Genomic DNA, 72,089 nt, shown 5'->3' on the forward strand with positions numbered 1-72,089 from the left:
CAGGCAATGATGGAAATTAATGAAAGTCCAGGCAAGGTCACGGGAAAGAAGTGGGTGATCCAGAAAGTACGGAGAAGACTGTAAGTGGGTGGTTTCCAGGCCGCAGGATACCCCAGGAGGCGATGTCACTTTGTGGGGTGCAGACGGACTTCGGGGTACCAGCAGGGGTCCACGGACAGATAGCACTGGTATCAACGGCAAACAAGCAGGAAGGCACTGAGAGGTCAGGATTCCCAGAGTCAGTAGCAGGGCGGACTGAGGTGAAGGCTGCAGTGGACAGGAGTAGCCAGGAGTCTCCAACTGCACAAGGCTAGGAAACCTTTGCACTGACACCAGTTCACCAGGACAGATCCCCTAAATACATAGTGGGCGGCTGTCATTGGTTTAGACGGTGCAGGAAGGCAGGAAACCTGAACCTGGCGTCCAATCTGCATTTTGCCCACATGCTTTGATTTCAAAGCAAGCATCGGCCTTCTGATAATAATGCCCATAGTTCTGCACCACAGTAATTGCCCACCACAGCTCAGTCCTCGGTCACGGTTCTCCCTAGTGCCACAGCACAACATAAATAAAATGTCATACTGCATGGAATTATAGAATTTTAGATGTCGTTTTTATCTCCACCTATAGCTCTATGCATTGTGCACTTGGTTAGAAGTGAACAAGAACTACCGGTAGAATACAGGTGTAATGTCATAAATGACCAGCAGATGGCGCCTCTTCTCCAGTAGACTGCCCGGCAAATGCCATACATAGGGTTAAATCAGGCAGGCCCTTGCGAGGTGCGGCTTTGTGTGAGTACAATCTCTCTGTCTTTCCAAGCTCTGAGTTTATACGCTGTCCGGGGTTCTGTCCACGTATCCTGTGGGAACTACAGCTGCTGTCAGAGCCAACACTGCGGGCCCAGAGGTGAGATTGCAATCCGAATCAGTACACAACCACAGAGCCTTTGTGTAGCCCCACGACAAGGCAGTGTCTGTAGAAGAGCTGTGTGTACAGTGTGTACTATAGTGGGCTGGTGTTGTGTGCTCAGTGCAGGCCTGCAGTATGTTGGTGCTGTGTATATGCAGAGCTTGCCAGTGTTCTGTCTCTGAGCAGTGGACTAGGTGTGTAGGGGACAATGTAGGGGCTGAAGGAAGCTCTGGTCATTGCTCCTAAACTGGGACAATATGTTTTATTCTACTTTATTCTACTACACTGGTCCCCCTGGAAAAATATAGTTTAATATAAGTGTATTTACTAAAATGATCTGAATATTAGATGCAAAATCTAGCAAGCGGTCAACTTACTGCCTACACCTCCTGTTGCTGTAAGTCCTTTTATTACAGCATTTATACTGTATATATGTACAGTATGTATGTGTATGTGTTACCTATTGTGGGCAAGTTCATATATTCCCTCACGTGTATGTAATATTGAGATTGGTGTCCTACGGCCAGAGAATGTCTTGCAGTACATGGACAGATGTGCTCCCAGCCTCATTTTGGGGTCTGCTTACTAAAGCTGGGTACACACTGGAGTTATGTTAGGCCGGTATGTCGGTTTTGACCCTTATTACATCACTCATACGCCTTTTACACCAGAAAATGCAGGGACCCACCTGGGAATATGGCCCAGGAATCATGCCAGCCATTCCCGGATTGGTCTCTTTCACACCAGAAAAGTCCCTGCATTTTCTGGTGTGTGAAGGAGGCGGGCAGGAGGTGTGTGGAATACTCACTCCGGTTGCTGGACCTCCGTGCAGGCCAGGGATCCACACAGGCGGCGAGCGCAAATGACGGGACAGCCGGCGGATGAGGATGACGCAGCTCTCCGGTGCCCTCATTGCTGCCGGAGAACTGCGTCATCTTCATCCGCCGCCTGTCCTGTCATTTGCGCCCGCCGCCTGTGTGGATCCCTGGCCGGACAGCACATGAGGACCGGCAATCCGGGTAAGTATCCCCTACCCCATTCACACCGGCCAGGTCCCCGGGTTAAACCCGAGAACAACCCTGCTGCAAAGCAGGGTTGAAATCCGGCATCTTTTGCCGGGATTTTGGCCCGGGAACCTTTCACACCTGCGCTAGCGCCCAACCCAGGAAATTATGCTGGTGTGAATGGGGTTTCAGTGTGTACCAAGGTTTAGATATGACAGTCCGTCAGACCAACATAGCAGCTGGGTGTACATTGCGCCAGTCTGCATACAGCTTAAACCTTGGAGAGTGATAAAGTACCATCGGCTTCTGTTATTTCTCAAACACCGCCTGCAACATGGCAGCTGATTGGTTGGTACCCTTTCTTTGCACACTTTGGGCGAGATGTACTAAGCCATGAAAAGTGATCAAATAGAGCGTAATAAACCAACAACCAATCGGCTCCTACCTGTCATTTAAAAACCCAGCATGTGACATGGCAGGTAGGAGCTGATTGGCTGATGGTTTTGTCACTCTCCATTTTATCACTTTTCAAGCTTAAGGCCCATACACGGCGACTTTGAGCTGAAAGACGCTCAAAACAGCAAGTTTGAGCGGCTTTCAGCTCAAAGCCGCCCAGTGTATATACCCTGGCGGTGATTGCTGCTGCGTGCTCCTGCATCATCGCCGGTAAAGACGGCTTTGAGGACAGCTTTGCATATTTGCCCGGTGAGTACGGGTCAGAGGTGAGAGCTGATGCGCATTTTCGCATCATGCCTGGCCGCTCATCTGCTGATATTACCAGCAGAGGAGCGACTGGGTGGATAGTGTCCCGCTATGGAAAGTCGTCCACCCCAGGGAAAATCGCTGAAATGGGTGAAAAACGCTCAGTGTGTATGCACTGAGCGTTTTGTAGCCCATTGATTTTCTCCATCATTGTTATCCATACACACTGGAAAGAATCGCCCCGTGTGTATGCATCTTTTTGTATATAAACACATTTTATAATATATACTAGTTATTCCTATCTAATTATATAGAACAATTTCCTGGCAGTAACTAAATATATGAAGTAGTGAGGAGGTGTGCTCCTGGTGTTTTGCATGTATGAGGACAGATCTAGTCTGTGGGGTGAGAGGTATGTTAGGAATGCCATTGCTAGTCACTGTCACTAAACTACCTTCCCTTAGGGCACTTTTCTGCAACAGGGCAGGTTCCGGGCAAAATGTGTCGCTTTAGGATATTATGTCTGAGATTGTACCTGTATAACAGGGTCCTGGCCTGTGATCAGGGCCTAATGGTTTTGTACCTGCATAACAGGGTCCTGGCCTGTGATCAGGGCCTAATGGTTTTGTACCTGCATAACAGGGTCCTGGCCTGTGATCAGGGCCTGGTGGTTCTGTACCTGTATAACAGGGTACTGGCCTGTGATCAGGGCCTGGTGGTTCTGTACCTGTATAACAGGGTCCTGGCCTGTGATCAGGGCCTAATGGTTTTGTACCTGCATAACAGGGTCCTGGCCTGTGATCAGGACCTGGTGGTTCTGTACCTATATAAGAGGGTCCTGGTTTGTGATGAGGGCCTGATGGTTCTGTACCTGTAAAGGAGGGTCCTGGCCTGTGATCAGGGCCTGGTGGTTCTGTACCTGCATAAGAGGGTCCTGGCCTATGATCAGGGAATGTCAGTTCTGTACCTGTATAACAGGTTCCTGGCCTGGGATCAGGGCCTGATGGTTCTGCACCTGTATAAGAGGGTCCTGGCCTGGGATCAGGGCCTGGTGGTTCTGTACCTGTATAACAGGGTCCTGGCCTGTGATCAGGGCCTGGTGGTTCTGTACCTGCATAAGAGGGTCCTGGCCTATGATCAGGGAATGTCAGTTCTGTACCTGTATAACAGGGTCCTGGCCTGTGATCAGGGCCTGATGGTTCTGCACCTGTATAAGATGGTCCTGGCCTGGGATCAGGGCCTGGTGGTTCTGTACCTGTATAACAGGGTCCTGGACTGTGATCAGGGCCTGGTGGTTCTGCACCTGTATAATACCCCTTTCACACCAAGAATCAAATTACCGGGTTAAAGCTTTTCAACCCAGTAATTTGCTGAAGAACCTGGGTTTTTTAGTGGTGTGAACGGGGGTCTTAAATCCCAGCACTCCGACCCTGCTTTTGACTAGGGTACAAGTGCTGGGATTTAAGACCCCCATTGACCCTTTCACACCACTGAAAAACCCGGGTATTTCAGCAAATTACCGGGTTGAAAAGCTTTAACCCAGTAATTTGCAGGTGGTGTGAATGGGGTCCGGCTGCACCTGGAAAAATGACCCAGCATTTAGAAATGCCAGGTCATATTGCCTAGTGTCCGGTGTGAAAGGGGTATAAGATGGTCCTGGCCTGTGATTAGGGACTGATGGTTCTGTACCTGTATAACAGGATCCTGGCCTGTGATCAGGGCCTGGAGGTTCTGTACCTGTATAAGACGTGGCTGAAGTTAGCTTCTTATTCAAGCTCCAGCTTCTTATTCAGAACATTCACTTTTACAAAGGTTAATGAGTCATGGGCCACGAATTTGACACCAGAAATAAACACAAGGAGGGGTCACCTGCCATATGTCTGGCCCAACACTAATTTGGGCATGAAATGCGCTGGCAAAGTGGGCACATTCACCATATTTAACCATTTTGAATAAGTAGCTCTGCAATGGTTAATGAGTCTTGAGCCACAAATTTGACACCTGAACTCAACAGAGGGGTGTCGCTGGCCAATGACCCAACACTGGCTAAACACTGATTTGGGCATGAAATACTTGGGCAAATTGGGCACATGCACCATTTTATCATTTTGAATAATTAGCTGTAGTTTTACAAGGGTTAACGTGTTTTGGGCCACAGATTAACGCTGGGCCCTCAAGGACAAAATATCAACATTGTAACATGTCACTGTCTACACATGATGAATGTCGAAATGCCCAACATTTACATCATACCGCACGCCTCTCAGCTCCCCGTACTCTGAGGTCAGACCCCTTTTCACTTCTCCACATAAAGAGTCAGTTTACTTTGAATGTCCCTGTTTTATGTATGTCCTGTACGGAATGGGATCATTCGTCAGACTGCATTTAGGTTTTACAGTCATTAGGTCGACCCCACTAGGTCGACTGGCAGGAAGGTCGACCTGACTTAAGGTCGACATGGGCCAAGGTCGACATGACTTAAGGTCGAATTTGCATAAAGGTCGACATGAGGAAGGTCGACTGGTCATAAGGTCGACATTGGTTTTTCACTGTTTTTTTTTGATCCGAATGTCGACACAGTCGACATGGACACAGTTGGCAATGAGAATCGGACCCTCGCATCGCTCGCTTCGCTCGCAATGCTTCGGGCACGGTGCCTCGCTGCGCTCGGCACACTATTTTATTCTCCCACCACGCCCTAGTGGATGGTAGGGCATGAAATACCGCCTGTCGGCACATGTCGGCTCAAAAAACAGTGAAAAACCCATGTCGACCTTATGACCAGTCGACCTTTCTCATGTCGACCTTTATGCAAATTCGACCTTAAGTCATGTCGACCTTTGCCCATGTCGACCTTAAGTCAGGTCGACCTTCCTGCCAGTCGACCTAGTGGGGTCGACCTAATGACTGTAGACCTAAATGCAGTCTGAGGAATGACCGCATCCCGTCCTGTACACTCTGCTGTCCGATGCTGCAGGCGACTATACCTCTCTTCCTTATACCCCTTCCTTATACCCCTTCCTTATACCCCTTCCTTATACCCCTTCCTTATACCCCTTCCTTATACCCCTTCCTTATACCCCTTCCTTATACCCCTTCCTTATACCTCTTCTTTTACACTGCAATAAATATCCCGTGTTATTGCACATGAACGCGCAGCAACCCGGTATTGTGTGCAGTGTAAAAGGATCCAATTAAAGTTACCCGGGTCAAGCGACCCAGCATTTCAACCTGCAAAGTGAGCAGGGTCAACACGTATTCAACCTAGCTCGCAGTACAGTGTAAATGGGGAAACCAGCGTCCCATTCACAGCAATGCAACAGCCGGTGCTGGGAGATAATTTCGTCTCCCAGCACTGGCTCAAGGCCCGCCTTCCCTGATGGCACCCATGGGGCATTATGCTGGGTAGGAGCGCCAGTGTAAAGGTGCCCATACACTGGTCCGACTTGTCTGAGGCACAAGTCAGACTTGATTTCCCTTCCTTATTACTTTTTTTATTGTGTAATAAGCAAGCTAGCACGCTGGACTGATAGAACATTGGTAGGCAAGCTGTGTATCCAGCTGCTGTACCAGCGTATCCTGCCACAGTTACCTCTTGTGATTGGAGTCTTAGATCAGTGGTTCTCAACCTCGGTCCTCAGGGACCCCCAATGGTGCACGTGTTCCAGGTCACTTCACAGATACACAGGTGCACTAATTACTCTCGCACATTTGAAAAGATCACAGGTGGAGCTAATTATATCATCTGTGATTCTGTGAGGAGACCTGCAAAACATGCACTGTTGGGGGTCCCTGAGGACCGAGGTTGAGCACCACTGTCTTAGATGATAACCCCTGGACATACTGATGCAGATACTTTGTCAGCATCGGCCTATGCTGTAGTGCAAAGTCCGTTCCTGGAGTAGTGCTTCCTGTATTGAGGGTGTGACCAGAATGTGCTCACTGTGATTGGAACAGGAAGCATGTAAAGTGTAACTAGCATTTGTAGCACATTTAGCTGCTCTCCGACTTCCTATACTAATAATACTGTGGAGCACACACATGGAACTATCAGCATGCCGGCTGTTGTGGAACTAAAACTCAAAGCATGCAAAAACTCAGGGAATGCTATATCTTACATTTCTGCAATAGTTGGATTGGCTGCAAGTTGCTGACTGTACCTTTTGTATTATAATTTGGATGAACGCAGTGCAAGTAGTGTCACCAGTTATGTGTTTTTGGCAGGCTATAATGATTGTACTATATAAACCAGTACTGCACATATAAGCTCACCAGCAGCTTGCCGGATGGGTCTGGGCATGACCTGTGGCTGTGCGGGATGTGGGAAAAGCAAACACAGGACCCCCCTCCTCTGCCTCTGCAGTATATATATAAAGCAGCCAGTTATCTAAGTCCCTATCAACCGCATATGGGCGGTATTCAATGTGAATACCTGCGAGGTGCAGCGAATCCTTTTTTGGATTCGCTGCACATTCGCCACGTTCCGGAGCCGGCGGGCTCCGGTATTCAACGAGTCAGGGGCAGCGAGCCCCTGACTGGCGAATATGAGCTCCTGCGGCGATTGCCGCAGGGAGCCTCAGGACGGTGCCAGGCAGAGAGATGGTAGTCTCTCTGCCTAGCCCAGACCTTTGTGGGGGGTTAGGTGTGCTCCCCGGGTGCCAGGCAGCACAGGCTGCCCCCCCGGGGGTGCCAGCAGGCGAGCGTATATTCACTACACAGGATCGTAATGATCGTGCAGTGAATATATGTATATGTAATGAGCGGCTCCGCTCTGGCGCCACCTGCTGGCTGCTGTGTAAAAAAAATAATTAAAAAAAAAATATTATTTTTAAAATTAAATATATATTCATTTGCTTACAGCACATGAATAAAAATAGCATGCCCCTCCTCAGAATAAAATTCCTGATTTGTTGACACCAAATGTAAAAAACAAAACACTTTATTTTAAAAGTTCACATTCCACTTCACCATAAAAAGATAGCGATTGCTACTCGGTGAATCATGGCGAAAAAAACCTTCAAATGTATTCGCCATGTGGTCATTGAATAGGGTGATTCACCGTTTTTGACAGAAATTCGCCAAACAGCACAAATTCGCCATAAAAACCTGGCGAATCAGGCTCATTGAATACCGCCCAGTATCTGAAGCTCTGGCACGACCCCTCCTCTTGGACACCGCACTGCTCACCCCACACAGGGTCTCGCCTCTTCCTGCCAGACTGATTCACCTTATTCTAGGGATGGCCATCGACCATCGATGATTCGTAATTATCGATGGTTCATGGCCGATGACGAATACTTTTGCCATCGATGGGGGAGAACCAGGTGGTTTCCCTCTTTTCGATGGAACAGCAAAATGATGTTTTTTTTTGTTTTTGTTTTCTTCAAAGTGCCGGGACACAGAGCATAGCTCCGCCCCCGACACCCCCAAAGCCCCGCCCCCCGTGTTTTGATTGGCCCACTGGGCAATTAATCAAACACAATGGCTGACCATCGATATGTAAAAATATCGATGGTCAGCCATTGCATAGTTTAGCACTATCGATGGCCATTTGCAGAATGGCCATCGATGGCAATTGCAACGATGGCCATCCCTACCTTATTCCCCCCCATTTGTATGTGGCCTCTCGTGTCCCCGGTACATCTGAGTTCTTTGGGTCTGTCTGGTGCTTCCTGCATCCATTTCCTGGTTACTGCTGCTACTTGTTGTTGAGTCCCGGGATGGCAAGTAACCTGCGGTTGCAGCATTGTATATTTGGAAGAGGGGGTGCCCTGTATATAGGGGCACTATATGGGGGTGCAGTGTGTGTGTGTGTGTGTGTATATGTATGTATGTGTGTGTGTATATATATATATATATATATATATATATATATATATATATATATATATATATATATATATATATATATATATATATATATATATATATATATATATATATATATATTATATATATAGAGTTCGAGAGAACTGGCACTCCTGGTCTTGGGTGTAAGCCGAAGTAGCTTGCCCTGGTGCCTGCAATAAGGAACCTTGCAGTCCCAATGGTATACAGACGAATAAAGGGCACACAGGGACTTCAAAGTGGGTGAAAGCAAGTGGACTGGTTTATTACACAGTCATAGGTAGGTCAACGTTTCGGGGTCGCCCCCGTCGTCAGGACAAGTAAAGGTGAATGAACAAAGTGCACATAATACAGACATATATAGGCTTAGACATGTACTTACCCCCTCCTGCAGTGAGCACTCGCAACGCGACCGCCAGGCTTGGTTACCGGGTGCGATCGCACACTGGTGACGTCACCGCTGCTTACAGCGCCGTCTGACCGGCGCATCACTTCGGCTCCGTCCAGGGGTCACGTGAGGCTGGCTGCTAGGGAGGCAAACACAAGATTAGTGCTATGGTAACGGAGTCATGAATACAAACACATGAGTGGGCTAATATCAACAATGATGTTTTTTTGCACACTTTGTTGTTTTAAGCATCCTCGTAAACGTATGCTGTATTATGGATGCGTTCGCATATCCACATTGTTGATATTAGCCCACTCATGTGTTTGTATTCATGACTCCGTTACCATAGCACTAATCTTGTGTTTGCCTCCCTAGCAGCCAGCCTCACGTGACCCCTGGACGGAGCCGAAGTGATGCGCCGGTCAGACGGCGCTGTAAGCAGCGGTGACGTCACCAGTGTGCGATCGCACCCGGTAACCAAGCCTGGCGGTCGCGTTGCGAGTGCTCACTGCAGGAGGGGGTAAGTACATGTCTAAGCCTATATATGTCTGTATTATGTGCACTTTGTTCATTCACCTTTACTTGTCCTGACGACGGGGGCGACCCCGAAACGTTGACCTACCTATGACTGTGTAATAAACCAGTCCACTTGCTTTCACCCACTTTGAAGTCCCTGTGTGCCCTTTATTCGTCTGTATATATATATATATATATATATATATATATATATATATATATATATATATATATATATATATATATATATATATATATATATATATATATATATATATATATATATATATATATATATATATATATATATATATATATATATATATATATATATATATATAGCATAGGACTGGCACTTGGAACAATGGGGGTACAGCGGTGGAGGTGCCTTCCACGGAGGTGATATATAGACGAGTATCCAAATAGTTGCACTAGATGAAGACAGGAGGCGGCACTCTCGTAAAAAGTGAAAACTGTATTCAAATCATCAAAGTGGGTAATGTGTCAGCAAACAATGGTGTCGACCAGTTTCGGAGCCGAAGCCCCTTCCTCAGGACAACTGACGTGGCAAAACAATCAAAAGTAATACTGTCTTCATCTAGTGCAACTATTTGGATACTCGTATATATATATATATATATATACATATATATATATATATATATATATATATATATATATATATATATAGTAGGGATTGCAGAATATAGAAGTGTATGGGGGTGCAGTGTTTGTGTGTGTGTACATGTTGCAAACTAATCTGACAGTTTTGTGGCATCACAGGGGTGAGGAGCAGTGTTATGGTGTGTACACACGGTCAGATGTGCCTTCAGATACTATCCACGATCAGATCGGATCATGGATAGTATCTAAAGGCACATCCGATTTGCATACAAGTCTGACTATATATAGTGCAGATCTGCACTATATAGTCATGGCAGACAAGACTTTCTGCCTTGCGATACGTGAACGCGAATCGGATCGGGATCTGAAGGGTTAAAACCCTTGCGATCTGTATCCGATTCCGATCCGATGTTGACTATCGTCAACATCGGAAGGCAAAAAGTACTGTGTGTACACACAATTAGCCTTTTATATATAGACCTAAATGACTCCTATATGTAAAATAAAAACATTTCTATGTAACCATATTCCTTGACACAATGTAAGCTGCACTGCAGTGTAACCTATGCTGATGTTTGTGGTCAGTCTAGACCAGGCATTTCCAAAGTCCGGCCCGGGGGCCAATTGTGGCCCTTGCTGTCATTTCAAGCGGCCCGCAGCCTCCAGCCAGAAGCGGGTGGAGCATCAGATGCGGGAGTCACAGCACTAAAGGTGGGGCCTCGGCATGCATGCCTTTACCTTGCTGTTTGCAGCAGTGAGGTGGTGTCGGCCGCCACATTGAGATGTGTTTGGCGTCTTTCGGGTGAGTATGCATCCAACCCCTGCTGCTGCAATTGTATATCACCCTCCTCTGCAATCAGTGACAGCAGTGTGTAGGGAGGGGGTGCAGTAAGGGGGAAGCTTGCTCCCATAAAATGCAGAGTGGAGGAGGGCAGCAGTGGGAGCCCAAGCACCTCCTGTCCCTGCAGTTCCTGCTTTGCCTCTCCGTCCTCTGGCTCACACAAGGGGCTGGAAAACATACAGAAAAGGGAGGGGGCAGGCAGGGAAACATACAGTCAATGGGGGCAGAGTGGGGGACATACAGTGAAGGAGGGTCAGGCTGGGGGACATACAGTGAATGGAGGCAGGGATGGACATTCAGAGAAGGGGGGAGCAGGCTGTGGGAAATAGTTAATGGGAGTCATACAGTGAATGGGGACAGATTGGGGGACATACAGTGAAGGGGGGGGGGGATGTCTAGGGCAGTGGTTCCCAACCCTGGTACCCCCAACAGTGCATGTTTTGCAGGTCTCCACACAGAATCACAGGTCAGATAATTAGCTCCACCTGTGATCTTTTCAAATGTGCCTGAATAATGAATGCACCTGCCGGGTGACCAGGAAAACGTGCACTGTTGGAGGTACTTGAGGACCAGGGTTGAGAACCACTGGTCTAGGGAATATACAGTAAAGGGGCAGGCTGGGGGACATAAAGTGAATGGGGGACCATTCTGATGTGATTTAATGATTCGGTACTTGTTTCCTAGCACGGCCACCCCGATTTCCATCGGGGTGGTCGTGTCGGAAAAATCGCGTTGATGCGATGCGACCGACCCGATTTTTTGATTGAATCAAATGTGAATAGGGTCCCTGGGACCCGATTGTACATTGGATTCAATGTAAAATTTTCCCTACACCCCCAATTTAACTGCGTAAACCCCACCCCACGATTGACGTGAACCCGAAGCGTGGCGAGCGGCGGCGGAGCGCGTCCTCCGACCTTTTCATTCCCTTACTATCCACGTCGGCGTGGAGGTGAGAAAATATAGTGTGGCGAGCGCAGTGACACACCGAGCCCGAAGCGTGGCGAGCCCCGCGAGGGGACGCGTATAACTTCACAGGTATACGCGGGGCTCGGTGGCTCGCTGCGCTCGCCACACTATATATTCTCAACTCCACGCCGACGTGGATAGTAGGGGAATGAAAAGGTCGAATGAGCACAGCGAGCCCGCGAGGGGCGGCGGTGCGCGTCCTCCGACCTTTTAATTCCCCTACTATCCACGTCGGCGTGGAGTTGAGAATATATAGTGTGGCGAGCGCAGCGAGCCACCGAGCCCGAAGCGTGGCGAGCGGACGCGTATAACTTCACAGGTATACGTGTCCGCTCGCCACGCTTCGGGCTCGGTGGCTTGCTGCGCTCGCCACACTATATATTCTCAACTCCACGCCGACGTGGATAGTAGGGGGATGAAAAGGTCGGAGGACGCGCACCGCCGCCCCTCGCGGGCTCGCTGCGCTTGCCACGCTTCGGGTTCACGTCAATTGTGGGGTGACGACGGGGCCATATATAATGTGAAATGGGTCATATTGGCCCATTTCACATTTTTTACTATGTGAGATGGACTTAATCAAGTCCATCTCATCTTGTGCCATTATAATGGCACAAGACCGACACGATGCTCCCGATTTCAATATTAAAATTTTTTTTTAACATTGAAGCCTATGGCAAAATCAGGGGCATCACGTCTGTCGCGTCGGGGCCAATGTTAATGGTCCCGACTGACGCGATGCCCGCGATTTTCCCTTTGACGGCAAAATGGACCTGATTTCAAAGGAAATCAGGTCCATCGCGGCCATCGTGTACCTTAACTTAAAGGTACACGATGGCCGCGATTGTGGCCGTTCTAGGAAACCAGTACCAATGATTCAAAGAACGTCAGGCTGAATGGTCGGCCCCCCACATTTTCACCTCACCAAAACTGGCCCCCGTCGCAAAAAGTTTGGACACCCAATTGTGCAGCTGTAATATTAAATGTATCACCAATCACTTTTTCTCTACATGAAGCTGCTAGAGAAACTGCAGTTATCATACTGTTCATTCTAGCATCCTGCACCTTTCAAAATCCATGCCATTCCTCTATTCTGCCTGGGCTGTCACTCTGCTGTGAATGTAAGAGTGTAAGCTCTCGAGCAGGGCCCTCTTCCCGGTACTTGTTTCCTAGCATGGCGTCCATCGCATGGCATCGTGTACCTTATTTAGTGGTGTGCGATGCTTGTACAATTAAATATCACATATCATCGCATGCCAGCAAATGGGATGCGATGCGATTTTTATTTGTACAAGCACCCATGCCATGAGATGAGATGTCACCCCCAGTATCCACGCCATCCCGAAGCTTGGCGAGCAGCTGCGTCCTTCGACCTTTTCATAACCTCGCTATCAACGTCGGCGTGGAGTTGATTTTAGATAGTGTGGCGAGCCACGGAGCCTGAAGCGTGGCGAGCGGACGCAGAATACGAGCCCGAAGCGTGGCGAGCCCCGCAAGGGGACGCGGAATAAATGTAAAGTGATCCGTGTCCCATTGCGGGGCTCGCTGCGCTCGCCGCGCTTCGAGCTCGTATTCCGCGTCCCCTAGCGGGGCTCTCTCCGCTCGCCACACTATCTAAAATCAACTCCACGCCGACGTGGATAGTGGGGGTATGAAAAGGTCGGAGAACGTGTACCGCAACCCCTCGCGGGGCTCGCTGCGCTCGCCACGCTTCGGGATGCCGTGGATACTGGGGTTTATCTCATTGTAAGCACCCATCATATCTCATGGCATGGGTGCTTGTACAATTAAAAATCGAATTGCATCGCATGCCGCAATATTCCAGGAGATGAGATGCGATGAGATTTTTAGGAGTCCATACGATGGAAATGGATGGAAATCGTGGGCGCCGTTCAAGGAAACAAGTACCCTCTTCCCTTGTGTGCTTTTCCTTCTCTTACTTCAACCATCTTTGATGGCACCAAATCCTGTGGTTTTCTGCCACTCTGCAGCTATGTCTATGTACCCTGTCATGTCCTCTGCTTATGCAGCTATAGTCATGTACCCTGTCATGTCCTCTGCTGATGCAGCTATGTCTATGTACCCTGTCATGTCCTCTGCTGATGCAGCTATGTCTATGTACCCTGTCATGTCCTCTGCTGATGTAGCTATGTCTATGTACCCTGTCATGTCCTCTGCTTATGCAGCTATAGTCATGTACCCTGTCATGTCCTCTGCTGATGCAGCTATGTCTATGTACCCTGTCATATCCTCTGCTGATGTAGCTATGTCTATGTACCCTGTCATGTCCTCTGCTGATGCAGCTATGTCTATGTACCCTGTCATGTCCTCTGCTGATGCAGCTATGTCTATGTACCCTGTCATGTCCTTTGCTTATGCAGCTATAGTCATGTACCCTGTCATGTCCTCTGCTGATGCAGCTATGTCTATGTACCCTGTCATGTCCTCTGCTGATGCAGCTATGTCTATGTACCCTGTCATGTCCTCTGCTGATGCAGCTATGTCTATGTACCCTGTCATGTCCTCTGCTGATTCAGCTATAGTCATGTACCCTGTCATGTCCTCTGCTGATTCAGCTATGTCTATGTACCCTGTCATGTCCTCTGCTGATGCAGCTATGGTCATGTACCCTGTCATGTCCTCTGCTGATGCAGCTATGGTCATGTACCCTGTCATGTCCTCTGCTGATGCAGCTATGGTCATGTACCCTGTCATGTCCGCTGCTGATGCAGCTATGTCTGTGTACCCTGTCATGTCCTCTGTTGATGCAGCTATGTCTATGTACCCTGTCATGTCCTCTGCTGATGCAGCTATGGTCATGTACCCTGTCATGTCCTCTGCTGATGCAGCTATGGTCATGTACCCTGTCATGTCCTCTGCTGATGCAGCTATGGTCATGTACCCTGTCATGTCCTCTGCTGATGCAGCTATGTCTATGTACCCTGTCTTGTCCTCTGCTGATGCAGCTATGTCTATGTACCCTGTCTTGTCCTCTGCTGATGCAGCTATGTCTATGTACCCTGTCTTGTCCTCTGCTGATGCAGCTATGTCTATGTACCCTGTCTTGTCCTCTGCTGATGCAGCTATGTCTATGTACCCTGTCTTGTCCTCTGCTGATGCAGCTATGTCTATGTACCATGTCATGTCCTCTGCTGATGCAGCTATGTCTATGTACCATGTCATGTCCTCTGCTGATGCAGCTATGGTCATGTACCCTGTCATGTCCTCTGCTGATGCAGCTATGGTCATGTACCCTGTCATGTCCTCTGCTGATGCAGCTATGGTCATGTACCCTGTCATGTCCTCTGCTGATGCAGCTATGGTCATGTACCCTGTCATGTCCTCTATTGTACTCAGCTGTAAGTCACTGTTTTGCTTATTCGTTTATGTACTCTGTAATTGGACGATGACGATCGCTTGTGGCACCATATAAATAAAGGATGTGGAGAGATGTTTTATAGATAACTGCCCTTGTAAATCAATTGAGTATCTTCCATGTGTTCATAGTTATATATTTTTTATTTTTCCTGACTATCCAAGTGATACACCAGGAGAGGTCAGGCTCCCACGGACAGACATTGTGGTTTATATTTGGAAGGAAATGGTACTGGAACATCTGGCATGTAATTTAACATCAACAAATAAATATATACCCAGTAGCAGAGCTGTTGGGGAAAGAACAGTTTGTGTGTATTACACAGCAGCAGTGTTTCTAACAAATCGCACACATAAAATAACGATTATTTATGTATTGTTATTGTTGCAGCAGATCAAATGTACCCTTTGATAATACTCTATTGGACATTGTGTGGTGTCTGTACCAATACTATCTGTTCTGTCTTGAAGAAAAATACATAAAATAATAATAATTTTCATTCAGTTGTTCAAGAAATAACCCTTGATGCATTGACCGCTGTAAAGCTGTGTACACACGGAGCAATATGATCGCTGACCATATACCATAAGGGGTCCGGAAACGGAAGCGCGCACCCCGGCAATCGCTGGCATTCCGGCAATCGCTGGCAATATGGTCGCTCAGCGACCATATTGCCAGCGATTTTTTTTTTTTTTTTGCCTGTGTGTACTCACCTTGACATTACAGAATGACATTTAGCAAAAGTGCAGGGAAAAAAATATCAATATATGTGGTTTAATGGCCAGTGATCCTATATAATACATTGGTAAAATAAACAGTTTGGAGCCTTGTTTAGATGCGTTACCCAGAATTCTCTTGGTCTTTCTTTGCTATGCTTCCCCCTCAATGAAAATCTTGCTGCGGCCAGAATTCTTGAGACTAATTAATTACTGGAGTGCTAACAAGTGCTGTTTATATTACTGTAACCCCTGTGTAGCCAGATAAATGACCTTTTGAGGAGAGAGAGAGAGCAGGTTGCAGCATGAATCTGCTGGGAAGAAAATGCCATGAAATCAAATATACTTTCAGAAGATCTAGGGTGAAATTTAATAGGATGAGAGAATAAGGAATGAGAAATTTGGTAAGAAATCTCCAGTTTTTTATGCGGCAATCATTTACACTTTATTATTGGCGTTTATTTATATGGCGCCAAAAGTTTTCCACAGTGCCTAACAATACATAAATCGGTACTCTTTACTTAGCACGGCGCCAATCGCGGCCATCGCGGGCATTGAATGCACTAAAAAATCGGGTGCGACACGACCAACGCGATGCCTGCGATTTCTTATAGGGAACAATGTTAAATGTCTCAATTGACCCGATTTTCCTGTTCAATGCCTCAATTGACCCGATTTTTCCATAGGAAACAATGTTAAATGGCCCACAGAGGCCAAATAGGCACCCTGAAGTGTGAAATGGCCCCCACAATTGTTAACGCCACCCCACGATCAACGTGAACCCGAAGCGTAGCGAGCGCAGCGGTACGCGTCCTACGACCTTTTCATACCCCCACTATCCACGTCGGCGTGGAGTTGAGAATAGAATAGTGTGGCGAGCGCAGCGAGCCACCGAGCCCGAAGCGTGGCGAGCGCAGCGGATACCTGTGAAGCCCGCGAAGGGACGCGTTTACCTGTGAAGGTATCCGCGTCCCCTCGCTGCGCTCGCCACGCTTCGGGCTCGCTGCGCTCGCCACACTATTCTATTCTCAACTCCACGCCGACGTGGATTGTGGGGGTATGAAAAGGTCGTAGGACGCGTACCGCCGCCCCTCGCGGGCTCGCTGCGCTCGCCACGCTTCGGGTTGACGTTGATCGAGGGGTGGCGTTAACAATTGTGGGGGCCATTTCACACTTCAGGGTGGCTATTTGGTCTCTGTGGGCCATTTAACATTGTTTCCTATGAAAAAATCGAGGCATTGAACATGAAAATCGGGTCAATTGAGACATTTAACATTGTTCCCTATGGGAAATCGCGGGCATCGCGTCGCACCCGATTTTTAGTGCATTCAATGGCCGCGATGCCCGCGATTTTTTTTTACCTGCGATGCCCACGATCAAAATCGTGGGTGCTGTGCTAGGTAAAGAGTACCCATAAATCATTAAAAAACAAATGACCGTACAAGACAAGTTAGGACAAGTACATGGTAAATAAGGATAGTTACATCAGTACATCAGGGGACAGGACAATGAAGCAATTATCAGATACATACATACATACATACATACATACATACATACACATACATGGCTATATTTGTGGCGGAACGGTCCGGAACGCCGTTCCTGAAGTTCAGTTGAAAAATGACCTCACCAGGAACGGCGTTCCGGAGGTTCAACGCCGGGCGCAGGCTGCAGCACAGAGATTCTCTGTTTCCGCAGCGGCACTCTCTGTCCCACCAGGCGCCCGCCCGTCTCTCTTGCTGCTCTCTCCCGCCCGCCTGTCTGGAGCGCCCCGAGGATTCACTCTCCCTCTGCCTGCCTGAGGGCGCAGGTGACGGATGGGCTGGAGGTGGTGTGGTAAGTGGTGACTTACTGGTCTGCTAATGCTGCCCCAATCACTGCAGCTGGCCTATTGGAGGGGTTATGCAGCCACTAAGGAGACAGGTCAGGTGGAGACCTGCCCAGCATACCAATCTGTCCCTGCATGTATGTATCCCAATCTGTCCCTGCATGTGTGTATCCCAATAGCCACAGCCCGGCAGCCGTCCCTTCCAGTGGCGGGATCTGGCTGCAACCGTGCCGCCGGGACGTGGCCGTCCCGTGTGAATGGACACAATAGTGTCCATTCACAACTAATGTGTGCGGCACGGCTCCCTGGCTGTGCGGGATTTCACCGTCCGGCAGGAGCCAGAGTGTGTGAAACCGGCCTAACTCTAGTGATTAGTGCTGCAGGCACCATATTTAGCGCATAGTGTCTAGACTTACATTACTATTAAAATACAATAGTGTGCCGAGCGCAGCGAGGGACCGTGCTCGAAACATGCAGAGTGCAGCGGTACACTTATACAGTTTCAATGTCGATATAGCCACCAAAAACCTGAGAAAAACCATTTCCATGTTAACTATTTGTCAATGTCGACCTTTTTCATGTGGCGACCAATAGCGGTCAACCTATTAGTCCACACCCGTTTTGCAGAGATGAGTGCTTTACTTCATTCTCTATCCTTTAGTCTTTTCTGGAACGTGAAGTAAATAGCTTGGTATCAATGTTAATATAATATAATGTTCTGCGTTCCTGAAATGATATCTCCTCTAGGACTGTTACATTCTACAATCCTATTTCCCGTCTCTTCCCTCCTTCTGGAAAAGATGTACTGATGTGTAGGTTGTGAAGGTGGATTATAAATGACTTGATTTAGCCAGTGTGTGTGTATATATATAAGAATGCCGACAGGTCTGTACCTGTAGTCACATTATCTGTCGCGGTGGGCATGCCTATAGAACAATACAAAGTATTATTGTGTGGTTCGGATTGTTTTTTTGCATTTTCCAGGCTTATGGTGTTTTCTTTATACTCTTTAATTCAGCACCCACACCCACAGCTACCTTGGAGCGCTTTATCCAGCTGCTCTCGGCTTCCTTCCTGAAGATCTGCTGTCTCATTCTCCCATTGGTATCGCCTTCTCCGCCTTTCCCCCTAGTCCTCATTTAGTTTTCATATTATTCTTTGTTCTTCAACCTCCACTATGGTAAATACTCTGACCCGTCTGTACTGGCTGTGTACACAGCACTGTGGAAACTAGAGAACATTTAGGAGAGCAATTACTTTATTGCTCCTAAAGTACAAATTTGTTCCAATACATTTTAGAACTCCAGAAATTCCTCACTTAACAACCAGGTTTCGTTAAGCGAATTGGTCATTAAACGAACCTATGTATAACCCCTTAATACTTCTGAGACGTGGGTCGCTAAACAGGCAGGACAGGTCGTAACTGCGAGAGGGTAGGCGGGCAGGCCGTAAAGCAGAGCAGGGGGGGTCGTAAGTCCGAGGAGGCATAGCACGGACGCTAAACGAAGGCCCGGGTGGTCGATAAACAGGTAGGTCGTTAAGTGAGGAATGTCTGTACTGCGTTTTGCGCTACTTTCCACTTTTCACAATTCCCAGAGGAGAAGGCTCCGATGTGGCTATTTCTTACCTCATTACTAGAAATGTAGGTAATATGGCAATAATGGCGCTCGCTGAAATTTTTATCTTATAAAAGCACATTTATTATAACTTCCCATATAGGTTTTTGTAAATATTTGCAACGAATGAACTTAATTACAGTAAACTGCACAGTCTGAGAACGGACTGCGCACTGTTGTAGTCTGGTACTCGGCTTTTCGCTAACTGTCTGACCCAATTTGATTTGTTCCCACTAAATAGTCAGGCGACTGAGTTCCCCATTGTTGGCTGCAAGCCCAAGATACTGTACCTGGATCACACTCCACCTCCAGTAGGTTAACTGGATTTACTGTACACCAATCAGAGTACTGTATGCTGTATTGGAAATCTGGTAAATTCTTTTTTCGTATGTTCAATTATACCCCTTTCACACCAGCCTAAATTCCCGGGCTGGACCCTGGAACAACCTGCGACTAGCGCTGGTGTGAAATGTTCCCGGGACCATTGTCCCAGGATTTCAACCCTGCTAGCTAGCAGGGTTGCTCCAGCGACCAGCCTGGGATACAGGCTGGTGTGATAGGTACTGTACTTACCCGGCTTCCCGGTCCTGGATGTGAACCTGCTGCTACCGTGCCGCTGCCCGTTGCTCTGGGGACACGGATCTGCTGGGTGCTGCCACCACTCCCCCTCCCGCCGCTGCCCGTTGCTCTTGGTACACGGAGCTGCCGGGCACAACTGCCTAGGGAATCTCCAGTTTGTCCTCATCCACCATACACTTTATATATAAAGGTGGCTTTTGTGTGTGGCAGTCAGTGGTGCACCCCAGAGTCAGGTAATAGCAATGTTTTAGTGTAGATTCAAGAGCGGAAAAATAAAAAGGACTTTTTCTTATTTCCTCTTTTGGATGACGAATACATTAGTATGTTAGGTGTCAGGGCACAGAATTAGCTGCTAAAACTCACATCCAGATGATACCATAGGTAACATGTCACCTAGGTGTGTCCTTTGTGTCACCCCAAACTGCTACAGCTAATTTTAGGATTGGAAAGGACCACCATTACTTGCCATGATTGAGTTGCAATGGACACAACATCTATTTTACCTGACTTTGTAGCATGCAGAGTGAATTGATCTGATCTGCTTTATTGGGGATACGGTTGTATTGTCGACCCGACTTAGGTCGACACCATTGGGTCGACAGGCAACAAGTTCGACAGGTCTAGGTCGACATGGATGAAGGACGACAGGTATCTAGGTCGACATGGGACAAGGTCGACATGGTTTTAGGTGGACAAATGCGTTAGGTCGACAGATCGGCATGGGTTTTTTCACTGTTTTTTGGAGCCGACGTGCCGACATGCGGTATTTCATGCCCTACCCTCCACTAGGGCAGGCACTTCCAACCACGGTCCTCAAGGCACACCAACAGTGCAGGTTTTGTAGATATCCAGGCTTGAGCACAGGAGACTTAATTAATACCAGAGTAAATCTGATTAAACCACCTGTGCTGAAGCCTGGATATCACTAAAACCTGCACTGTTGGTGTTCCTTGAGGACCGTGGTTGGGAATGCCTGCACTAGGGCGTGGTGGGAGAATAAAATTGTGTGCCCGAAGCGTTGCGAGTGAAGCAAGCGATACGAGGGGCTGCAGTTGACTTCCAACTGTGTCCATGTCGACTGTGTAAAAAAAACAGTGAAAAACCGATGCCGACTTTGTGACCTGTTGACATCACGCATTTGTCGACCTATACACCTGTCGACCATCACCTATGTCGACCTTGCTGACTGTCGGCTTAAGTCGGGTCCCTAATACCATCCACAACCGTTTATTGGAGTGAAATCTGATTGTTTTTGGTTTATACTGTAAGCCCATTTGTGCGTTGATGCGTGTCTATAGTAGCTGTCTAATAGAGCAAGGGTGTTTTAACACAACCAGATGTGTAGCCGTGATTTAAGCTGCCTCTTGTTATTTATTGTATGGTAGTCACTGTGATCGAACATCAGGATGCTGTCTGAATTGTCCGAGTCACATGGGTGTGCTCTGTATTGTACTGATGTCACATGCTACACTTCATGTATTGTAGCTAAGGCAAATCATTTGCTAATACATTTGTGTTGGGTCCCATTTTTATGAGACCACATTTAGACTTTTTCACACTTCAGTTCTCAGTTTGTCCCTGAGCAGATACGTTATTCAGATTAACAGAACATTTAAAATAACCAATTAGATAATGTAATGTACTAGATTGCTAAAATCTTTGTGAGTATTAACGTGTAGCCGAGTTTAGTCTTTGTGTTGTGGGTTTGGTGATTCATAAAACATAAGCTCATTTTGACCAGTTTGATCAGGTAATGTGTTTTTTTTCCCCTTTATATTACTTAATTCTATTACTGTAATATTGTGGTCCATCTCATTTAGGAGTATTCAATGTTTTTTGACAGTCTGGCTCACCGCTCACTGTTCTGTGTCCCTGTGATCTCGCTGAAGCGTTCGGCACTTTTTCTCATCTCCTCATTTCTGACTTCCTCAGTATTCAACGTGTGGCCAGCTCGCCGGCCCCTTTTGCGAACTTAGCATAATTATGCGAGTTCAAATGGGAGTGCTGTAACTGGAGAGATCTGTTTTCTCCTGCTCTATACGTGAGCTGGTCAGACTGGGATATTTCTGAGCAGGGTGTTCATCTCAGCAGCGTGTTCCTCACATTTGTGGACTTGTATTTTTTTACAAAGGTTTAGATAGGTTAATGTTTTGTTCAGAATTTATTTTACAACAAATGGCTGTGTGACTATTTTAATTGGGTTTGTGCAGACGGGTGTATTTTGTTCTGTTTGGCCTTTATCCTTGTGTTGTGCTTTTGGCATTGTTTCTTTGCCCTGTGTTTTTTATTTAATTTATTTTATAATTGTTAGCGTGTTTAAAAGCCTGTTTGGGGGTTAGGTGAGGAAGAAGAGAGGAAGCATGGGAAATTACTAGGAGCATTCCAAAATGATTTCTTATTGGTTACCATTAAAATAACCTATTAAATTCCAAATCAATTAATTACTCTATTAATTGATTTGGAATTTAATAGGTTATTTTAATGGTAACCAGTACAGCATTATGGCACTTGCAATAAATACATTACAGTACATATTTTTTATTTTTTAAAACAAACAAAAAAAAAGGACAAAGATAAGCATATAGTTCACCTAAAAAAGATGCTGAGGGAAAAACGGAGAACCTCTCCAAAAAAAAAACTTACAGGACTCACTATTTGTGCATTGAATAGACTTTTTGAGAGACACACTTTAATCCCCATTGAACAAACACAGCGAACAACGGAGAGAAGCGCTGGGTGAACACAGTTTGCTTCGTAAGATATTTTCTGTTAAGTAACAGAGTTGAATACAGTGAGGTACAAAATATGTGAGAAAAGTTCTCTACTCTCAAAAAAACCTGCATACTCGCCATTATAAACGGCGAAATAGGAGCATTGAATATATGCCATTGTGTCTCATCTGTCAGACGTAGCCAGGAGCTCAGACGAAGCATGTAGGACTGCCAGGCACTTTCCTGATCTGTATCATCCCGTGACTTGTCATGGGGCGCGTCGGGGATGACGCAAACTCAGATGATCTAGAACAATGACAGATGGAGAATTCCATCACTTCATGTTGCTATAAGTAATACAAATGAGCTCATTCCATGTTCCGCCTGTGGAAACCTATGTAGTTTCTTATCCTTCCTTAGCTTGTGTTCATATTATTTGTATTTGTGACAATTCAGATAAAAGGCTCCTCTTATTCTATAAGACCTAGTAAATCTGACTGCTTGCTTTATAGGCAGAAGCTGGAGATGGAAATGAATGTTTGACTCTGTGCCCAGTTTCCATACTGACTGCAGTTTCCATATTAAGGCAAATCTAATTTAGATACCCTCATATTACATTAAATGTCCTTCAGCATCACATCAAGCTTGATTGAAATGTATTTATTCTGTAACTGCATGACAACTCTCCCTCTCTGTCTCCGTGACATGACGTCATCACGTGTATTTCAGCTGTGGATGTGCCCTTTATATGCAGCACTCCATTTACACTACGCCGCTCCATATATGACCATGTGCCCGCCAGCCCCGCCATCTTACATCTGATGTTGGGACAGTATACACACTAAGCAATATTTTAAACGATATTTCTCATTTTGCCCCACCTGAGCGATATTGTATATAATATCAGGAAGTGTGTATGCTTTATATCGTCAACAATGCGCGCTCCCACAGGTCAGTCATCCTGCGTGTACATCGTTAACAAGGGCCATGCTGTATGGCCCCCACCGCCGTCCGTCACCAGAAAGTATGTATTTGCCAATTCTGGCACACCGCGACAGCGGGTCCTCGCTTCTGCCGATCTCGCTGGGTACACGTGGTGTAGCGTGTTCCCATCTTGCGACTGATAGGAGGCTGAGGGGTAGATTTATTAAGCTTGGTGAAGTGATAAAGTGTCTGGTTTTTATCACCGGCCAATCAGCTGCTACCTGTCATGTTTCAAAACAAGCCTATAACATCACAGGTAGGAGCTGATTGGCCGGTGATAAAAACCAGAAAGTTTATCACTTTACGGAGCTTAATAAATCTACCCCTCAATCTCATGGCATGAGGGGAACAGTGGTTTACCTGCTCTGGAGGGAAATTAGAATGTTAAATAGAATATTACACATCAGAGGTCTTCCAACTGGACCACCTTTTCATCCCAGTCAATGCAGGGGTGTCCCAATGCTTCACTGGACAGCCAAACAGACCAATGTTATAAATAAGAGATATTTCAAAGTGATTCCGGTTGTTGAACATGTTTAGCATTTTGTAATATATTCTTATATTTATTTAAGATGAATATGCTGCTATGAATTATACAGGTATACTTTTGCATGTGAATGATGGTTTTTACTTTCACACTTTATGGTTCCAACTGACAAAAGAAACAATTGCATGCAAATGAAGTAAATTAAGTTTTGAACATATGCAACATTTTTTTTAAACTCTTTCTTCAACAAGGAAATGTAACATGTAATCTTTCAATTCTATTTATTACTTTCCTTCAAGCGGAATGATTTTCATAGTCAGTTGAGCCATATGAGATTCTGTCCTGCTGATTTTATGAAATGGCTGCTTTAGAAAACCTTCCTGCGGTTTTGCATCACAAGAATTTTCTACATCTAGAACCGTTGCTAAACCACACTTTAGAATCAAAAACCCCATTCCCATTTTTCTTCTCCACCATTACAAATATTTACACCTCCCAGATTTTTTTTTTTTTTCCTGGATCCGACCCAGATTGGAACAGTGTTCCAAATACCGGGTCGGATCCGGGATTTTGGAGTAAAAGTGGTATAAGACACAGAAAAGAGTCAGCCATGTTTCTGCTTGCTTCTATTGTGTTTTTTTATCCTTTGGATTGGTTTATGTGCATTTAAAATGAACTTTGTATATGATTGTGATATGCCTATTAGATGTATTTGTCAGTGGTTGTGGGCAGCCAAATGCTGTCTGGTCTTATGTCTTGTATGAGACAGCTGGGGTGAGTCACTCTGGGAGAACTGATGAGTTAGTTCTGTGACTCAAAGAGGATGACAATTCATTTGTTCCAGGTTACCCAGAAGCAGTATGCAGTATGATTGTGTCTTTGGAGGGGGAAAGGGGATTGTTGTTTGTTTGGTTCAAATAGTTGTGTAGCAAAAATAAAATGCTGTATCCTGTATTTAAAAAAAAATAGTTGAGATTTCAATGACCATGAAATATGCTGCTCATGTCTGTGTTCCCCTCTTGTTATATGTACCTATCTTTGTGGCTGGCATAGGTGGCACAATGATCCATCCATGTATCTCTTTGCCATAGAGGACTCCCCAGCTATGTTCTTAGCCTGGTGTTTCTGCATGGTGTAATCTTCCAAGCATACACACAGTCAGCCAGATGCTGGTGTGACCCACACTTGCCTTTTACCTTTAACCTTTTGCTTGAGCGGTAGGGTAGAATACACCTGATTGGGTAACTGATTGTTTTTCCCCCTGGTTCCATTGTACTTATCTTGTGTTTCAGCATCACCATGGGCGAGTACAACGAGAAAAAAGAGACCTGTGGCACAATATGTCTGAAGTACCTCCTCTTCACCTTTAATTTCTTTTTCTGGGTAAGTAACCTGTATGTTTCCCATCATGTAGCCAGAATAGAGATTGCCTTCTGGAATCGTTTTCTTTGCTAACCAATGGGAATGTGAGCAGAGGAGGAAATTGGTGTTGTCACGGGAGATTATTTCCTGGTAACGCCCCCTAATACAGCTGCTGCCGCTGCGTTTCTCATCAGTGCAGACAGTAAACACCTTTCATAAAGTGGTATAGGGGTCAATTCAATTCACAGCACTGTTAATAGCATCAGGAGCAATCAAATCAGCACGATATGTCAGAATACTGGTTCTCGCGAGTGTTTAGCCATGAGAACCAGCATTTTGCCAACTTGAGTGCCCCCCGCAATGCTGTTTGCGCCGCTTTAAGGTTCTGCCAGCAGAAATCCACTGGTTGAACTTGGCAGCGCTTTGAATAGAATTGCTCCGGCAGCTCCCTCCCAGCGCCATCCACAGAGCTATGAATTGAATTGACCCCATAGTAAGTTACTAGTTGTTTGATCATTTTTTCTAGTTTTTTTTTTATAGGATTTGCCCTTATAACTGCAAGGTCCCAGAATCCTCTGTTATTCATTCTTACCCCTCTCTGTCATCCAGCTGGCAGGTCTTGCAGTAATGGCTGTAGGAGTTTGGACACTGGTCCAGAAAAGTGACTACATCAGCCTGCTCCCCTCCAGCACCTATGCTGCTACTGCTTACATCCTCGTCATCGCAGGTGCTGTTGTCATGGTGACTGGTATCCTTGGCTGCTGCGCAACTTTTAAGGAACGGAAAAGCCTGCTTAAAGTAGTGAGTCTTCATACAAACTGTCTTAAAGTGCTTCCTGTGTAATATTTGGCCTAGCAGATTATGGGGCCTTTACTCAGCTGTAAATACTTGCATCTAAAGGGGTATGGGTCGTTGGGTCCACCAAATTTAGGTTAACATGCACTGGGTTCACCACTGACGGTTGATAGGCCTTAGGTGGACACCAGAAATACGTTGACATGGGTAAGATTGGGTCAGAAGGTCGACACAAGCATTAGGGCAACATGAGCTTTTCACTCCCCCCCCACCCCACCCCCGATTGTCATCACAGTTGACATAGACACTGTGTAAGTGTACCGTGTCCCCTCGCATGGCCTGCTGCGCTTGCCATGCTCGCCATGCTTCGGGCACGGTGACTCGCTACTCTCGGTACACTATTTTTGTCTCCCACCCCGCCGTAGTGGATAGTAAGGCATGAAATACCGCCTGTCGGCACACATCAGCTAAAAAAAAACAACCTGTGAAACTCATGTCGAATTTTTTGCTGTCGACGTTCCGATCCTGTCGACCTATTTCAGTTGTCAACCTAAGGCCTGTCGACCTTCAGTGGTCGACCCAATGCATGTCTACAGTACTTTAATAGGGTTGACCTAATGACTGTGTATACCATCAAAAGCGGCATGGGCTGCTGGAAAGTGCTTGTGGGTAAAATGGGAGGGTGTTTGTAGTTGGAGGCGGGGCCTTGTCTCCTGGTTTATCCTATTGGGAATGTTGGCAGGATTACAGCGCCCTGGGAATGCTGTAAACAGTATTTTTGGCTTGTTGCACTTGAGCGCCCATTACCGCCTGTATGGAGATTGTGCACTGTCAGAGGAATCCAGTGTCCCGGTGCCTGCTCTAGATTACTGCTGTCTGCCCACAGTGCAGAAGACTGCCGGTGAGTGATTCGCAGCAATAGCCTACTGCAATGCCCAACTGTTCTGTTCACATAATCTACTTCCTTTTACCTGGCAACCTATGATAACTGTGTAGTAATAGATCCATCTGAAAATAAGATCTATGCACTAATACGTACACAAAGGGGGTTATTCTTGATTTGCAAGGCTGCGACTCCACCAAACCCCACCTTGCGAATGGTGCCCTGGCCGCCACCCATTCGCAGCATGTGTTCGCACGCACATTCATTCGCAGGCTGCGGGGGAACGCCTGCATCGTTCCATGGGCGCCGACCATCCAATGATGTGGAAGGCACACGCATATTTAAGGTTGGTCTGAGGTAACATTAGATGTTACCTCAGACCATGTTACCTCAGGGCAGCTGACATCCGGTTCCTGGCCCTGGTGCCCGCGTCACTGGATGATTTCCATGGGAATGCCCATGAAACGCTGGGCGTTCCCATGGGTGAGTCCCCCGGCCTGCAACCCACCAGCCGCAATGTTAGTTGCGTGCACCCGGCGAACAATCTGTTTGCCGTGGCCGTACGCATCCGGCACATGTACATGCGCGTTGCAAAAACATTGCTCTCGCATGCACGCGAACGGACCAGAATAAGGTCCTCAGCCTGTATATAACTATATAAAGAGATCACTAGCAATGTATTGCTTTACAGCAGTGGTCGGGGGAGCTGGTATGTGCTTAGGTGCTGCTATAGAAGCATGCATGTGTTTGCACAGTGAGTCCCTGTTCTGGGCAGGTCCCTGTAATGCTGGTGTAATGTGAGGAATGTGAATAGTGTGAGTGTCTCCCTATCCCTCCTCCCCCCCACACACACAATCATTTGTCTATTCTTTCTGCTGCTGTATTAGAAGTGACTGTGTTGCCACCTTCTGGCAGCAATGCCAACCTGCATGCCATGTTCAGCCATGCTTTCATTTTGTGGAAGTGTGGTCTTCTGCATTGTACTCATTCCCACTCTCTCCCGCTCATTGAGGTATTCTATGTCAGCTACTTCATCCATATTTGGATCTGAAGTACTTGCAAGGTCTCCTGGGGCTGGGTACTGTAGGTAACTGGTGATCCTGTCATATCCACGGTGCTTAACTACCTTAAGGCCTAGTAATGTAAATGCAGCCTCCATTCTTATTTATGGAAATCTCAAGGACCTTTTCTCTGACATTACTCTAAACCCCCCCCCCCCCCAATACGCTTTACCATTCTGACAAAAATGACAGGATTGTATTAAAGTAATATAGATGGAAATCCCCTGAAAATGGACATTATTGGGGGATACCTGCAAATCCAGTGCTTCCAAAGGATGTGCTGTACCTCAGCAGATTGGTAATGTGCTAGAGTTCCCTCATTTCTAATTGCAATAGCAGCCGTTCATCCCTTTCCAGTCACCCAGAAAAATGCAGATGATACCCAGCAACTCAGATTGTCATAAGTTTGTACCCTTGACACTACCACATAGCTACAGACAGGTATGGGTCAAAGGGTTGACAGAACTTACTTAAACCACTGTAGGTCGACACATGAAACAGGTCGACATGGTCATTGTGTCCACACAAGCAATCCAAATATGGAGATTACATAACATTTTTTAATCAACTTTGCCTGACTCTGGGAGCCCTGTACATTGTAAATCAGTGGGCGTCATGGTCCATGAGTGATCTTACATGGAATGACCATGCCCCCCCCCCCCCCTTTCATTTGGTCGACTTAATGATCAATACCCCTTATGTGCGCTGCATTTTCTGTCCACACAATTGTTTTCTAGAGAGTTAAGCCTCATACATCAAATTCTATGTTTCTATGTTTCTATGTTTACATACAGGGCGATTTCAGCCTGAATTGCCAGGGAAATGGTAACTGAGCACCCATATCCCCATGCGTACAGGGCGATGGTCACCAGGAGTGTGCTATCCCTGGTAGAGTGTCTCTCAGCAATATGTATCACTGAGCGACCATATCCCCATGCGTACAGGGCGATGGTCACCGGGAGTGTGCTAGCCCTGGTAGAGTGTCTCTCAGCAATATGTATCACTGAGCGACCATATCCCCATGCGTACAGGGCGATGGTCACCGGGAGTGTGCTATCCCTGGTAGAGTGTCTCTCAGCAATATGTATCACTGAGCGACCATATCCCCATGCGTACAGGGCGATGGTCACCGGGAGTGTGCTATCCCTGGTAGAGTGTCTCTCAGCAATATGTATCACTGAGCACCCATATCCCCATGCCTACAGGGCGATGGTCACCGGGAGTGTGCTATCCCTGGTAGAGTGTCTATCAGCAATATGTATCACTGAGCACCCATATCCCCATGCGTACAGGGCGATGGTCACCGGGAGTGTGCTATCCCTGGTAGAGTGTCTCTCAGCAATATGTATCACTGAGCGACCATATCCCCATGCGTACAGGGCGATGGTCACCGGGAGTGTGCTATCCCTGGTAGAGTGTCTCTCAGCAATATGTATCACTGAGCGACCATATCCCCATGCGTACAGGGCGATGGTCACCGGGAGTGTGCTATCCCTGGTAGAGTGTCTCTCAGCAATATGTATCACTGAGCGACCATATCCCCATGCGTACAGGGCGATGGTCACCGGGAGTGTGCTATCCCTGGTAGAGTGTCTCTCAGCAATATGTATCACTGAGCGACCATATCCCCATGCGTACAGGGCGATGGTCACCGGGAGTGTGCTATCCCTGGTAGAGTGTCTCTCAGCAATATGTATCACTGAGCACCCATATCCCCATGCCTACAGGGCGATGGTCACCGGGAGTGTGCTATCCCTGGTAGAGTGTCTATCAGCAATATGTATCACTGAGCACCCATATCCCCATGCGTACAGGGCGATGGTCACCGGGAGTGTGCTATCCCTGGTAGAGTGTCTCTCAGCAATATGTATCACTGAGCGACCATATCCCCATGCGTACAGGGCGATGGTCACCGGGAGTGTGCTATCCCTGGTAGAGTGTCTCTCAGCAATATGTATCACTGAGCGACCATATCCCCATGCGTACAGGGCGATGGTCACCGGGAGTGTGCTATCCCTGGTAGAGTGTCTCTCAGCAATATGTATCACTGAGCACCCATATCCCCATGCGTACAGGGCGATGGTCACCGGGAGTGTGCTATCCCTGGTAGAGTGTCTCTCAGCAATATGTATCACTGAGCGACCATAGCCCCATGCGTACAGGGCGATGGTCACCGGGAGAGTGCTATCCCTGGTAGAGTGTCTCTCAGCAATATGTATCACTGAGCGACCATATCCCCATGCGTACAGGGCGATGGTCACCGGGAGTGTGCTATCCCTGGTAGAGTGTCTCTCAGCAATATGTATCACTGAGCACCCATATCCCCATGCGTACAGGGCGATGGTCACCGGGAGTGTGCTATCCCTGGTAGAGTGTCTCTCAGCAATAGGTATCACTGAGCGACCATATCCCCATGCGTACAGGGCGATGGTCACCGGGAGTGTGCTATCCCTGGTAGAGTGTCTCTCAGCAATATGTATCACTGAGCACCCATATCCCCATGCCTACAGGGCGATGGTCACCGGGAGTGTGCTATCCCTGGTAGAGTGTCTCTCAGCAATATGTATCACTGAGCGACCATATCCCCATGCGTACAGGGCGATGGTCACCGGGAGTGTGCTATCCCTGGTAGAGTGTCTCTCAGCAATATGTATCACTGAGCGACCATATCCCCATGCGTACAGGGCGATGGTCACCGGGAGTGTGCTATCCCTGGTAGAGTGTCTCTCAGCAATATGTATCACTGAGCACCCATATCCCCATGCGTACAGGGCGATGGTCACCGGGAGTGTGCTATCCCTGGTAGAGTCTCTCAGCAATATGTATCACTGAGCGACCATATCCCCATGCGTACAGGGCGATGGTCACCGGGAGTGTGCTATCCCTGGTAGAGTGTCTCTCAGCAATATGTATCACTGAGCGACCATATCCCCATGCGTACAGGGCGATGGTCACCGGGAGTGTGCTATCCCTGGTAGAGTGTCTCTCAGCAATATGTATCACTGAGCGACCATATCCCCATGCGTACAGGGCGATGGTCACCGGGAGTGTGCTATCCCTGGTAGAGTGTCTATCAGCAATATGTATCACTGAGCACCCATATCCCCATGCGTACAGGGCGATGGTCACCGGGAGTGTGCTATCCCTGGTAGAGTGTCTCTCAGCAATATGTATCACTGAGCACCCATATCCCCATGCGTACAGGGCGATGGTCACCGGGAGTGTGCTATCCCTGGTAGAGTGTCTCTCAGCAATATGTATCACTGAGCACCCATATCCCCATGCGTACAGGGCGATGGTCACCGGGAGTGTGCTATCCCTGGTAGAGTGTCTCTCAGCAATATGTATCACTGAGCGACCATATCCCCATGCGTACAGGGCGATGGTCACCGGGAGTGTGCTATCCCTGGTAGAGTGTCTCTCAGCAATATGTATCACTGAGCGACCATATCCCCATGCGTACAGGGCGATGGTCACCGGGAGTGTGCTATCCCTGGTAGAGTGTCTCTCAGCAATATGTATCACTGAGCGACCAATCGCTCTGGGTGCATGGAGCTCAAGTCCAATTTGGATCACATTCTAGATGTAAAACAAAATTAAACATAGGATAATGCCATCTACCCAAATGTATTTTAATGCTGTAATAATTTGTTTGCTTGTCAGTATCCTAGGTACAAAATTTAAAAGTTTTTAGTAACTAATCTGAATCCGAATGTTTCCTAATATTGTTTATTTCTGTTCCTATGTCCTCAGTACTTCATCCTTTTGATGTGTATATTCATCTTGGAGATCCTTGCAGGTGTCCTGGCCTATATATACTATCAGCAGGTAAGCAGGAACTGTAGGTGAGAACAGAGGATGTCACTATGGGCCTTAAGGGCCCCATACATCAGCAATTAATTGTGACAATTTTCAGATATGGAGATGATTGCCACAATTAATTTTAGATGTGTGGGCTCCCCCTTTTGGCAATCCCAATCAAAATCGCCAATCGATTGCTTAATCAGGTTTTTAAACATGTTTAATAATCTGGTATTATCTGCAGATCTTTTTTATATGTGTGGGCATTCCCAATTCGTCTTCTTCATCTATTTACATTATGAACAGCAATCGATTGGGCAATTTCCAGATATGAAGATGCAATGTTTAGATGGAAAAATCTGCCGATCACTGAAATAAATCTGTAATGTGTGGGCAAAGTCAGATAAATTGTAAAATCCATTTATCTGGCCAAAAAATCCCTGTATCTGGAAATCCATAAATTGTGATTGCTGATGTATGGGGCCCATTATTCTAGTTCACTCTTTCTGACAAAATCCTTCTTAGATGGACAAAACCATGTGCACTGCAGGTGGGGCAGATGTTACTTGTGCAGAGAGAATTAGATTTGGGTGGGGTTTTACTTCAAAGTGAGATCCATATTGCAGTGTAGAATTAAATCAGTCAGTATTTACCCTGCACAGAAACAAAATAACTCACCCAAATCTAATTCTCTCTGCACATGTTACATCTGCCCCCCTGCAGTGCACATGGTTTTGTCCATCTAAGAAGGATTTTGTCAGAGTGAACTAGAATAAGGCCCTATGTTCCACATCAAATACACAGCAGCTACTGAGTTGCTCAATCATGGCATTGCTCTCTTTATGACCATGTAGGTAGATGAAGCGTGACACAGCCTACTTGACACATGGCCTCATTAACCGCAACGATGATGGGGATTGCTTTGCCACCTATGGTAGTATTGTTTGTGCCATCTTACAAAAGATACATGGGAAACGAGAAAGTAAAAAGCTATTTCAGGATATTTCTGTATGTTTAAGTTGTACACTCCACATCAGACATCTATAGTAGACATTGTTGTCCCAATGTTTATGATCAGTGGACACATGTCTCGACATGGATATCTGAGGATTGTGATGTTGGTTTGTGTTAGCTGATCTGTGTACAGTTTGCCATACATGTGGCAAACTGGCACTTGCACAAATTACATAAATACTGCATTTTCCAGGTAGTGTCGTTGTAAGGTCTAAGAGCACCCTTTTGTATGGTTTAAGCCAGGCATGTCCAAACTATGGCCCTCCTGCTGTTGTGAAGCTACATGTTCCATCATGCCCTGCCACAGTTTTGCTATTAGGGAAAGCTAAAACTATGGCAAGGCATGCTGGGATGTGTAGTTTCACAACAGCTGGAAGGCCACAGTTTGGACATGCCTGGTCTAAGCGCACCTAGTCGTCTCTAAAAACACCTGTTCTCTAAAACAAAATCTAGTTGGTGTGAATTTTGTGCTATTTGAGGCCAGAACTGATTTGGAGAGTGATAAGCAGTTGCTTAGATATAAGCAAATGGTCCACAAGTGCCAGTGAGAGCTGTACAATGCTGGGTGGGGACTGGTGATGCCGTGGTGTAATTCTGCTCCATCCCCCACTGTATAACTGGAGAATTTGTGTCCTATTGCAATGCATTTGCTACATGAGGATTCGTATCATACCACATTCAGCGGGTCCTAATCACGTCATAATTCACGCACACTGGCACCATGGCTAAACCTCCACAAACTGGACATAAAAAAGTAGGTATTGGACACAAGTCGAAGAAGTCTGGGACTTGTCAGAGGGAAATTCACAACTTGCTGTAAGATTATAGGGGAGATATATGAAGTCATCGGGCAAGATGCAGCAAAGTAAAAAATGCGGCCAAACCTCCAAAAATGCAGTTTTTGGAGATTTGACCGCAGCCCTGACATGCACCAAGCCCCGAATGCGGTACGTTCTGGGGCTTGGATGCGGTGGACAGCATTTAAAAAATCAGCGTTGCCCATAGAAGCCTATGGGCTTCTTTCGCACATCCCCTGCTACCTTCCCCTCCAACAGGATCCCTCCCAGAATCCTCGGCGGCGCACGCAACATAGGAATCCGGCTGCAAGTCCTATCATTGCAAAGGACGGCTCTTACTGCAAGAGCCGTCCTTTGCAGAATTCTGCATGCATACGGCGTTCGTAAATGCCAGTATGCATGCGGAGGCTGGTGGCAAGTTTTATTGCAATGCTTTTCACATGTCGCCAGCGAGAGAGAGCAGGCGAGAACCAATCCACTTCTGCCATTTCTCTAGCACAGACTGTAAAACAGTTACTGGTTGGTTTGTCTTTGATCTACCTCCACTTTTCTCTTTTCCAAGGCTTGATACATCTCCACTTATATCTCATGACTAAGAAACAATGGCAACATTTCATTACTGTTATTTCAGTGTCAGGAGAGTCTTTCTTGGCCTGGAGAAAGGGCAGCATTTCTGCACCAGAGAGTTACTGGAAGCCGTTGTGCCACTTATAATTCTACATTTACAGTTTTTGAAAAAAAATTTTTTTATTACACGTTATCTCCTAGTGTCATTTTCTCTTCCATTTAATATGAGGTTGGATTATTTGTTCTAGACACCCCCTGAGGCCGTGGGGTTGTAATTTGGTTTAATGTGATTAAGTAAGAGGGCACATGTGAGGGCACGCTCATGCTTGGCAAATCGGTAATTATAGCTTGTGCGGGTCTCCCCTGACTGCAGACTGCACACCGCCTATACCAGGGATTGGAAAGAAGCTGTTCTACTAAGAATATGTATCCAAATTTACACACCGCTCCCAAAGAGGGGCCCAAGCAGGGTCATGTGATTCTTAAAAATATGTCACGCCAATATGGGCACAGTTTATATAGTCCTAAGTAAGTGTGTGAGAATCCAGATGTATTTTTAGGTTGCTGACACATTCACAGCAATATATTTATGGGAAGCAGACAGTGGTTTAAGAAATACAAATTCTAGGGGGGTGCGGGGGGCAGTCAGCTGCCCGCCCAGTTCCTTCCCAGCGCGCCTATGTAAGGGACTTGAAAGCCACTTTTATATGCGTGTATCTTCCACTCCTTTCGATGGTCGGCAACCATAGAAAGATGTGAGTGTTCCCTGCAGCATGCGAATGGATGTTTATGTTAAACATCCATTTTTGGCCTGTGTGCGGAAACACACGCTGCGAAGGGGGGGGGGTCGTGTGGCCCGGCATTCACCGGGTGGGATTTGGTGGACTTGCAGGGCTGCGAACACGCCTTGCAAATCAACTAGAATAACCCCCTTATGTGGTGAATGTTTGGGTACACATAATAAACCCAAGGTGCACCAATAAAATGTATGTGCATCGTTTGCTAAATACTCTACTGCAGAATAGTGCCACGTGTTATCCATAATGGGATATGTGCTGTAACCCATTGTAATGCTGCTTTCAAACAAGAGTTGCAATGTGTAGTGACAATTACAGTATTCACCTAAATGGTTTAGTAAAAGTCTAGCGCCCTAACAGCCCCCCCCCTCCCCTCTTGCTTGCTGCTTGTGTGTGTTTACCGTATATATTTGTACTTATTTCTTGCTGTGTCCCTGTCTTTCTTTCCATGCTGCAGTGTGCTCCGTTCTGCTCACAGGTAACAAATGCCCCTTCCTCATTAGCTGCAGCCCCCGCCCGGCCTTGTCTCTGACCGTCACCCATCTAACACATGTGTCCCTAAGGGCTCCTTCACAGTTGTTTAACCCTTTGGGCGCCCTGGGAATTTGTCAAATAGGTGTGAAACTTGGCAAGCAAACCTTTTTATTAAACCTTCTGAGTGCCAACGTTGCTGTGAGATCCTCAAACCGGTAAAAAAAATGCCAGCGCCGCTCACAGCGACTGTTCTTTTTTTTTTTTTTTTGGATGCAATACTTAACTGAACTTCAGTTACTTGGCTTGGCTGTATTTGTATTTATTTATACTAAAAGAACGGTCAGTTTCAGCGACACTGGCGTTTTTAACGGATATTTTAAGGTTCTCTCACAGCAACGTTGGCACTCACAGGGCAAACATTGGAAAAAGAATGGCAACGTTTTGCTTCTTCTGCAGCGGCGTTCACAGCCTGGTGAATGCGTCTGTAACACTTCTTCTATAGTATATGCCGCGTCAATATACCGTGATGCACCGCAAATAATATATTCTGTGGAACGTTTATAGTACTAGCTCTAATTCTCTGATCGGGGATCTTACAAGTGGCAGACAGAGCTCATGCAGCCCACACACGCACCGATTCCAGCGTGCGTTGTGGGCTTATCTAGCACACACAGCATCGCATCGTATGCCTTGTGCATACGATGTGCATGCGATGCGATGCTGTGCTAGAAAAAGCAGGTACAAAAAGTATGTGCAGCACATACTTTTTGTACTGTACGATGAGGTGCCGCGGGAGCGCGCACCCCATCGTACAGCATCGCACCGCCGGCATCGGCACGTGTGTGGGCTGCATAAGGAAGAAATAAGCAGTTTTGTGATCACCCTTCTTTTTTGTGTGCAAGCATTTAACCCCTTCCCGACATTTGACGTACATTTACGTCATGGCCGGGAGGTACTTCCCGACACATGGCATAAATGTACGTCATGAGTTTAAACTGTCACTGCGTCTCGAGACGCAGTGACAGAGGGACGATGTCTGCTGTCCCTGACAGCAGACATGTCCCTGCATGCCCAGGGGGGGCTGCGATGCCGCCCCCCCGTCGGCGATCGCTGTGATTGGCTGTTCAGTGTGAACAGCCATTCACAGCGTTTTCCTGTGTTACCAGCGAATCAGACGCTCGGTAACACAGGTGTCAATCACCGCCGGGCGTCAGGGGGCATGAGGGGGTCATCGGTGACGATGACACCTCACCCCACCCTCACCCCACCTGCCCCCAAGGCTGTGATTGGTCCGTGGGACCCACGGACCAATCACAGCCAAGGCGCGACATTTAAACTGACGGTGACTGCGCTGCAGACGCCATTCCGGTCTGGAATAGCGTGCAGAACGGTCACCGTGCCTGCCTGCCGTGAATACCGACCTGATCCTTGCTAATACTTACCTGATCCTTGCAAATACCTTACCTGATCACCTTATCACTGCTTGTAGCGTGCTGGACGCTTCCTGGATCTGACTTCCTGAGACTTCCTGCTGCTGCTGCAGTGTGATAGAGAGATAGAGAGATAGAGAGAGAGATAGAGAGAGATAGAGAGAGATAGAGAGATAGTGACAGAGAGAGCTATATTTTGTGTCTGCTACCCCCCCTTTTTGGGGGTGCAGGGGTTTTCTATATATAAATAACTGTCAGTGCTGCTGCTGCAGTGTCATACAGTGATAGATAGTGATAGATAGTGAGAGGTAGAGAGATAGAGAGATTTGTGTCTGCTACCCCCTTTTTGGGGGTGCAGGGGTTTTATTTTATATATATAACTGTCAGTGCTGCTGCTGCAGTGTCATAGAGTGATAGATAGTGATAGATAGTGATAGATAGTGATAGATAGTGAGAGATAGAGAGAGATAGTGACAGAGAGTGATAGAGAGTGTATATTTTGTGTCTGCTACCCCCCCTTTTTGGGGGTGCAGTTTTTTTTTTATACATATAACTGTCAGTGCTGCTGCTGCAGTGTCCTAGAGTGATAGATAGTGAGAGATAGTGAGAGATAGAGAGATATAGTGACAGAGAGTGATAGAGAGTGTATATTTTGTGTCTGCTACCCCCCCTTTTGTGCTGATCAGTATATCTGTGCTGATCAGCAACTTTTTGGGGGCGCAGAGGTTTTTTTTTTATATATATACCTGTCAGTTGCTGCCAGTTGCACTGTCAGTTGCACCAAAGGTTGTGCACCTGCTGTCCCTCACTGGTAATCAGTGTCGCATCACTGATCACCTTTTTTTTTTTTTTGTGAGTGCTGTGGGGTCTTTTTTTTATTTTTTTTTTACACACACTGATTTTGTGGGTGTCCTGTGGCCACTGTGCGCCGATCAGTGACGTACATCACTGATCAGCTTTTTCGGCACAGGGTTGATCAATTTTTTTTTTTTTTTTGATCAGATTCCTGTTGCCTTTGAGCGCTGTTCAGTGACAGACGTTACTGACCAACATCTGTGCTCAATTTTTGGCGCAGGACCTTTTTTTTTTTTTTTAACCCCTTCAATTTTTTATTTTTAACCCCTTCATTTTTTTTTTTTTTTATTGGTATAAAGTATTTTTTTTTTTCTGCACCACATACACACTACACACTACATACCCCCCGGATTGAAATAAAGTTTGTACCCCCCCCTACACTATACACGTGTTGAAACATTTCACTACCAGTAACACAAAAATAAAAATAGCATCCCAAATGTCCTCCCAAATGTCCTCCCAGTCATCCAGGAGAATGTATTCAGTGGAGGAGGCATATGCCATGCTTGCCTCTGACTCTGACACAGGCAGTGATGCAAGCGGGGAATTTGAAGGATTCGTCTTAAGCTCCTCTTCCTCCTCTGGTGATGAGGGACCCCCTCAAAGACGCCCCCGTAGATCAGCTGAGATTCCCCCCCCAATAATTGATCTAGTATGGACCCCACCACCAGACAATTTTGAGCCCCAGGTTCCTGAGTTTTTGGCCATGCCAGGAATCCAATTTGATTCCACAGGTCTCAGAGAAATTGACTTTTTCAAATTATTTTTCTCTGATGATTTTATAAATTTAATGGTGGACCAAACTAATTTATATGCCCAGCAGTTTATTGCTCAAAACCCCACGTCATCATTTGCTAGGTGGACCCCTGTAGATGCAGTAGAGATGATGACGTTTTGGGGTCTGGTGTTTCATATGGGCATAGTAAAAAAGCCAGAAATTAGGCAATATTGGAGTACAGATGTTCTGTACAGTACTCCATTTTACCGTATGGCCATGCCCCGGACTCGATTTGAGACAATTCTTAAATTTATACATTACACCGATAATGCACAGTGCCCACCCAGAGATGATCCCACCTTTGACCGGCTATTCAAAGTCAGGCCGGTCATTGATCATTTCAGTGCCAAATTTGAAGAGGTGTACATCCCTGAAAAATTTATTTGTATCGACGAGTCCCTTATACATTTTAAAGGAAGGGTTAAATTCCGCCAGTACCTTCCCAGTAAGAGGGCAAGGTATGGCATAAAAATTTATAAACTGTGTGAAAGCACCTCAGGGTACACCCACAGGTTTAGGGTTTATGAAGGGAAGGATTCAAGAATCCAACCGCCAGAATGCCCCCCCTCCCTCGTAGGTGTTAGTGGGAAAATTGTCTGGGATTTAGTGCACCCCTTCCTGGATAAAGGTTATCACCTCTATGTGGATAACTTTTACACTAGCATCCCCCTGTTTAAGGCCCTTGGTTCAAGAGGTACAGCAGCTTGCGGTACTGTGCGCAAGAACCAAAGAGGCCTCCCAAAAACGCACATTGCCCAAGTAATGAGAAGGGGTGAAAGCAGGGGAATATGCAACGAAAATATGTTGTTGGTCAAATATAAGGACAAGAGGGATGTCCTTATACTGACAACAATTCACGGAGACAGTACCACCTCCGTCCCTGTACGAGGTACCAGTACCCACACCTCAAAACCTAATTGTATCCTGGATTACAATAGGTACATGGGCGGAGTGGATCTTTCAGATCAGGTACTGAAGCCGTACAGTGCCCTGCGGAAAACAAAAATCTGGTACAAGAAGGTGGCCGTGTATATCATCCAGATGGCACTGTATAACGCTTACGTGCTATTCCGTTCTACCGGCCAGAGGGGGACATTTATGCACTTTCAAGAGGAAGTCATAAAGGGCCTAATATTTGGGAACCAGCAGGCAGAGGGCCCCAGTACTTCTAGTACTGGCCCCCGTATTGTACCAGGGCAGCATTTTCCTGATGAAATCCCCTCCACTGGAAAAAAGGGCAGGACACAAAAAAGGTGCAAAGTTTGCTATAAAAAGGGAATAAGAAAGCAAACTATTTTCCAGTGTGACACTTGCCCCGACAAACCCGGCCTATGTATAAAGCAGTGTTTTAAAATATACCACACATCTATGGAATATTAGGTTCATAATTTCACTGTGCTTCGGGGGTCTTGCTAATGCCACATAGCACCCACCATTCATTCCACCAGAATCTGAGCCGCAAAATCCAAAAATCACTCCTTCCCTTCTGAGTCCTGCCATGCACCCAACTGGTATTTTTTGGTCACATGTGAGGCATTGCCGTACTCGGGAGAAATTGGGGCACAGATTTTGGGGTGCTTTGTCTCCTTCATTCCTTGTGAAAATGAAAAATTTTGAGCCAGAACTGCATTTTTGTGTAAAAAAATGTAATTTTTCATGTTCACTGCCCAGTTTTATCAAAATTGGTGAAACCCCTGGGGGTTTGAAATGTACACTATACCCCTAGATGAATTCCCTGAGGGGTGTAGTTTGCAAAATGGGGTCACTTGTGGGGGGGTTCCACTGTATTGGTGCTTTGGGGGTCTTGCTAATGCGACATAGCACCCACCATCATTCCACCAGAATTTGTGCTGCAAAATCCAAATATCACTCCTTCCCTTCTGAGTCCTGCCACTTTTTGGTCACACATGAGGCATTGCCGTACTCGGGAGAAATTGGGGCACAGATTTTGGGGTGCTTTGTCTCCTTCATTCCTTCTGAAAATGAAAAATTTTGAGCCAGAACTGCATTTTTGTGTAAAAAAATGTAATTTTTCATTTTCACTGCCCACTTGTATCAAAATTGGTGAAACCCCTGGGGGTTTGAAATGTACACTATACCCCTAGATGAATTCCCTGAGGGGTGTACTTTGCAAAATGGGGTGACTTGTGGGGGGGTTCCACTGTATTGGTGCAACATAGCACCCACCATTCATTCCACCAGAATCTGAGCTGCAAAATCCAAAAATCACTCCTTCCCTTTTGAGTCCTGCCATGCACCCAACTGGTATTTTTTGGTCACATGTGAGGCATTGCCGTACTCGGGAGAAATTGGGGCACAGATTTTGGGGTGCTTTTTCTCCTTCATACCTTCTGAAAATGAAAAATTTTGAGCCAGAACTGCATTTTTGTGTAAAAAATGTAATTTTTCATGTTCACTGCCCACTTGTATCAAAATTGGTGAAACCCCTGGGGGTTTGAAATGTACACTATACCCCTAGATGAATTCCCTGAGGGGTGTAGTTTGCAAAATGGGGTCACTTGTGGGGGGGTTCCACTGTATTGGTGCTTGGGGGGTCTTGCTAATGCGACATAGCACCCACCAAAATTCCACCAGAATCTGAGCTGCAAAATCCAAAAATCACTCCTTCCCTTCTGAGTCCTGCCATGCACCCAAATGGTATTTTTTGGTCACATGTGAGGCATTGCCGTACTCGGGAGAAATTGGGGCACAGATTTTGGGGTGCTTTGTCTCCTTCATACCTTCTGAAAATGAAAAATTTTGAGCCAGAACTGCATTTTTGTGTAAAAAAATGTAATTTTTCATTTTCACTGCCCACTTGTATCAAAATTGGTGAAACCCCTGGGGGTTTGAAATGTACACTATACCCCTAGATGAATTCCCTGAGGGGTGTACTTTGCAAAATGGGGTGACTTGTGGGGGGGTTCCACTGTATTGGTGCAACATAGCACCCACCATTCATTCCACCAAAATCTGTGCTGCAAAATCCAAAAATCACTCCTTCCGTTCTGAGTCCTGCCATGCACCCAACTGGTATTTTTTGGTCACATGTGAGGCATTTCCGTACTCGGGAGAAATTGGGGCACAGATTTTGGGGTGCTTTTTCTCCTTCATACCTTCTGAAAATGAAAAATTTTGAGCCAGAACTGCATTTTTGTGTAAAAAAATGTAATTTTTCATTTTCACTGCCCACTTGTATCAAAATTGGTGAAACCCCTGGGGGTTTGAAATGTACACTATACCCCTAGATGAATTCCCTGAGGGGTGTAGTTTTCAAAATGGGGTGACTTGTGGGGGGGTTCCACTGTATTGGTGCTTGGGGGGTCTTGCTAATGCGACATAGCACCCACCAAAATTCCACCAGAATCTGAGCTGCAAAATCCAAAAATCACTCCTTCCGTTCTGAGTCCTGCCATGCACCCAACTGGTATTTTTTGGTCACATGTGAGGCATTGCCGTACTCGGGAGAAATTGGGGCACAGATTTTGGGGTGCTTTTTCTCCTTCATACCTTCTGAAAATGAAAAATTTCGAGCCAGAACTGCATTTTTGTGTAAAAAATGTAATTTTTCATTTTCACTGCCCACTTGTATCAAAATTGGTGAAACCCCTGGGGGTTTGAAATGTACACTATACCCCTAGATGAATTCCCTGAGGGGTGTACTTTGCAAAATGGGGTGACTTGTGGGGGGGTTCCACTGTATTGGTGCAACATAGCACCCACCATTCATTCCACCAAAATCTGTGCTGCAAAATCCAAAAATCACTCCTTCCGTTCTGAGTCCTGCCATGCACCCAACTGGTATTTTTTGGTCACATGTGAGGCATTTCCGTACTCGGGAGAAATTGGGGCACAGATTTTGGGGTGCTTTTTCTCCTTCATACCTTCTGAAAATGAAAAATTTTGAGCCAGAACTGCATTTTTGTGTAAAAAAATGTAATTTTTCATTTTCACTGCCCACTTGTATCAAAATTGGTGAAACCCCTGGGGGTTTGAAATGTACACTATACCCCTAGATGAATTCCCTGAGGGGTGTAGTTTTCAAAATGGGGTGACTTGTGGGGGGGTTCCACTGTATTGGTGCTTGGGGGGTCTTGCTAATGCGACATAGCACCCACCAAAATTCCACCAGAATCTGAGCTGCAAAATCCAAAAATCACTCCTTCCGTTCTGAGTCCTGCCATGCACCCAACTGGTATTTTTTGGTCACATGTGAGGCATTGCCGTACTCGGGAGAAATTGGGGCACAGATTTTGGGGTGCTTTTTCTCCTTCATACCTTCTGAAAATGAAAAATTTCGAGCCAGAACTGCATTTTTGTGTAAAAAATGTAATTTTTCATTTTCACTGCCCACTTGTATCAAAATTGGTGAAACCCCTGGGGGTTTGAAATGTACACTATACCCCTAGATGAATTCCCTGAGGGGTGTAGTTTTCAAAATGGGGTGACTTGTGGGGGGGTTCCACTGTATTGGTGCTTGGGGGGTCTTGCTAATGCGACATAGCACCCACCAAAATTCCACCAGAATCTGAGCCGCAAAATCCAAAAATCACTCCTTCCGTTCTGAGTCCTGCCATGCACCCAACTGGTATTTTTTGGTCACATGTGAGGCATTTCCGTACTCGGGAGAAATTGGGGCACATATTTTGGGGTGCTTTTTCTCCTTCATACCTTCTGAAAATGAAAAATTTTGAGCCAGAACTGCATTTTTGTGTAAAAAAATGTAATTTTTCATTTTCACTGCCCACTTGTATCAAAATTGGTGAAACCCCTGGGGGTTTGAAATGTACACTATACCCCTAGATGAATTCCCTGAGGGGTGTACTTTGCAAAATGGGGTGACTTGTGGGGGGGTTCCACTGTATTGGTGCAACATAGCACCCACCATTCATTCCACCAGAATCTGTGCTGCAAAATCCAAAAATCACTCCTTCCCTTCTGAGTCCTGCCATGCACCCAACTGGTATTTTTTGGTCACATGTGAGGCATTGCCGTACTCGGGAGAATTTGGGGCACAGATTTTGGGGTGCTTTGTCTCCTTCATACCTTCTGAAAATGACAAATTTGGAGCCAGAACTGTATTTTTGTGTAAAAAAAATAATTTTTCATTTTCACTGCCCAGTTGTACCACAATTGGTGAAACCCCTGGGGGTTTGAAATGTACACTATACCCCTAGATGAATTCCCTGAGGGGTGTAGTTTGCAAAATGGGGTCACTTGTGGGGGGGTTCCTAACTTTTAGCATCTTATGGTGCCTAGAAACCTACATGGTGCCTAAAAAATAATCTCATAAAAAGGAGGCTCCAAAATCAAGTAGGTGCTCCTTCTATTATGAAGCCTGTGGTTTGGTCACCGTGCACACTAGGGCCACATATAGGATATTTATGAAAACAAAAGAATTGGGGGAATCAATTTTCAGTCACATTTCTCTAGTAAAATGTACTGTGTTCCTTAGAAAAATGTATTAAAATTGCAAATCTGCAAAAAAAAAGACATTTTGAAATTTCACCTACACTTTGTTTTAATTCCTGTGAAACACCTAAAGGGTTAACAAACTTCCAAAATGCTGTTTTGAATACTGTGAGGGGTGCAGTTTTTGAAATGGCATCATTTATGGGGGTGTCTCACATACAAGTCCCTCAAAGTCACATCAGAACTGAACTGGTCCCTAAAAAAATCAGTGTTTGAAATTTTCTTGAAAATTTGAGAATTTGCTATTCATATTGTAAGCCTCCTAGTGTCCCAAAAAATTAAAAGGAAGTTGAAATAATGATGTCAACATAAAGTAGACATATGGTCTATGTTAGTTATTCACTATTTTGAGTGGTAAGATTATTTGTCTCACAAGCAGAAAATTTTACATTTTGCAAATCGCTAAATTTTCCATTTTTTCACGATATTTTGGTATTTTTCACAAAAAAACACAGACTGTATCGACCCAAATTTACCACTAATTTTAAGTACAATGTGTCACGAAAAAACAATCTCAAAATCACTGGGATAAGTAAAAGCAAAAAAAAGTTATCCCAACTTAAGTGAGACATGTCAGATTTGAAAAAAAGGGCTCTGTCAGGAACGCAAAAACTGGCTCTGTCAGGAAGGGGTTAATATGGTATGACACAAAGCACATTGGGCAGATGTATTAAGCCTAGTCAAGTGAAAAATGACAGTTAGAAGCTTATTGGCTGGAGCATTATCATCTTCCACTTATCACTTCAGCAGTCTTAGTACACCTGCCCTGCGGTTACATTAAACCTGTCTCTCTGTACACCTCATGCATGACGCACCTGGACGGCTACCCGTTAAATGATGGACTTCCGCCCATTTTCCTGTAATAAATGTATGCACAGACCTTGCTGGTGTATTCTATATAAACACCACTATTGTCACCATGCTAGAGCTTGTTGCATTATAAACTACATTAACACTGAGACTATTGTGGATAGAGGAGAGAGACTCTGACAAATATGGAGTGTGTTCTAGAACAGAGGTTCTGTATGGGAGCTAAGCGATGTGGTCTTGTCTCTGCAGCTAAATGACGAACTGAAGCAGAGCCTGAAGGACACCATGACGAAGAAGTACAAGCAGTCAGGAGAGGACAGAGTGACCAATGCTGTGGACAAACTGCAGCAGGAGGTGAGCGGGATCTCTAGTGCTGACTACTGAAGTCTGTGCTACAGTACCATCATGTTACACACAAAAGAATTGTGCAACCCTGGTTCACATTCATTTTTGTAATCCATGATTGACCCTGACCTGCATTTGCCCTGGATGATGGTGTGTTGGTGTTAAATACCACGGTGAATAACTTGTGTGCTGCATTTGGTGTCCTTATTCTGACCTATTGCTCCATTTATATATGACAGTTTGATGCTGATTCTCACGACACACGCACACCTGCTGCCCTCCACATGTTACACCCACACTCTGTTTGTCACATGTCTCTCACTGGCCTCGGATGTTTGTTCCCTGTGTTTCCCCTTGTGTAGTTTAAATGCTGTGGCAGTAACAACTCCCAGGACTGGAAGGACAGCGTTTGGATACAGTCTTCTGATGCTGAAAATCGCCTGGTTCCAGACAGCTGCTGTAAGACTATTACTCCTAAATGTGGGGTCAGGGACCACCCGTCCAACATATACAAGGTTGAGGTAAGGAACGACTGTGAAAACTACTTATGTTATGTTAATTGATTTTCTCATAGGCCCTTCACTCTTATAAGCAAATTACTTCTTAGATGGACAAAACCATGTGCACTGCAGGGGGGCAGATGTAACATGCGCAGAGAGAGTTAGATTTGGGTGAGTTATTCTGTTCTGTGCAGGGTAAATACTGACTGCTTTATTTCTACACTGCAATATAGATCTCACTTTGAAGTAAAACCCCACCCAAATCTAATTCTCTCTGCACAACTTACATCTGCCCCACCTGCAGTGCACATGGTTTTTTCCATCTAAGAAGGATTTTGACAGAAAGAGTGAACTAAAATAATCCCCAAATGGTGTATTCATCATTCTCACAACAGTTATCGTATCATTATGTTCACATAAATTGTCAGCTCAGAAACTAGTCCCAGGCACTGCTATAGAGGAACATCTAAGAATGTCTAACCAGTGCCGGTGCTTTCAGTCGCTCCAAAACCAGGGGGTAAAATTGACTTGCAAGCCCCCCTGATTTTGGGAAAACAAGTGTTGGACTTTGCCAGCCTGGGTTGATGGAACTAAAGATCTGGTCTCTGCAGCAATCGGGTCCCTCCACCATGATTCCAGGCCAGTTGGCACCAGGGCTAGCTTTCGCAGGGGAGTCTGGGTTGCAAAATTTTGCTACGGCCCACTTCCCTAGGTATAATCCAATTGGGTTCTTCATCGTACTGCAGGGCAGTGAGTACAGGGGGACATTTAAAGGTTAAATAGTGTACAATTGAATTAGTCTTAGGTTCTAGCATGATGTCATAGTTGGCTTTATGTCACACCAGTTTAGTTTTCCAAATAAAAAAAGAAAATGAAGACACCATTTAATGTAAAAACAAAACAGAAAACCTGAAACATCACATTGACAGCAAAGAATTAAGTTGGCCATAGAATGAAGACCCATGAATATAAGACTTTCTCTTCCTTCCAGGGTGGCTGCATCACCAGACTGGAAGCCTTCATCCGATCTCACCTGCTTATTATTGGAACTGTGGGCATAAGCATCGGGTTTGTGCAGGTGGGTATTATAACTGGCATTATGTCCTTTTCCCCTTCTGCAATATATTGTCTTTTTTGGTGTGTCTAGCGTGGAATTTAGAATGCCATCGGTCCAATACTGTTACCATTCTAATACTAATTCTTTGATCCTTAGGTCTTTGGAATGATTTTTACCTGCTGTCTGTACAAGAGTCTAAAATCTGAGCCCTACTAAACAGTCAGCGGACTCCCCCAGTGCACTCTAACTGCTGACATCTCCTACTGGCTTATTACGCTGCTTGGTACCTAAACTAAATGTCCGGCCACAGTGAAAGACTGACATCAGCTGCCTTCATCATGCTGCCAAGTTTGGGAGTATATAACGTATCATGACCTCATCATCATATTATTACTTTGTGCCAAGCATTAACAAGTTTAGACTACAAACTACAACCACTTTGCTCAAAGACCTCCTCTTAATCACCTCTTGCCTTGATTGGAATAGTTGTCCTTCACTGTGCCTGAGAAGAACAGTCATGTGGTGTCCTTGACCTTTCTGGCAGTTCTTTATAGCGAACCAAAGCCATCCGCCTGCTGATACATTTCCTAGTTCCGTCTACCATCCCCAGCAACACTGACCGAAGCCCACCAGCCAACATTGCTTTTAATTTAATTGGCAAATCCAATGCGAAGCTATGCAGATGGTCTTCTGCTGCCAGTTCACCTTATTTTATACCGATGAGACTAAACTGCGATGTGGTTTTGTTTTTCTTTGTTTTTATAACCAAGTTCAGAAGGTGTCAGCGTCTATTGGGCATTTTTTAGTTTTATGTTTGTATTGTGTTTTATTTTTTATTTTTAGATTTTATATTTCTTAATGTGTCTTAACATCTCAATGAAAATACAGGATAACCTGCTGAGAACTATGTACATGTCAATGGGAATGCAGCCTAGAATCCTATGGAGACAAGTTGTTACTGGGGAATTAATAGACTGCATTGTCCTAGCTGTTGTCTCTCAGTTCAGGCGATGTACAATGTACAAGGGGAGGAGTGGCAGCAGGACAAAATGCATTAAGGCAGTCCACATTCATTGCATGGAAACAGTCGGGATTGGGCAGGTTTGATAATCAAATTACTAGTTTTCCAGGCTGTGAATGATTATTGTTCATATGCACAATAATTGTTCAAAACAGTTGTTTCATCGGCTGATGTAAAGGATTTTTGTTCGGTGTATGGCCATTTAGCGATGTGAGTAAAGGGATGTTTGTTTGTTTGTTGATGAGCTCCTTGTTGAGACCTCTAACCTGTGTTGCAGGTTTTATTAAAAAAAAATAACTTTTATGCCAAAGTTAAGGAAATAAATTGATAAAATCTTGAACTATAAAGGTGGATTGAAGGGAAACCGATTGTTGCGAAAGGTGCTGGAATTACAATTTTAAGTTTTTACTTAAATTGTAACTGTTTTATAAATGTCAATGACAAGAAAACCGTTCATTGCCGGCCAGCAAAAATAAAGGCCCTTGCCAAGTCATTAACTCCAGGTGACTTGTACGCTGTGCGCTTTCATCAAATATTGATTCTGGCATGTAGGGAACAAAACACGTAGGGAATAAAATAACCATCTCGGCAGTAACAGATTATCATTAGGATGTGATGGGTCATTCTCTTGCAGGCTCACAATTACTGTATGTAAGAGACCAGATCTAACCATCTGCAACTCATACAATGCTTGTCTTGTGCTGCATAGTCACTCAGCTGCTGAGATTATAGAGACACAATTGTACAAGTTGCAGCAATTATGAGAAAAAAGCGAATAAGCCTGAAATACTGTTATTATTCTGTGCCCCTTATTCAGAGGCAGGCGGCAGGGATATAGTAAGTTATGGTGGATTTGTATGGCCTAACCATGATTGTTTCTTATTACACTTTTATCCAAGTTATATTACATTTATAAATGTAACAAATGTAATTTAAAAAAAAAAAGTAATTTTAAAATAATTGAACTAATTATTTTTGTAAATTCTCTGCCATGTATTTTGAGCATGTTCCCTTCCCGAGCACAAATTCACCTAGACCTTTTTACTTCATTTAACTCTTTTCCAGATAGGTCTACCTACCATCTGCTTCAAACTAAATACATGTATTCTGTTAACAAATAAAAAATATCATGCATTACCTTCTAACCGTATTGTCTAGGCCAGGACCATTTGTGGCATTGCCATTAATCCTGCATAATAAGAATTTACTGGGCCCCATAGCAACATACAGTATTGAAGGGGCCCCTGTCCCATTGCTTCTAGAAAGACACCTCTCTGCAGTAGTTATTAGTTTTATGCCACATAATCGTGCCCTAGTTTATTTTATGCCCCATAGAAATGCCCTAGTTTAATGAACCATCAAAGTTCTCTAGTTTACATAATGTAAAATTGTACTACACCGGTTCTTATTCACATGACATGGTGTCACCACTTCATATTGTACCCCATTACTGTGCCAGTTTTCTTATTTTTACAATAGAGTCCTCTTCAGTTCACATTATGCCATGTTACATTGCCGCTGTTCATATTATACCACCCTGTAGTGCCTCAATTTCATATTGTGCCGCATTTCAGCACACCAGTTCATATTATGTAACAAAGTGCCATCCAAATTCCAATAAGCAGATCAGATTATGACACCAGTGCTCTCGTTCATATTGTACCAAATTATAGTGGTGACCAGTTTAAATTATGCCACATTAAAGGCCCCCTTACCATTATAGCATCACCACACACTCCTCACAGAAAATATAATGTTGCACTATTTAGGCTGTGCAATGGACCAGCCTCAACTGCTTAGCAGCAAAATCTCGGAAATTGGTATGCAACTTTATAACCTGGTTCAAGGCCAAATAAGCTTCTGGGCCCCATAGCAATGACGCCCCTTCTACCCACTATATATTTACACCCATGTCTGAACTATTCCTGACATGATATTTTAACACTGCCCTTAAGCCAGTCAAACATGGGATGGCATTAGTATCCGATTTGATTAGAAATGTTGGTGGCCAAATTGAAAAAGATCGAGCCAGTGCGTATTATTCAGGGGATGGGGGGGGGGGGGTAGCAGCGGGCGCGCATGTTATTCAAACAACAATTAGCCATCTTGAATTGTTTAATTCTGCCGTAAGGTTTTTTAGTATTTAATTGACCTTTTTTATGATGTAGTTACGACTAAATCCATCTAGAACATTTTAAGATTGGCCACACATGTTCCCGTGTTACATTGTAATTAAAACTGTCCGGAGCAGGACTCTGCACAAATCTCTTCCTAGACCAGATGGGTGGAGTTTTTCCTTGTGGCCCCCATTTAATAAGCTCACAAAATTTCAATTTCTGGATTTACTCCTAATACTAAGAGAGATATGCAATTATCTGTGATCATTGATCATGGGTAATTGGCTCCCTGGTGGAATTCCAGTTAGCCCCATTAAGTCAGCACCTGTGGCTATCCAATTAGCCTCTTGCAGATGAAGCAAAATCCTAGAAAGCAGTCCTGTTTTTGAGTGGAAATGGGATGTAGTCAGCCAAAAAACCCAGGTTTCACCAAACCTGTGCCCAGGTTTCACCAAACCTGTGTGTTTCTTGAATTAACTTACTTCATCCTGATAAAAAAAGTAGGATATCCTAAAAAATGTTTACCTTCAGGGAAAAATAGCGAAAAACTGACATTTTACACACCCAATGCTTTATCGGGGGTAATTGTATACCATGATGAATGAGGCCAAACATGTCCAAATGTACTTTGATTATATTTTTATGAATTATTTACATCTTTTAAACTACTGCATAAAATAGAGAGAAACTACTGAACGTGGGAGGTCTCTGCATTTCACAGTATAAATGAATCTCTCATTTCATTTGCAGTACATCAATATTGTTATTAGCATATGTAAATGTGTGTGCATATAAAAGCATCCTTTTTATTTATTGTAGATGTAGCTTACATAGGAATTGTCTCTAAATCCACGTTTATGCCTAACATACTGTAACAGTGCATGGGCTTCCTAATGTAATAGGATTTTTTGTGTTAAATGTAGAAGTGCTTCATTGGTTCAACTGAAAAAAAAGAACATTTTTTATGTGGGGTACAGAGCTGTCATTCTGAACCAGAACTTAAAGTGGAGTCTCCATCCTAAATGAATCTGCATTTGATGTAGAATTGAATCAGAAAATAATTTGTATTAATCATACTGGCAATTGCATATGACTGCTTTTCTGTGCTGCAGCTGTTGGAGCACTGGCCCGAATTGTGTTCTAATATGTGCTTATGACACCTAGGACCGGGACCAGACTCCTTCTGGCAAATCCCAGAAGGGCCCAATGGGCTGGTTCGGCTGTCCAAGCTTTTATGTACTGATTCCACAGCCATAAGTGATTCTAACACCATCTGTACTGAACGGGTGCCGGACGCGGTCCCGACAGTCATTTACCCGACGTCGGAATCCCGACGGTCAAAACTCCGCCAGACGGTTTCCCGACGGCCACCAGCTATTCTCCCTCGTGGGGGTCCACGACCCCCATAGAGGGAGAATAGAATAGGTGGCAAGCATAGCGAGCTACCGTGCCCGCAGCGTGGCGAGCGCAGCAAGCCCGCAAGGGGCTTTGTTGCGCTCACCATGCTGTCTGAGTCCGGGCAGTCGGGATCCCGATGTCGGGCTAATGACTGTCAGGATACCAACTGTCAGTACCCTATACCACGCCCTACTGAATAATCTGTGGAACGTGTCCAGGGTCGGACTGGCCCCCAAGGGTGTAGGCAGGGCATGCGACAGGGGGGTCAAAGGGGACAGCTGTACCGGGCCCCAAGCTTGTGAGGGGCCCCTAAGTTCTGACGGCTGTAAGCATAGCTGCAGCAGTGCAGTGCCTAGAAATGGTTTATAAAGGCACCCGCCTGGATTCCTGTAAGGGTACTTACCCAGACACCCCTCCAGTATTAGTGATTATTAATTGTGTTTATTGCAATTATTAATTAATTGTATTTGTGACTTGTAATAATAAAAAACACATTCAATATGCAGTGTACTAAAAATATTCTGCTCAAGGGGGCGTGGTTAGGGGGGCCCCAGAGATATCAGTGTACCGAGCCCCAAGATTTCTGTTGCAGGCCCTGGGTGTAGGGGAAACAGACTTTGCACTTCAATTGCATGCTAATGATATATTTCCTTATACTGCAGTGGTGTCTTTTCTACAGTGCATCGCTGTTCTTAACCCTGTATAAGAAGAGTTTGGAAACAGGATAGGCAGACATTCTAGACATTCTAGTTAAAAAATAGCTGGGTCCACTCTGAGAGGACAAGGCCATGTCTAAATTCAAGTCTTTGCATGCCGATATCCTAGCATATCCCTGTTCATGTTTTGAAAAACGCTAATGTAGAGCTAGGTGAGTTCCGTGTGGGCTGTTACGTGTTTGCGATGTGCTTTCGCTGACAAATTTTCATAAAATTAGAGAACCATCTATCAAACATGTAACTAACGCCAACTGATAAGTACAGCTATAGCTGCCAAAGATGACAATAATAGGCAAAATGTCACCTTATTAACCACCACAACATGAGTCCTTCCCTATCGGGCACTTAATGAATCTTCCATGATCTGTCTTGCACCTTACAGTGTCAGAATCGTAAATCAGGCGTTTACCACAATGGCCTATGGAAAACATGGCGGAAACAGCATGATTGTACTGTAACCATAGCAACCAATTATATCTTCTTTAGCCACACTTGGCCTAGAATAATGCAATCTGTGATGTATTTGCCTGCTATGATGTACAGCCTGCGATTTTCAGCTGTAGTCGCTGTTCAGTCCACAACAAGAAATGTATAGGAGGAGATGACGATATTTTATTTAATGCAGATTATTTTTGACTGCACATTATTTTATACACTGGCTGGTTGTTTGTTGTGTTTTTTTTAAGCAAAGTATATAAATATCTAATGTATTTAATCACAAAGCAGTTAACTTAATATGCAATGTATGTATTAGGATGCAATATCACACACGTAAAATGATATTCACGAACTGCCTTTCTATTAAGTCTCACTGTTTTCAGAGTTAAATGTGGAATATTCTGACAATACGGATAACTGCTGACACTGTATGTTCTGTTAAAAAGAAACTGCTGAAAAATTATTTTGTTTTTAATAAAATGTTATATTGATCACCCACTTAAATTGTATGCAGCATATCTGTAGTTAAGGGAAAACCGGCCCATCTCCATTGACTGTAGCAACATGGGGTCCAACTGGATATTTTAGAGCATATTGTTAGGAACCAAGTTTCCCGGACTCTTGGAGATAGTGGTCAGGTGGTGACCTAGAGTTGCTGCTAATCCGCGATCACAGGCTTCTGGGTGTGGCCGAGGTAAGCTTGTGAGGTCACCCCCACTGCGGTCAGCTGATCGGCAGGCACTTTAAATTCCGGTTTACCTAGTCCCCACTCTGGTGTTGCCCTGTCTGGTGTCCTGTGCTCCTGAGCCGCTCCAGTCCTGGTTCTGTTTTCCTGGCTATCGGTGAAAGCTACGTTTTCTGGTTTTTATCACTGGCCAATCAGTTCCTACCTGTCCTTTTTAAAACCAAGCCTGTAACTTCACAGGTAGGAACTGATTGGCCAGTGATAAAAACCAGACTATTTATCACTTCACCGAGCTTAATAAATCTGCCGCTCAGGGGCAGATTTATTAAGCTTGGAGAAGAGATAAACTGGAGATAAAGCGGAGAAAAGGTAAAAGGAGATAATGCACCAGCCAATCAACTCCCAACTGTCTTTTTCAAACACAGCTGATTGGCTTGTGCTTTATCTCCTTTTACCTTTTCTCCACTTTATCTCCAGTTTATCTCTTCTCCAAGCTTAATAAATCTGCCCCTCAATTACTAACTGAAGTACAGTATTGCTGTGTTCTACTACTACTACTACAGTCACAGTATTAGAGTTTGAGAGAGTTCTGATTACCCTAGCCTGAGCCCCATCATTCCATCCTGTTCCCAATAGTAGCCTTGTCTGATTGTAAGTCCAGGCGGCATCCCCGTATTTGGTGGACGTAATCCACCGAGTAAAGGCAGCTGTTGTTGGTGAAAACTTAGTGTGCAGGAGGCTAGCGGATAACTGTGCCAGACTCGTCATAATGCATATATGTATAGAGAATATCTATTATTTATTACCAGTTTCTAATATAGTGCATCAGATTCTGTTGTGCTTTACAATCGGAAACTAATACAAACTGTGTAGTTACAGACAGACATAGGGGTAGGAGGGCCCTGCTCACAAGCTTACACTCTATAGGGAAATAGGCATTGATACACAAGGATAGGTGTTACCTTTAGCATAATGGTCCACGGCAAACCCCAGCCTCAGCATGTGCTAGGAGGATGTATATACTGTATATTGCCAGGTTCCCCATCAACAAAGTTTCCAGTTGGACGATCTGAATAATTACAATAAATGCTACAAGACTGTGGGCGGGATTCTCTAAAATCCGCAGCCCTCTTTGCCGGCCACCGCATTTCTAATGACCGCATATTTTCTAAAATATGCGGTCATTAACGCAAGGAACAGCTCTTGCGGTAAGAGCTGTCCCTTGCGATGCGGCGCCGTTGCTGGACTTACGGGTCTATGACCCGGGAGTCCGTCTGCGCATGCGCAGACTGACGCGCCGGCCGCAGGGCATGCTGGGAGGGATCCGTGACTGATCCCTCACACACCGCTGCGGTGTCAACCCAGGACAGCTAGAAAACAGAATAGAGTTTTGCACTATGGTGGTTGCAGGATGATCCGGGCATCATGGAGCACTTAGATGTTTGTTGTTGAAGACTCAAAGGCTTTACAGTATCTCTAAACAGCCAGTTACGCCACGGCATACACGATAAGCGGTACACTTCTGTAGCCTGAATTATCATTTACATGGCGCTTTCTCCAACAGAACTGGAGACTCCTTACAGGCAAAGAAAACAAAGCACATAGTATAAAGATTAACACAGATGTAAGAAGCAAACCTAGGTATTTTGGGTAATACCTTCCATGGGTTATGTATTCCATCCACAAAAGGTACCAGACAAGGCAGCTGTCCTGGGCGCACTATGTGAGATTACCGCGGGTGGAATAGGTCAAGTACAAGGAAGCTGGTCTGCCTTGTATTGCCGCCAGTGCAGCCACAGGAGGAGCTGACCACAACCATCTGTCTTAAACATGTCAGTCAAATTGTGACACACCTATTTAGACTTCAATTGCCAGTGACTGTAAATGGAATAACCCAATCACATGGTTGCAAACAGAACAATGTGTTTATAGTTTGTAAAAATGGTATGTATATAGTTTGTAAAAATGGTATGTATAGTGCTTAGTCTGTATTGGATGAATTTTCCCCTGGTTTCCTTGTGTGCCCCCAGTAATGTTTACTGGGAAAGGATGCAGCACGGGACCACAGAGTCATATGTCCGCCCACCAGCTCCCACTCCTAGCATCAGCAACCGCCAGCAATAGTGTGAAGGCACACAGGGCTCCCTTCCTCTCACATGTAACTGCGGGGATCGGGCAGTTCTGGGCGAGATGCAGCAAAAAAAAAAAAAAAGGGTTTTTACCGCATTTTCATATGCAGCAAAGCCCTATTGCCGGGGCTTCACTGCGGAGGGGGGTTACGCCAGTTCTAGATGGCATAACCCCATAGAAGCCTATGGGCTTTTGTGCCCCCCATCAATCCGTCCCGCCCCCTCACCTGTGTCCGGGCAGCCTCCTGCTGTGCTGCCCGGACCAGTGACCTCCGGGTACAGGAAGGAGGAAGCGGAGCCCTGGCAGCCAGGTAAGGGTCCAGGGAGGGAGGAGGGACCCGCTGCACATTGCCGGCCAAAAACACAAAGGACAGCTCTTAATGCAAGAGGAGCTGTGACTGTCCATTGCATTAATAACTGCCTATGTTAGTGCATATGCGATTGTTAACCATGTGATTGCCGGCGATGTGTGGCAGAGGATCTTAGAGAATCCCACCCTCTACTCGTCTGCCGCCATGTTTTCCTCGAGTGCCCCCGCATCCACGCTGCCGAACTTTAAGTAAGAAAAAACTGGAAATGACAGCATGCGGGCCCCATGAACTCCTAGGGCCACTGTGCGCGTCCAGCTCTCACATTTGTGTAATCATCCATTCGCAGCCTTGGGTGTGGGGGAGAAAACATTAGATGGTCGGCGACCAACAAATGATTTCTTCAGCGCTCACAGATCTGAGACATCTCTATGGTGTCTCAGATCTGCGAGCGCCCTGTACAGGAAGCTGGTGTTGCAGCACAAATGGATAGATTGTTTAAATATGCAACAGTTGCCGATGTGTGTACAATATTTAAACAATCTATCCATTTGTGCTGCAACACTGTTTGCAGTCTATGTTTATAACGTTTGTTATTTACATTTTCTTTTTAAATCCTGCATGTTTATGTATATTCGAACCTTGATTTACCAGTAAAGTGTGTTTTTTTCAATTCAATAACAGACTGTTATTTAGATCACACACACACCTTAGTACTTAGGCAGAGCGCAGCACTAAAAAACCTAAATATTTCTGTACAATCAAAGGACTAGTCATCCTTAAGTGCAGCTGCTAGCCGAACATGATTCGGTGCGCTGATAACAAACCCATTTCTTTATGTAAACATGCGGGGGAATTACTAAATAAGAATAACCCCCATAGTCTGTCCCCTCCAGTCGCTACACAAAGATTTCTTTTCGCATGGCTGCCAAAGACTGTCCTGGTCATAAACTATATGATAACAAATTGTATATATGATAATCAAATATACAGTATATGCATTTAACACTAAATGATGTGTTAAATGCCACACATCACCACACTGTGCTTTTATCCTTCTACCCCCACGGTTCCCCTGCTGTGCCAGTCCGTATTTGCAGCACAGTCACCGCCAGTTATCCTTCGCTAGATGCTCTTTTGTCTTTAACAAAAAAGGAATAATGTTTATAATAGAAACACCAGTCCTAAATACTGTTATTTATCCTTTAATAAAATATCATTTCCACAATACAATACTAATAGCTGTTAAAAAATAACTTTACTTTAAAATATCTTTATAAGCAAAATATCCGAAACGTTCCATCCCCAGCAAAAAGAACAATGGGGTCCCCCCTCCCTTTGTCCTTTGGAAGATATTACTCATCTACTGAGTTCCCCCTTGGGGGGTTATTCAGAACTGATCTCTGTTGTATGGATTTGCAATCCGTTTGATTGTACAGATTATTCGGTGCATGGGCAAGGCCAAATAGAGAAATAAATAGCGTATGGCTCTAATCGCAATCTCCTCGCAATTTGACGGACAGAAGCCAGCGCTTGGGGTCGGGAACCTGACGTTTCTGTCGCAGAGTTGTGGAAGTAACAGTATGACTGTGAGTGGGGCTGAAGGCAGACTGTGTAAGCAGCTGCTGTCACCACCTGTATTTACATTAAGGAGTTCATTATAAAGACTAATCTGTGAAATGTATCCACAGTGCAGCAGTCCTTATTAGTTATGTAATTGTGTTGTCACTCAGCATATACTGGAATAGCAGTTTGTGCTCCTGACCCAGCAGCATCCCATAGCTGCCTTCCCTCCTGCATTCTGCAGGAGACTCCCTGAAATAACAGCAATCTCCCTCTCTCCCTCATTAGTCTAGCAATCTCCCTCATTTCACCTAGCTCACATTACACTGTTACATTTTTTGGGGGGAAAAAAGGAATGAGAGATGGATACATTTACATTGAATCATCAGCACCATTTCCCAGCACTTTACCAAGTATAGTATCTCTTACTAACTGCTTTGTGGATCATCTACATTGGTAAATAAGCATAGGCATGAGCAGCACATTTTATTAGGGGGTGCACCACCTATTGTGCATGTCTAAAAACACCCATTGGGTGCGTCTAACACCACCAATCCCACGTGTGTACCATCATCTATTGGCACTCACTACAATATAAGTCTCTCAGCCACAACATAATCTCCGGCCTATTTCCATCAGTTTTTAAACTTCTTATTAATCTCTGTAACAGTTCATGCAAATAAAGTCAAAAACATATATGGATGACGCAGGTATGTAGTGATATGACAATGGTCTAGTACACAGGTCTTCAACCTGTCTCCCTCCAGATGTTGTGGAACTACATGTCCCAGCATGCCCTGACAGTTTTGGCATGCTCGAATAGGAAAAAAATGTGGCAATGCATGTTGGAACATGTAGTTTCACAACATCTGGAGGGCCGTAGGTTGAAGACCCATGGTCAATTAACAATGCAAAACACACATAATTGAATGATAGGTGCTTCTTTTAATAGAATACAGTTCTAAAAAGCAAAAGTCTATGGTAAACGGTCTTGCTGGTTGCATAGCGGCAGAGAGGTGTTTATAAGGGCGGGCACAGCATTAGGGGGTGCCTGTGCACCCCTAAAACTCTATGTGCGCACTCCTACGTAAATAAGTAATTTTAAAAGATTCCTCTCAGATGTAGCAGTACGCACCAACAATTCTAGGTGCCACGTTTACAATCTCTTTTCACAATCTCTCCATATATGGACTAGACACGCCCTTTGGGAGGAGCATGACACACACCCTCAATGGGATGCTGTGCAAAATTCTATTACCAACTATAATCTCCCTGAAACTAGTATTCAAAAGTAGGCAAGTATGCAGTATCACACCCATAGCCTAGCCCTAACCATCCTACCCTACCTCCTATACCTTATCCCCACAGCCTAACCCTAACCTTCCCCACTAGTGCCTAACCCTATCCACCCTACCCTGCCTCCTATACCTTATCCCCACCCCCCACAGCCTAACCCTAACCTTCCCCCCTAGTGCCTAACCCTATCCACCCTACCCCGCCTCCTATACCTTATCCCTACCACCCCACAGCTTAACCCTCCATAACTGCAGCCTAAGCCTAAAATTACCCCCATAGTCCTCATCTAGTGCCTAAATCTAACCAACCACCGAGCTGACGTTACCAATCCCCACATATGTCTGGGATTCCGGCAGTCTGGATTCCAGTGCTGGCATCTTCATCGATGATGGCATTCTGGTGCAGGTGTTTAGACTGCTAGTCAGGACACCGCCATTGGTATGGTTTCCGCCGGTATCCCTTCTGCCAGGATCTTCAGCGCATCCCTCCGCAACCTCCAGACAGTCTAGGCTAAGTTATCGTCATAAATGTTCACGTGATCCTTGTGGTCAGATGAAATATCTGTAAAAGCGGTGCAGACCAGGTGAGTGAGAGGGGATACATATATCCATACCCACCCTGTTACATTGTAGGTCATGGAACAGCATGTGCGTTTTTGGAGCTGGGTTCAAATCCAGCCACATAATGTCACATATGCCAGCTCTGTCTGTGTTACCAGGTTCCCCTCACAGTTATAATCAGATACAGTCACTGTGTAACAGATAGCAGAGAGTATGGTGCTTGCTGTAGAGCAGTCAGACCAGGCAACTGTGACAGAAAAATCTGTGCTATAGTAAATAGCAAATATGTGTCTCTGTTCAGTCTGTATTCTCTTATAGGAGACTTGGCATCATAAGATCAATTCTGCAGGTATCAGCCGATGTGTCACCTTTATAATACAGTATATGAGAGAGAATATCTGAGACATAGGGGGAAATTTGCTAAGATGGGAGTTCTATTTTAGATGGGATTTTGCCAGGGGTTAAAGTGAGAGGGAATGGGGTGGAACTGAGTTCCGCCACCTCGAACGGTGAGGTGGAACATTTTTACCTCCACATTGGCCCTGCACAGTAATTCTCACAGAAAAGCATTCTAGTTTGCAGGGGGATGCCAAAAACCCTACCACTGGCCCTGTCTTGGAGGGAGGGTAATTAGGTGGCATATGTAGCTGACATTGCCTGCGCTATGCGCCCACTGACATTGCCTGCGCTATGCGCCCACCGACATTGCCTAGACTATGCGCCCACTGATGTTGACTATGCTATGCGCCCACTGCCGTTGCCTGCGCTATGCGCCCACTGCCGGTACCTGAGCTCAGGCCCGGTGACAGGGGATGGTCAAGAGGGACAGCTATCCTGGATTTATTCTCAAAGCCAGGACTCCGCCCAGCTGCCCGGCCGCTCGGCCCAGCACATAACACCAGCCCCCTGCTCAGAGCCGCACTCATCGACTCGAATGCTTAGCTCCTCAGCCGCCGAACTCAGCTGTCTGTCTCCTTGCCCTGGTACATAAACGTGTATGAAATCACATAGGAGAGGCAGAGTCGGCTGATGTGCAATTGAATATAAATAGGGTATTCCTCAACACCCCTTTATTAGATAAGTGAAAAGAAGATATTATATTGTAACACCTCTGTGCCTCCACACAATCACACGTGTAAAACAGAAAATATGCCCCTTAATTAAATTCCTGTGGAAATCCGCCTGTACAGATGGATTTATGCTCAATTTTCAGGTAAGTATCCTCGATGTTATATAAAAGATAAAAGAACAATGGTCATAGCGTAACACATTTAGTAATCCATTAGAAAACATATAATCTTTCCCAGGGGCGTAACTAGATGTCCATAGGCCCCATAGCAAAAGTTTGTTAGGGCCCCTATTTACCAGCCAATACTGATACTTATAGATAGCAAATCTAACTTACACAGAGACGATGGGCCCCCCAAATGTCTGGGCCCCATAGCAGCTGCACCCCCTGGACCTATGGTAGTTACGCCCTTGATCTTTCCATTACCCAATATCGTGGAGAACATATATATTGTAGTTCTCAAATAAGCATGTACCAGTGGATCACAGTGCCCTAGACTATAGTATCACCATTTTTCCAAGGTACACCTAGTCCAAAACTTTCTTATTGATAAATAAAAAGAAATATATTAAATGGAATAAAATTGTAAATTCATCACCCTCCTATTCAGTTATGTGATTGTGAACATAGTTGTGGTTCTAATTGGCAACATATTCCGATTCAGAAAGTGGGGCTTAGGGGTACTGACCCCCACAACACCCCCCTTAATCTGACTCTGATCACCCACATCCCCAACAAACCCCCTGATTATACCATACCCCCCAACTTTTAGGCACCTGGAGGATGGACACCGGCACGGCAAATACGTGTAAAAAAATTGGGGGCGTGGCCTAGCTAAAGGGGCATGGCATATACTTGCGACGCTCCTGCGAGGCCGTGCACCCCATTTTCACCACTGTGGGGCATGAATAGACGCAATGCGCACAGCGTTTTTTCACGAGCGACAGGGGGGGGGGACTTCCAACTGCCTCCCCGCCGAAAGACACTGCTGGCCACGGGCAGGCCGCGGGAACGTCTCCAAATACTGGGACAGTTGGGAGGTATGTTATAACTGTACTAGTCTCCACTTATTGGAGCCATTTTTTTTTACGTGTATTTTATTAGAACAGCCAAAGGCAATTACATAAAAAAGGCCAATACATTATAGAAATGTTAAGAATAATACAGCATAACATATAGACAAGTAACTGGTCACCATATAGTAGCCCTACAAATATGGCTATTCATTTTCTAATTTTTTACTAAACATAATAAAGAGAAAAATAAAAAAAAGGCATATATTATATCTTTATCAGAGACATATGTAGTACTCGTAAAAAGAAGGGTTTTATTGAAGCCATTTTTTGTATCACATTCCATAATGCAGGTTCTTGTTCTTGCACATATTTGCTTTAGTAAATGCATTCCATACTTGCCTACTGTCCTGCAACCTGCAGGAGACTCACGTTTTTTCTGGAAGACCCCAGCACCCACGGAAGAGCTGAATCTTCTGCATCCTATATGCTTCCTAGTGATGTGGGTGGGATAAGGATATTATACCTGGGATTCCAGAATGTATAAATGGGGTGGGGCTACATGATGCAAATTCTCCCCTTTAACTGGTGACCCCAAATGTGTAAACAAGACATTACTTGCATATAATAATAATAATAATAATAATAATAATAATAATAATAATAATAATAATAATAAACAGATGAATGATAAGGAATAGATTGCAAGGGTTAAGTTAAATCCAAAATGCCAACTCTATCTCAACCTCAGCAAATATTGTTTGTTATTTCTTACAAGGTATTAGCGTAAATGCTGACATTATTTACTCGTTTCCATAGCTATTAATCTACAGCTCACAGATGTTCCCTTCCCTGTAGGGAGGCTGAGGCTAGCCATTATCAAAGCAAGCTCTGTATTAAATAGTTATGTCGCACTTGTCCACAAGGGGGAACCAATGCTCTATGTCTAATGCAACAGAGCTGTTTTGTCTGCCCAGGCCACAGTAATTTCCTCCTGCACTGCTTTAGGATCAGATTCTTAATGAGGCTGCGAAAAACTGAACATTCAGCTACAGAACCTATTCCAGCTTCACCTCTGTATGACCGTCCCATGAATATGCATACTTATGTTATTGGTATTTATTATCTGTACCATCGTACACTACATTGCAAGCTTGTCCCAAATACATGGTAATACAATACATTTTGATATTTCAGCACTTTTGTGCTAAATGATGTTTGAATGGGTCAGTGGATATATGATATAATGGGCCCCAATTGGTTATAAAACCATAATTTCCCAAATTCCTTTACATTTGCTACACCCAACCTCATTATAAGTTCCAATGGAGCAGGGTGTGCTCTGAATGCCAAATATTCTTGTCAAAATTGGTGGCGCTATGTATAACAAGCACACTGGCATTGAGCATCCATTGTTTATGTACACACACACACACACACACACTTTGTGCTCGCCCCCCTGTAAGAGCACCGGCAGTTGGGATCCCACCATACCACACCCCATATACATACCTCCAAACAGCCCCGATTTCAGCGGGACAGTCCCGATTATCAGGACCTGTCCCGGCAGTGTCCCGCGGTGAGGGAGGCTGTTGGGAGTCCCCCCTGTCGGCTGCTAAACAGCGGGGAATAAACGCTGTGCGCATGCACACAGCGTCTATTCCCGCAGCCAGGGGGCTGGGGGCATGGCTAGAGGCTCACAGAGCCTCTGGGTCATGCCCCCATAGCGGCAAAATGGGGGCGTGGCCTTGCGTGAGAGCTCCGATTATAGGCCACGCCCCGAAATTAGGCCACGCCCCGAAAATGTCGCATCAACAGTGTCCCGCATCCTATTTGGGCAAAGTTGGGAGGTATGCATATATAGTACGTGTCCATTTGGAAAGTGGAAGGCTACTTATAATTTTTTACAGTATTATATTTTTAAATAATCGATCTTGTATCTTGTTCAGCTTACATTTTACCCTCTCCCTGCAACTTTATTACCACATACTTAAGCCACATACACATTAGAAGATAAAGTGAAAGATATTGTTCAGAAAGGGCTTTCTGAATGATATACTTCACACTATTGTCTAGTGTGTACATTCAATATCGTTAACTATATGTGTTCCCGCGTGTCGTTAATGTTAATTGATTTCTACCTGAACATGCAGGTCAATTTGGCAATATAGCCAAGCAACCTGCATGCTTATGCCGGCCACACATCAGACCAACTTTCCTCCAATCATCCAACTAGTTGGTTGGATGGAATAAAAACCTGGTACTGGATAGGAGCCAATGTAATTTGTAATTATGTCATTTGTTTCCCAAATTGGAAAATGGACAACTGTCACTCAGACAATGTACTGTAGTTGGACCTATTTGATTTAAACAATTTCACTGAATATTTTTGTCCATTCTCCTGAGTTTGTGAGCAAATTGCTTATTGGCATTTGCCCCCATACAGTACCAGAGTCAGTTTTCTAGTTGGATGGTTGGAGGAAAGTTGGTCTGATGTGTAGACAGCATTAATGGGCCCTGGTGACATCACTAAACAATATTGGCGGCTGATATCATTCAGTGTGGATGCACAATATCATCTGCCCACGGCTGCGGCCGATAAGGTTAATTATATCGTCCGTGACCCCGGTCGGGTAGTGTGTATGGCGCTTTACACTGTTACATAGTTACATAGTAGGTGAGGCTGAATAAAGACTTGCGTCCATCTGGTTTGGCCATGTACTGTACTGCATATACTTTGGTGAACAGAAAAATAGGTGGTTGACTGCGCTAAATAATATAAAACAGTATAAACATTTAAAATGGATTAATCAAAAAGTGGTCAGGTGTGTGATGAAAAAAGATTGTACAATTTATTATAACTCTTTAGCATAGATAAAATAAAGACAAAATTAAAACAACAATAAAAAATTGTTAAAAATGACACTGATATTATAGTCACCCTCAGATCGATATGAACAGTCCAGTCCAATTGGTGGGTCTTGTGTTTAAAATCCTGTTGGTGAGATTGGATGGGTGGATCCACACCTGGAGATAATGGATTCTCCTATGGAGTTGTGGCAAAGTGAGGGGCCAGTTCACTTTGTGATGAATAATTCACAGCCGTGGTGGATGTGGTACCGATGGGTATGTGATGAGGTACTTGGGGGAACACTGGAACCTCTATAATCTCAGCCGGGCTTGTTTAAGGGGGTGGCGTGCCTCCAGATGTACCGAAGCCTCGGATGGAAGTGTGGGTATCCCAAGTGTTGCACCCACTAGAAGTATGGAGATGATGGATGTTGGTATCAAATCCGCTGGGAGTAAAATTCTCCTGGTGGGAATGGTGCAGGATCCAATTGGAAATGGCAAAGACCGTGGGTGTCAAGTCTGAGGGGTGATCAGGTCATCTGTAGTGCACCTACGGGTTTCGCCGCTCTCAGCAGCTTTTTCAAGGTGACTTGTAAGGTATACTGCCAGGGTTTAAATACCCTGTATGATGAACATGATCACACACACCTGACCGTGATAATTAAAAAAATCATTGATACTTAATAAAACATATATATATTTGGTTGCGGGAGACAGACCCATTATTAGCAACTATGCAGATATTAAAAACTATCGAGAATTACCTTTAGGAATAGAAGAAATATCTCCAATTTTGGAGGAATGATTGTTGTATGTGGATACAAAAGCCATTTGATATTTATTTTGTTGATTATTAATACTGACCGGTTTTTGGGGCTGACAAGGGGGGAATTGTCAGCCCCCTTGTCAGCCCCAAAAACCGGTCAGTATTAATAATCAACAAAATAAATATCAAATGGCTTTTGTATCCACATACAACAATCATTCCTCCAAAATTCAGAAAATAATAAGAAAAAATTATAATATACTTAAGCAAGATCCTCTCCTTTCAGGTCTATTAACAGAAAAACCCATCTTTGTTTTTAAAAGAAACAAAACTCTGAAAAGCTCCTTGGCACCCAGCTTCATCACAAAAGCTGAGGAACAAACTATAAAAAAGAAACCCCTGATAAGTGGCTCAATCCCTCCCCTAAGGGATTCTTTAGATGCGGGAATACCAGATGCATAACTTGTACGTATATTCCTCATAAACCAATCACACAAATAATAGACAATGATGGGACCATATACCAAATAAAAAACTACATAAACTGCAATTCCGATTTTATCATATACATGTTAACATGCCCTTGTGGCTTAAAATATATCGGCCGCACGACCAGAAAATTAAAAATTAGATTCTGTGAACAGAGACGTAATATCCTCAAGCAAATTCCCTCACACAGTGTCCCTCGACATTTTTCTGAAAAACACCAGGGAAACCCAAAAGAAATTAGCTTAATAGGCATAGAACGCATCCCCCACACCATCAGGGGAGGCGATCGTTTTAAGAAGCTTTGCAAACAGGAGGTATATTGGATGTTCAAAATGCAGTCGGTCCATCCAGATGGCCTTAATGAGGCCATCGAATTAAATGCAATCATCTGAACCTCCTGTTTGCAAAGCCAATAAACGAATAAGAAGGACTTTCCAGTACATAAAAATATATAGAATAATAAAGAATAGAAAATAAAAACAAAAATAATTTCTGTGGTTGCCTCCTGTGGCATTAGGCTCCCCTTCTTCCTGAACACACTTTCCTCCCACCCCTATCCCTTCCTCCACCCCCCCCCTGTTCCTTCTTGGTATTCCCCACAAAGTCTGATATCTCTCAATTCTGAGAGAAAAATATAATAAAAAAAAAAAAAAAATATAATAAAAAAAAAAAAATAATAATAAAAAATAAATGAAAATTAAATAAAAAAAAAAAAAAATAATAATAATATAAAAAAATAACAATAAAAATTTATGCATGTATATTAATGTAGAACAACTCAATTGTACCCTTTCACCCAACAATACATTATAGATAGATAGAATGTATCAATATACCTATATATCCACATGTACTGTATGAATGATATTTCTAAACACTGTCACTCCTTTGTATTATTTGTGTATACAAGAAATATTTTCTATGCATATTCTATATATATTTTTTGAAATACAGTGAATCCAATATATATGTAATTCTCCTTCTCTTTGTAAATGTATGTACTCTCCGGGTTACTATGGAAACCATGGATCTCAAAATATATAATTAATGTCTACTTAGAAACTGAATACTAAACATCACTAGTTGCTATAAATATATACACAATGGACATATGTCCTAGGCGCACTTGTTTATGTAAAATAAATCCAATATGGGGATCGCTATTAATACAAATAGATAACACAGCCGGAATGTGCGTTCCATATAAAACATTTACTTCCGCATAGTATGCGTTCCATACAGAATCATCTTCCGCCTCGGACAATGTCCGGGATGCAACCAGTAAAAATTGGCTGTGACGCGTCCTATTGACACGGAAACAAGCGCCAAATGACTTCCGGCAGCTTGCGTGTCAAACACCGGAAGTGCGGGTAACACCGTACTTCCGTTCTTCACGATCCCCACATTGGAGATATTTCTTCTATTCCTAAAGGTAATTCTCGATAGTTTTTAATATCTGCATAGTTGCTAATAATGGGTCTGTCTCCCGCAACCAAATATATATATGTTTTATTAAGTATCAATGATTTTTTTAATTATCACGTTCAGGTGTGTGTGATCATGTTCATCATACAGGGTATTTAAACCCTGGCAGTATACCTTACAAGTCACCTTGAAAAAGCTGCTGAGAGGGGCGAAACGCGTAGGTGCACTACAGATGACCTGATCACCCCTCAGACTTGACACCCACGGTCTTTGCCATTTCCAATTGGATCCTGCACCATTCCCACCAGGAGAATTTTACTCCCAGCGGATTTGATACCAACATCCATCATCTCCATACTTCTAGTGGGTGCAACACTTGGGATACCCACACTTCCATCCGAGGCTTCGGTACATCTGGAGGCACGCCACCCCCTTAAACAAGCCCGGCTGAGATTATAGAGGTTCCAGTGTTCCCCCAAGTACCTCATCACATACCCATCGGTACCACATCCACCACGGCTGTGAATTATTCATCACAAAGTGAACTGGCCCCTCACTTTGCCACAACTCCATAGGAGAATCCATTATCTCCAGGTGTGGATCCACCCATCCAATCTCACCAACAGGATTTTAAACACAAGACCCACCAATTGGACTGGACTGTTCATATCGATCTGAGGGTGACTATAATATCAATGTCATTTTTAACAATTTTTTATTGTTGTTTTAATTTTGTCTTTATTTTATCTATGCTAAAGAGTTATAATAAATTGTACAATCTTTTTTCATCACACACCTGACCACTTTTTGATTAATCCATTTTAAATGTTTATACTGTTTTATATTATTTAGCGCAGTCAACCACCTCTTTTTCTGTTCACCATTGTATTGGGGTTGACTCCCCCTTTTCCAGACTGCTGCTTCATTAGCCAAACTCACTCAGACATCAGTGCCTTTTTGTGGATATTCGTATCCCTTTTTCCTTGTCTGCATATACTTTGCCTTATTGGCATTTGCCCCCATACAGTACCAGAGTCAGTTTTCTAGTTGGATGGTTGGAGGAAAGTTGGTCTGATGTGTAGACAGCATTAATGGGCCCTGGTGACATCACTAAACAATATTGGCGGCTGATATCATTCAGTGTGGATGCACAATATCATCTGCCCACGGCTGCGGCCGATAAGGTTAATTATATCGTCCGTGACCCCGGTCGGGTAGTGTGTATGGCGCTTTACACTGTTACATAGTTACATAGTAGGTGAGGCTGAATAAAGACTTGCGTCCATCTGGTTTGGCCATGTACTGTACTGCATATACTTTGGTGAACAGAAAAATAGGTGGTTGACTGCGCTAAATAATATAAAACAGTATAAACATTTAAAATGGATTAATCAAAAAGTGGTCAGGTGTGTGATGAAAAAAGATTGTACAATTTATTATAACTCTTTAGCATAGATAAAATAAAGACAAAATTAAAACAACAATAAAAAATTGTTAAAAATGACACTGATATTATAGTCACCCTCAGATCGATATGAACAGTCCAGTCCAATTGGTGGGTCTTGTGTTTAAAATCCTGTTGGTGAGATTGGATGGGTGGATCCACACCTGGAGATAATGGATTCTCCTATGGAGTTGTGGCAAAGTGAGGGGCCAGTTCACTTTGTGATGAATAATTCACAGCCGTGGTGGATGTGGTACCGATGGGTATGTGATGAGGTACTTGGGGGGAACACTGGAACCTCTATAATCTCAGCCGGGCTTGTTTAAGGGGGTGGCGTGCCTCCAGATGTACCGAAGCCTCGGATGGAAGTGTGGGTATTTAAACCCTGGCAGTATACCTTACAAGTCACCTTGAAAAAGCTGCTGAGAGGGGCGAAACGCGTAGGTGCACTACAGATGACCTGATCACCCCTCAGACTTGACACCCACGGTCTTTGCCATTTCCAATTGGATCCTGCACCATTCCCACCAGGAGAATTTTACTCCCAGCGGATTTGATACCAACATCCATCATCTCCATACTTCTAGTGGGTGCAACACTTGGGATACCCACACTTCCATCCGAGGCTTCGGTACATCTGGAGGCACGCCACCCCCTTAAACAAGCCCGGCTGAGATTATAGAGGTTCCAGTGTTCCCCCAAGTACCTCATCACATACCCATCGGTACCACATCCACCACGGCTGTGAATTATTCATCACAAAGTGAACTGGCCCCTCACTTTGCCACAACTCCATAGAAGAATCCATTATCTCCAGGTGTGGATCCACCCATCCAATTTAACCAACAGGATTTTAAACACAAGACCCACCAATTGGACTGGACTGTTCATATCGATCTGAGGGTGACTATAATATCAGTGTCATTTTTAACAATTTTTTATTGTTGTTTTAATTTTGTCTTTATTTTATCTATGCTAAAGAGTTATAATGGTACTTGTTTCCTAGCACGGCCACACCGATTTACATCGGGGTGGTCGTGTCGGAAAAATCGGGTCGATCGCATCGCATGCGATTTGGTCGCATGCGATGCGATCGTCGCGACTGACCGATTTTGGACCCGATTTTTTTTTTTTAATTAAATGTAAATCGGGTCCCTGGGACCCGATTTTACATTGGATTCAATGTAAAATATTCCCAACCCCCCAAAATGTCACGGCGTACACCCCACCCCACGATAGACGCCAACCCGAAGCGTGGCGAGCGCAGCGAGCCCGCGAGGGGCGGCGGTGCGCGTCCTCCGACCTTTTCATTCCCCTACTATCCACATCGGCGTGGAGTTGAGAATAGAATAGTGTGGCGAGCGCAGCGAGCCACCGAGCCCGAAGCGTGGCGAGCGCAGCGAGCCCCGCGAGGGGACGCGGATACCTTCACAGGTAAACGCGTCCCTTCGCGGACTTCACAGGTGTCCGCGTCGCCACGGACACCTGTGAAGCCCGCGAGGGGACGCGTATAACTGTGAAGGTATCCGCGTCCCCTCGCGGGGCTCGCTGCGCTCGCCACGCTTCGGGCTCGGTGGCTCGCTGCGCTCGCCACACTATTCTATTCTCAACTCCACGCCAACGTGTATAGTAGGGGAATGAAAAGGTCGGAGGACGCGCACCGCCGCCCCTCGCGGGCTCGCTGCGCTCGCCACGCTTCGGGTTGGCGTCTATCGTGGGGTGACGACGGGGACATCTAAAATGTGAAATGGGTCATATTGGCCCATTTCACATTTTTCACATTTTTTCACGATTTCAATGTTAAAAAATCTTTTAACATTGAAGCCTATGTAAAAATCGGGGGCATCGCGTCGGGACCTATGTTAATGGTCCCGACCGACGCGATGCCCCCGATATTTTACCTTTCCCGACACGATTTCAATGTTAAAATATTTTTTAACATTGAAGCCTATGGGGAAATCGCGGGCATCGCGTCGGTCGCGTCGGGACCATTGTTAACGGTCCCGACCGACGCGATGCCCCCGATATTTTATCCTAGCCGGCCAAATGGACCTGATTTCAAAGGAAATCGGGTCCATCTTATGGATCGTGTACCTTAACTAAAGGTACACGATCCATAAGATTTGTGGCCGTGCTAGGAAACAAGTACCGTTATAATAAATTGTACAATCTTTTTTCATCACACACCTGACCACTTTTTGATTAATCCATTTTAAATGTTTATACTGTTTTATATTATTTAGCGCAGTCAACCACCTCTTTTTCTGTTCACCATTGTATTGGGGTTGACTCCCCCTTTTCCAGACTGCTGCTTCATTAGCCAAACTCACTCAGACATCAGTGCCTTTTTGTGGATATTCGTATCCCTTTTTCCTTGTCTGCATATACTTTGCCTTGTAATTATTACACATTTCAATTTGTACCTCTGTTAAGCCACGCCTCTTGTCACATGTCAGATACAACCGTTCCTGCTGCCTGCAGGAATAGTAAGGAGGTGCATCAGGGGCACTTTTAAAGAGGAGGATGTCCTTGTGTAGACATCATCTGGGTCCCCTCCTCTCTAGCTTGCAGTGCTGTAGACGCTGACCAATAGGGCAGAGGGGAGTTTTTAACAAGGCAACCTAGGTGCCTGCCCAGCAGGGCCCAAGGGGCCCCATAAACATATCCGTGCCATCCAAAGCATGGGACCTTAGCGCTGTCCCATAGTTCACTGCGCATGCGCAAGATGCCAGGTGAGAAAATGACCCCCAATCATTGATCAGGGGTAATTAAAATAATGAACTATATCTGCAAATTCCACTGGGACATTAACTAAAAAGAGTACTAAACTATGTCTTGTAAAAGTGCTACACAATCAAGTATCAGTATAATATACAGAATAATAATAATAATAATAATAATAATAATAATAAACCAATACTTTGAAATATAAGGATATTATGTACATTTTAATTATCAATATCTCCATATAATCACCTGCAATGCAGTCCTGTGCTTTTATATAGTTATAGAGATACTTTGTTAGCTTATAAAATAGAGAACAGGGAGGATATGGTGCCAATCGCACAGGGCGTAATTATGTCTGAGAAAAGGACCCCCTTAGAACATATTATCTACCTTTAATATAGACGGGCAATGCTACCACTAAAAGGTGCACGGCAGATTTTCTACTTTGTTTTCTATCTTATAAAATATCCTTAGCTGTGTGCACCGTTGTTTGCTGCAGCGCAGGCCAAGTGTTACCTGGTGGGAGCTGCCCTGTCCCCTATTGCAGGTGTTAGTGGGGCTCCTGGGACAGATATGATTAACTCTGCAACAGCAGTGTGTGCACCGCAGTGCTCCGTTGGTAGAACAAAGGTCTTACTGTGCTCCTACTGTGGCCCAGGGCGAGATTCTATATAGCAGAGATGCGGTAAAAACCCTGTTTTCGGGGTTTCTACCGCATCTCTATATGCTATATTGTGCCTCCGCAGTGTCAGCGCTGCGGAGGGAATCGCCAGCAAAAGCTGGCGAATCCCTGCAGAAGCCTATGGGCTTCTTACCGCAGCGCTGTTTGAGGGATCCGTCACGGATCCCTCCCAGCGTGCCCTGCGGCCGGCGCCGGGGTCTGCGCATGCGCAGATGGACTCCCGGGTCACAGACCCGGAAGTCCAGCACCGGCACCGCATCGCAAGGGACAGCTCTTACCGCAAGAGCTGTCCCTTGCGTTAATAACGGCATATGTTACAGCATATGCCGTTATTAAAAATGCGATGTCCGGCGAAGGGGGGCCGCGGATGTTATAATATCCCGCCCCCAGTCTGAATTGTGCGACATTTACATTTTCAGTCAGAGGAGTGTGGAGTGATGCTATAATGGTTAGTGTAACCTGGCATCATTTGGACAGGAGGCCACTGTACTGTGG

The 72,089-nt window shown here is 45.0% G+C and overlaps 1 protein-coding gene across 2 annotated transcripts; it reads left to right on the forward strand.

Annotated features, from left to right (window-relative positions):
- Window positions 1–751: 751 nt before the first annotated feature.
- Window positions 752–53,086, forward strand: CD151 (CD151 molecule (Raph blood group)). Of its 2 annotated transcripts, XM_083165420.1 has the most exons (9): window positions 752–909; window positions 25,393–25,483; window positions 26,072–26,263; window positions 31,955–32,029; window positions 35,635–35,655; window positions 45,246–45,350; window positions 45,704–45,862; window positions 46,833–46,919; window positions 47,055–53,086. In XM_083165420.1, exons 2-9 carry the CDS (start codon window positions 25,400–25,402, stop codon window positions 47,112–47,114), a joined length of 783 nt encoding a protein of 260 aa, XP_083021546.1. In that variant the 5' UTR covers window positions 752–909; window positions 25,393–25,399; the 3' UTR covers window positions 47,115–53,086. The 2 variants fall into 2 exon arrangements, with proteins under 2 accessions (XP_083021546.1, XP_083021545.1); XM_083165419.1 differs by lacking the exon at window positions 35,635–35,655 and having other exon boundaries at window positions 777–909.
- The last annotated feature ends 19,003 nt before the right edge of the window (window positions 53,087–72,089 follow it).

Source organism: Crinia signifera, chromosome 11, assembly GCF_055691185.1.
Source record: "Crinia signifera chromosome 11, ASM5569118v1, whole genome shotgun sequence".
In the NCBI taxonomy this organism is placed as follows: domain Eukaryota; kingdom Metazoa; phylum Chordata; class Amphibia; order Anura; family Myobatrachidae; genus Crinia; species Crinia signifera.

Excerpts from the sequence above, each read along its gene's own strand:
- CD151 (XM_083165420.1), top strand. The coding sequence starts at position 25,400 with ATGGGCGAGTACAACGAGAAAAAAGAGACCTGTGGCACAATATGTCTG. Across the intron at positions 32,030-35,634 it reads CCTATATATACTATCAGCAG|TGTGCTCCGTTCTGCTCACA; the intron begins GTAAGCAGGAAC and ends TCCATGCTGCAG. Across the intron at positions 45,351-45,703 it reads TGGACAAACTGCAGCAGGAG|TTTAAATGCTGTGGCAGTAA; the intron begins GTGAGCGGGATC and ends CCCCTTGTGTAG.